The sequence below is a fragment of the Aristolochia californica genome, unplaced genomic scaffold (assembly GCF_029961685.1).
Source record: "Aristolochia californica isolate CCGP_79_NKW_82.1479 unplaced genomic scaffold, dmAriCali1.0.hap1 SCAF_12, whole genome shotgun sequence".
NCBI lineage: Eukaryota > Viridiplantae > Streptophyta > Magnoliopsida > Piperales > Aristolochiaceae > Aristolochia > Aristolochia californica.
In genome coordinates, this window is record NW_027181793.1 from 21,299,288 (window position 1) to 21,370,959 (window position 71,672).

At 36.9% G+C, this 71,672-nt stretch overlaps 6 protein-coding genes and 1 pseudogene across 6 annotated transcripts in view; all 7 read left to right on the forward strand.

The window, feature by feature from the left end:
• LOC137946698 (LEAF RUST 10 DISEASE-RESISTANCE LOCUS RECEPTOR-LIKE PROTEIN KINASE-like 2.4) overlaps positions 1-1,000 on the forward strand; it is a 2,554-nt gene extending 1,554 nt beyond the window's left edge. Inside the window, exon 3 of the mRNA XM_068793015.1 lies at positions 1-1,000. This exon is cut by the window's left edge and continues 217 nt beyond it. Coding sequence (XP_068649116.1) covers positions 1-1,000 — 1,000 coding nt within the window.
• Positions 1,001-6,819: 5,819 nt separating this feature from the next.
• On the forward strand, positions 6,820-7,869 carry LOC137946699 (rust resistance kinase Lr10-like). The gene is made up of 3 exons (XM_068793016.1): positions 6,820-7,051; positions 7,150-7,221; positions 7,520-7,869. Exons 1-3 carry the CDS (start codon positions 6,820-6,822, stop codon positions 7,867-7,869), a joined length of 654 nt encoding a protein of 217 aa, XP_068649117.1.
• A 12,130-nt stretch (positions 7,870-19,999) lies between these two features.
• On the forward strand, positions 20,000-20,413 carry LOC137946700 (LEAF RUST 10 DISEASE-RESISTANCE LOCUS RECEPTOR-LIKE PROTEIN KINASE-like 2.2). Its single transcript, XM_068793017.1, has one exon. The coding sequence runs from the start codon at positions 20,000-20,002 to the stop codon at positions 20,411-20,413; it is 414 nt and encodes a 137-aa protein (XP_068649118.1).
• A 7,875-nt stretch (positions 20,414-28,288) lies between these two features.
• On the forward strand, positions 28,289-33,338 carry LOC137946495 (ubiquitin-related modifier 1 homolog 2-like). Its single transcript, XM_068792809.1, has 5 exons — positions 28,289-28,454; positions 30,071-30,146; positions 32,745-32,820; positions 32,906-32,988; positions 33,093-33,338. Exons 2-5 carry the CDS (start codon positions 30,124-30,126, stop codon positions 33,208-33,210), a joined length of 300 nt encoding a protein of 99 aa, XP_068648910.1. The 5' UTR covers positions 28,289-28,454; positions 30,071-30,123; the 3' UTR covers positions 33,211-33,338.
• Positions 33,339-42,596: 9,258 nt separating this feature from the next.
• LOC137946701 (probable receptor-like protein kinase At5g20050) lies at positions 42,597-49,539 on the forward strand (annotated as a pseudogene).
• Positions 49,540-54,907: 5,368 nt separating this feature from the next.
• On the forward strand, positions 54,908-57,321 carry LOC137946702 (probable receptor-like protein kinase At5g20050). The gene is made up of 3 exons (XM_068793018.1): positions 54,908-55,667; positions 55,744-55,815; positions 55,937-57,321. The coding sequence occupies exons 1-3, from the start codon at positions 54,908-54,910 to the stop codon at positions 57,169-57,171; spliced, it is 2,067 nt and encodes a 688-aa protein (XP_068649119.1). The 3' UTR covers positions 57,172-57,321.
• An 8,567-nt stretch (positions 57,322-65,888) lies between these two features.
• LOC137946703 (probable receptor-like protein kinase At5g20050) lies at positions 65,889-68,472 on the forward strand. Its single transcript, XM_068793019.1, has 4 exons — positions 65,889-66,648; positions 66,725-66,796; positions 66,918-67,844; positions 67,889-68,472. Exons 1-4 carry the CDS (start codon positions 65,889-65,891, stop codon positions 68,140-68,142), a joined length of 2,013 nt encoding a protein of 670 aa, XP_068649120.1. The 3' UTR covers positions 68,143-68,472.
• Positions 68,473-71,672: the final 3,200 nt, after the last annotated feature.

Genomic DNA, 71,672 nt, shown 5'->3' on the forward strand with positions numbered 1-71,672 from the left:
CATTGAAGGAACTGGAGCTGTTGCAGTCAAGCTCTTGAAGCGATCGGAGCAGACAGAGAAGCAGTTCATGAATGAAGTTGCCACTGTTGGGACAGTTCACCATCAACATTTGGTGGCTCTACTCGGTTATTGTGCCCAAGACAATAATAGAGCATTGGTTTATGAATTCATAGAAAAGGGTTCTTTGGATAAATATATGTATGATAAGAAGGGATCAGAAGATCAAGAAGAAGGCAAAGAAGATGCGTTGAGTCTCACCTCCCGACAAATGTATAATATAGCAGTGGAGACTGCTAGGGGGATATTGTACTTGCATGAAGGATGCAGAAACAAGATCTTACATTTAGATATTAAGCCTCATAACGTTTTAATCGATTCCAACTTGACAGCCAAAGTGGCAGACTTTGGTCTGGCTCGACTTATCGATAAAGATCACAGCCATTTATCATTGTCGCATGCTCAAGGGACACCAGGGTATGCTGCACCGGAGATTTGGACACAGGCCTACGGACAGATAACAGAAAAGTCTGATGTGTATAGCTATGGGATGCTTCTTTTAGAAATGGCTAGAAGAAGAAAGAACAGTGAATTGACTGAGGAAAATACTAGCCGAGCTAATTTTCCAGATTGGGTATTCATGAAGGCAGGGATACATGATCCAAAAGCGAAAACTATGATTCAGGAAGTGAGTGCAATTGAAACAGTGGTAAATGAAGGACAAATAGAAGAACAAGGAGAAGGAGAAGGAGAAGGAGAAGGAGAAGAAGGAGAAGAGGAGATCCTGAAAAAGATGTGCATGGTGGGTCTTTGGTGCATTCAACACATTGCCACAAACCGACCCCCCATGAGAAAAGTGATTCAGATGCTTGAAGGAAATAGTGAAATTCAAATACCCCATGACCCATTTCCAGACGAGTTCAATGGGGAGGGTTTCTCAACCTATTACTCCACAGCTAGGGCTTCAAGTTTTCAGGTGAGTGCTGAAGATGATAGGCTGTAAGCACTCCAATGGTCGTGAAGATTTGAATGAGTGACCTAAAAGTTGGACTTGTGAGACATCTTTTTGCTCTCATCATCTTAGAGTAAGTATTTAAATGTTGCAACTCAGCAATAATGGAATTGTTAATGTAGGCCGACAAGTGATTGTAACCATTTGTTCAATAAATTGATGATCACCAACTTCTGATTGTGGCAGATATTAAATATTATTTCGAAGACATTATTCAAATTGATATTGTTTGTTGTGAAGGCTAACTATTGCAAATGCTAGACGCTAAAATACAAATCCTTTTTATACAAGAAACCTATTTGATCTTTTACTTAACACGAAAAAATTATGTTGTTGGTAAGGGTGGCATCGAACCGAGCTGGTTCGCGAACCGCTCGATTCAATTCAATTTTTCTGGATCTCGAACCAAGTTTGAGATCCAAACGAGGCTCGATTAAGTTATCGAGCTGAGCTCAAACGAACCATAATTCGGTTCGAAAGCTCGCGAACTAGTTCGTTAATTTAACAAGACCCAACAACCAGAAGCCGAGTTCGAGACAAGATGTCTCCGAGTTTTGAATCATCGAGTCAAAACTCACCACCGATTCACCCCATCAAGGTAAACACGTTTTGCCTCCCCTCTAACTAGGCTTTTATAAGCCTTTCTCTCATGCCATTCTCCTCTTTTTACCTATGTGGGACTAATAAGAGAAAATGAATAAAGAAAAGGAAAATAAAAGGAATAAAGAAAAATAAGAGAAGAAAAAAAAGAAAACATGGGACAATAATGGAAAAAAAAGAAAATGAAAAAATGAAGGAGAAGAGTGAAGGAAAAAATAAAAAATAAAAAAAATATTTTTAAAATTTTAAAATGAATTAAGATTATAATTAACGTTAAAAAAGACGAAATAAATATAAATTTTTTCATAAAAATATAAAGAAAAAATAAGGGAAAAAAAAAAAAAGAAAAAACGAAAAAGAAAAATGGAGGAGAAGAGTGAAGGAATATATATATTTAAAATTTTTAAATGAATTAAAATTATAATTAATATGAAAAATGAGGAAATAAATATAAACTATTTTATAAAAATATAAAAAAAAGGATGAAAAAGGAAAATAAAAAAATGGAGGATATGAGTGAAGGAAAAATAATATATATATATATATATATATATATATATATATTAAAATTTTTAAATGAATTAAAATTATAATTAATGTGAAAATTGAGGAAATAAATATAAATATTTTATAAAAACAAAGAAAAAATAAGGGAAGGAAAAAAGTAAAAAAGGAAAATGAAAAAAAGGAGGAGAGAGAAAAGGAAAAGAAAAATAAATAAGAGTTGTAAGACAAAAGGAAAAAGGAAACAAATAGTAGGAAAAAGGAGAAGAGTGAAGGAAAAAATTAAAAATTAAAAATTTTAAATGAATTAAAATTATAATTAAAGTGAAAAATGAGGAAAATAAATATAAAATATTTTATAAAAATATTAAGAAAAAAATGGAAAAATGGGAGAATAAGGAAAAAAGGAAAATGAAAAAAATGGAGGAGAGGGAAAAAGGAAAAAAAATAAATAAGAGTTGATAGACAAAAGGAAAAGGAAAAAAATAGCAAGAAGAGGAGAAGAGTGAAGGAAAAGATTAAAATATATATTTAAAATTTTAAAATGAATTAAAAATATAATTAAAGTGAAAATTGAGGAAAATAAATATAAACTATTTTATAAAAAAATATTTTTATACATGAGAAATATTTTTTTTATATTTCCTTGTACAATTGAGCCATTTTATTAAATCATTGTACTTAAATCTTGTTCTTAGTTTAAAAGTTTATATTGTTCACAACTTATAGTGTATTTCATGCCTTTGTGATTTGTGAGGCCGAAATGTCGAAACCAGATGAAAGCAGGGAGCAGTAGGTAAAGGAGATGTACTTGATCCTATTAATTAAGACTCAGTTATTAATATGGATTTTTAAGTAAATAAAACTCATCTAGAATGCCCTTTCAATTTAATTGACCCATCACAAAGATAAATTTCATGACATACAAAATTATTTGTAGTATTGGTAATAAAAATTTATTAAAAATGGAGCCATATTAGTGGTTTTTCAAGAAATATTGAAAAGACATTTTTAGTAGAAATACGTTTCTAGGGACTATTAGTGCCTCATGTTTTTTGGAAACATTTTTCTAATTGGAAATTCTTATTAAAAAAATCATATAATTTTCTAAGTAAGATTTTGCCAAGATGGGCTAGAAAGCCTTATAGAAAATTTTTGAATAATTTTTTGATAGTTGATGCTGTAATACTTTTAGCATGAGGCAATTTTCATAGCAATTTTGTATTTGACATTTTATTTGATTAAAAATTTATTGATAAGTATGACAATATATTGGATTGATTATTAATTTTTATTTATTTCCCTGGAAGAGGCAATAAGACATCCATTTAACTTTCCTAAGAAAAATTTAAAATATTTTTTGTAATTTTCTAGTAAGTCACTAATACTAATAGGATTTTATTTAAAGTTTTTTGGAAATATGTATCCTAGGAAAAACATTTCTAGTTTTTCCTAGAATATAAATTTTCAACCAGGGGCACTAAGGATGCCATAGTAAATTTATGGTAAGATTCAGAAATTACAAAATAAGCTAGACAATATTTGGGTAAAAAAAATTAATATTGGTGCGTTCTAATCCATTATCGAGATTAAATCCCGAACATCCACTATCATTCTTTTTTTTAAATGTATGCATAATGTTATATATAATTTATTTGATATATATTTTATACAGAGTATTAAATGTAAGTTGAAGCTCGAACTCGGTTAAAATTATTAGGCTCGAGCTCGATTATAATTTTAGGCTCGAGGCTAGGGTTGACTCGAGCTCGAGTTCGAAATATTTAAATCAAGGTTGCCTCGAACATAGGAAGGTTCGGGCTCGGCTCGATTCGTTGCCACCCTTATGCCCAATTTTATGTAAAATATATGCCCAATTTTAAGTAGTGGCCATGACCAATTTTATGTAAAATATATGCCCAATTGTAAGTAGTGGCCATGACCAATTTTATGTAAAACGTATGCCCAATTTTATGTAAAATGCATGCATAAATTTATATATATTTTATTTGATATGTATTTTTTGAAAATTTATAAATGTATGTTGGAGCTCGGCTCGACTCGATGCCACCCCTATTTGTTGGGACCAAAAGCTCTCCTTCGAGGAAAAAGAATTTTCTTTTACACCCCAAATAGTGCACTAGAAATGTTGAGAGAGAAAATGATTTATCTTTCAGAATTTGCCTAATACATATACTGCATATGGAAAGTTTCCGTGGAATATATATTACTTAATAAACACTACAAAAAAATCTACTTATGCCAACAAAAAAACACGCCAGCAAAATTTAATAAGTTGGCAGAAAGTCCTATCCTAGAGAATTTCAAAATTTTCTAGGTGAGGCGAAATTAATTTTTTGGCAGTGCAACTTTTGCCAACGAATTCTAAACTTTGTTGAGTGAGAGGTTCCCTGAAAATTTTCTTGTTCTCGCAAAACTTTTCACCCAATGAATTTGGACAATTCCTTGAGACTTCTCGCTAGTAAATATTTAAATTTGTTGGGAAAGTTGAAAATTTTAAAAATTCCAATAAATTTAAAAATATTTGAAGAAAAATGACATTTAATTGGAGGGAAGGGACAACACGGCCAACTTTAGTAACTTGCCCTATCTTTAGCATCCCCTATATTACAATTAAGGTAACGATTTCGAGCATGGCCAACTCCCACATTATGACGGATAGAGTCTCGGGAACAATTTCACCATCATATAACTAACTAACTATTACTAGTCATTCCGGCATCATGCATTCGAGTTGCAGCCTACAATTCAACGGGAATGAGTTTTTGGAGAATTTTCTCAACAAAATGGTAAATTCACTGCAAAGGTTCTTTTAGATATAATTATTTAAATATATATTAGATGCTAAATAAAAAATGACAAAGAAGTAGGTAAAACAACTATCCCAACGAATTTGGGAAATTCTTTTCCCTTTCCTTTTTCTTTCTTCTCCTTGTTTGATCCTTTTATTTTTTTTCTTTCCTCTCCTTCTTTCTTCACACTTTTCATTTTTTCCCTTTTTGATTTTTTCTTTATTTTTTTTCTTCTCCTCCTATTTTTCCTTTTCCCTTCTTTTCCTCCTTCTCCTTTTCTCCTTTTTTTTCTCCTCTTTTTTCATCTTATTGTTTTTCCCTTTAGAGGAGAAGAGAAAAAATACAGGAAATTCTCTTGGGAAATTCTCTAGAAGAGAGTACCCTCTCCTAGTATTCTCTCCTAGCGAATATCCCATTTTCAGTGGGAAAAACTCTTCCCTTATTTCCTCCTTTTTTTTCTTTTTCCCTCTTTTTCCTTCTTCTCCTTTTTCCCTATAGAAGAGAAGAGAAAAAAATGCAGGAATTTTTCCAAGAGAAATTGAGAAATTATTTGGGAGCAGGAATCTCCTAATGAATTTTCCATTTTCTTTGGTAAAAAATCTTCCTTTTTTTCTTTTTTTCCCTTCTATTCCTTCTTCTCCTTCTTCTCCTTTTTCCTCTTTACATTATTTCATTTTCCTTTTGGCCCTTTTATTCTTCTTCTCATATGTTTATTTTTTCTTTCTTGTCTTTCCTCACTTTATCCTTTTTTTTTCTCCTTTTCCTTCTCCGTTTTCCCTATAGCGAAGAAGCGCAAAAAGGAATGAATTTCTCCCGGTGAATGTCACATTTATGTTGGGAAAAATTCTTCCTTTTTTTCCTCCTCATTTTTTTATTTTATTTTTTCCTTCTTTTCCTTCTCATTTTTTCCTTTTCTTCTTTCCACTTTTTCTTTTTTTCCCTTTTTTTAGTAGACGAAAGGAGCAAAAATGCAGGAATTTCTCCCTGTGAAATTGGGGAATCGCTGGGAGTAGGAAATTCTTTGTCCTTAATAAAACAACAGTCAATATATCGTGACTTCCAGTCCCAAAGTGTGACTTTCACGCTTCTCCCTCTGTGTTAGGATTACTAAATAAGGTTTCATAACAAGGACTGATTAATTTGATACCGTAATTAGTCTATGTTTAATATCTATTCTATCATTGATGAATGGAAGTCTTCCCTTCGTGATACAAGGACAATTATACCCTTCAATAATTAATAATTTTCAATCGGTTTAACTTATAAAATAGTCCCTATAATCAAGTAAACTTTAAAAGAGGATAGTAAATTTGATCTCACAAGATCACTCTTCATATGACTTCTAACTATGGCAAGCTATTTCCAGTGGAAAGTTAAATTTGATGATAAGCTCCCTTCACACCATGTGTAGTTATTTTTATTTCTGCATTAGTAGCAGTTCTGGTTGCGGCTGCAATAACAGTGATCTAGTGTGTGATCCTGAGGAAAGGTGAAAGCAAAAACGACGATGAAAGGTTGATTGATGGGTTTTCATCTACAAGGTACTCTTACACTCAAATAATGACGTTCACTCCCAATTTCCCCACAAAGCATGGGGAATGAGGATTTGTGAGTGTCTACAAAGGGTTCATTGAAGGAACTGGAGTTGTTTTAGTCAAGCTCTTGAAGTGATCTGAGCAGAAAGAGTAGTTCATGAATGAAGTTGCAACTGTTGGGACAATTCACCATCAACATTTGGTGGGTCTGGTCGGTTATTGTGCCCAAGACAATACTAGAGCATTGGTTTATGAATTCATAGAAAAGGGTTCTTTGGATAAATATATCTATGGTAAGAAGGGATCAAAAGGTTAAAACGAAGGCAAAGAAGATGCGTTCAGTCTCACCAGCCGACAAATGTACTACGCTGAGTGTGAGAGATTCTTTGTTCTCACAAGGAAGGAGGTTAATGTGACCGCCATTAGAGATTTGAGAGGCTTCCTTAGGACTGAGGGATTAATGATTCGGTACACAAGGTCGACGTCCTGCAGGAGTTGTGAGACTACTGGGGGGTGGTGTGGGTCGAGCCCAGATAAGGAGTTCGTGTGCTTCTGTGCTTCGAGCGCACATCGGTTGAACTGCTCTGATGGTATGAATCTGGAATTTCTTCATTTTATTAGCTAAAATCTAGAGTTAGCCCCTTGATCGTTTTCATATCTATACACGTATATATTTTTTTTGTTCTAGGATTGATCGAAGACCTAAGGACTTGGTTTCCGAGGGAGAGAAAGCACAAGATTTCCACAAGGATTACTGCAGGTAAACTCAGTTTTTTCACGTCTCTAACAAAAGAATGTTTTGAAACTCTAGTCCCAAAGTGTGACTTTCAGGCTTCTCCCTCTGTGTTAGGACAACTAAATAAGGTTTTATAACAAGGACTGATTAATCAGTCTATGTTTAATATCCATTCTATTACTGATGTATGGAAGTATTCCCTTCGTGATACAAGAACAATTACACCCTTCAATTTTTAATAAATTGTTCAACGGGTTAACTTATAATATATTTCCAGCGGAAAACTAAATTTGATGATAAGCTCCCTTCACACTGTGTGCAGCTATAATTGCTTCTGCATCAGTAGTAGTTCTGGTTGCAGCTGCAACAGCAGTGATCTTGTGTGTGATCCGGAGGAAAGGAGAAAGCAAAATCGACGATGAAAAGGTGATTGATGGGATTTCACCTACAAGGTACTCTTACTCTCAAATAAAGAAGTTCACTTCCAATTTCTCCACAAAGCTTGGGGAAGGAGGATTTGGGAGTGTCTACAAAGGGTTCATTGAAGGAACTGGAACTGTTGCAGTCAAGCTCTTGAAGCGATCGGAGCAGAAAGAGAAGCAGTTCATGAATGAAGTTGCAACTGTTGGGACAATTCACCATCAACACTTGGTGGCTCTACTGTTAATGTAAATATGTATATGTAAAGGGGCATATGTGTCTTTTTCTTTGGTCCAAGGGCATACTTGTAAATTCTGGTCCAAGGGCATACTTGTAATTTCTGCCTTCCTCTTCCTTTTCGAATAGGGTTTCTAAAACCCGACGGAAACTGTAAATTGGAAGCGAGAGTTTTGAATATACTGAAAAACCTCTCTGAAATCAGGGAGATTTACATGGTATTAGAGCAGGAAATCGCGCGATTTCGCTTCGATTTTTCAGTCTAAGGTGGTTTGGTTGCTCTCGCACTCGAATTTTTTTTATTTTGCTCGGTTTGTGCTCGTTATGTTCGTCTAATGTTGTCGCGCCGGTCGTCTGCTCCTCGCCTGGTGATCCCTGGTGCTTAAAGACATCTCGCCGGCCCCGAACACGCTCTATCGTGGGTTGAATCCTCGTTTCGGCGCCCTCAAAGGTTGGTTCCTCTCCATTTCTCGGATATTTACAACTTGTTTGCTCTGTCTCGTCGACCTTTGGTATTCACCTGTGCGATTTCTATCCGTGGAAGGCATTACGGACTCGTGGAATTTTAAAAAATTCCTGCAGTAGGTTTAACATTGAAATTGGTTGATTTTGGGGTCTTAGAGTGGGTTTCGGACATACCTCTATTGGTGGTTGCTTGAAGTCCTAGTAATATTAATTTTTGAGAAACTGTGACATAGATTTGTGTTTGTGAGGGAAGGTGCTTATAGTGGCTGGGCTGAGAGCTGGTTTCAGTTTGGAATTACCTATATATGGATTCAATTAGTCAGGATATGAAGGTCATTTCTGTCCAGTTAAATGGGAGTAATTACTCACTCTGGAAGTTTGTGATGCGAAATTTTCTAATTGGAAAAGACCTCTGGGATTACATTGATGGAAGTATTACTGCTCCAGAACCTACATCCATTGACTTCATCAAAGAAAATAAGAAGTGGTTGACTAATAATGCAAAGATCATCACTTGGATCAACAACTCAGTGGATCAGTCTATCAGTTTGCAACTGTTGAAGTATGAGACTGCAAAAGAAATATGGGACTATTTGGAAACTCTGTATGAACAGACAAACTTTGCCAAAAGGTATCAAATTGAGACAGAACTTCAGTCTGCTAAGCAAGGTGATCGTACAATTCAAGAATTTTACTCGTTTATGACTCCTCTGTGGGATCAACTATATATGATGGATCCACCCTCCTTTTGGAAGCTCCCTGAATATACCCGAGCATGTGATGATCGCAAGCTTATCGACTTTCTTATGGCTCTTCGCAATGATTTTGAACTGATACGAGGATCTATGATCCATAGAGCTCCGCTACCCACCTTGTCTGCAGCTGTATCTGAATTGTTGGCTGAAGAAACACGATTGAGGTCTTTAGGTGGGATTTCTTCCAGTAAGACATCATCACCAGATATGTCACACGTACTGGTCTCTGGAACACACTCTCATACTCAGTCATCAGGGGGCATACTTGGTTCTGGAACACACTTTCCTACTCATCAATCATCAGGGAAGCCAAAAGTGCCAATTCCACAAGATGAATGTTCCTACTGTCATGGTAAAGGTCATTGGAAACACCAGTGTCCCTCACTGCAAAGCAACAATAAAATTCAAGGCAATGTCAAACCTTCACAACATCATGCCTCTAGTCGTCACAATCAAGGCCATTTCAAATCTGCACCACATCATGCCTTCAATCGTCCACCTCCGCATAAAGGTTTTCGTCCATCTGCTGCCATTGGATCTTTGGATAGTTCAGATGCATCTTCTGCCCCAGCTCCCACTAGCAGTGATTCTACGTCTGACCTCTCATCATTAGCTGTCGAGCTCACTCGCATTCTTGGCAAGTCGTCTGCTCTCAGTACTCAATTTGCATCTCATACAGGTATGTCTTGTTTAGCTGGCTCCAGTGACACTCATAAATGGATCTTAGATTCTGGAGCCACACACCATATGACACCCCACTTGTCTCTTTTACATGATTGTGTTAAGCCTTCTCACCCAGTTAACATCCAAGCGGCTAATGGCTCTCCCATGCCACTAGCCTCGGTTGGAACTGTCACTCACCCTACTTGGTCTTTATCTAATGTTTTCTATGTTCCCCATCTAGCTGTTAACCTTCTTTCAATTGGCAAACTTACTGATTTGGGTCTCACCATTACCTTTGCTTCTGATCATTGTCTTATACAGGATCGCCAGTTCGGGAGGCAGATTGGGATAGGCCATAGAGAAGGTGATCTTTACTTGCTTGATGATTTGAAATTGCCAGTATCTTTGCAGGTGTCTAGTTTTTCAGTTCAATCCATGTTGCAAGATTTACTTTTTGTAGATAACTCTTTTTACTTATGGCATACTTGTTTAGGACATGTCTCTGCTTCTCGTTTACAGTTTATGATTAAACACAATATGTTAGACTCTACTATTAAATCTTCCCCTCTTCGTGATTGTGTTGGTTGTAATCTTGGCAAACAATGTCATTTACCCTTTACATTGAGTTACTCAGTTACCTCCTCTCCCTTTGATCTTGTTCACTCTGATGTTTGGGGACCCGCACCTGTATCCACAAAAGGTGGGGCTCGCTATTATGCATTGCTTGTCGATGATTTTACTCGTTTCTCTTGGATATTTCTTATGCATAGGAAATCAGACTTCTATTCTATTTATGTTTAATTTTGTGCTATGGTGCGAACCCATTTTTCCACTCACATAAAATTTTTTCGCTCTGATTCGGGTGGTGAATATATGTCATCTTTATTGAATGATTTTTTGAAGTCTGAGGGCACTATTCATTAGTTGTCTTGTCCTTATACACCTCAACAAAATGGTGTTGCAGAACGTAAACATCGTCATCTTATTGAAACTGCTCGCTCTTTACTGCTCCATGCCTCTGTCCCTTCTGAATTTTGGGGGGAAGCCCTTCATACTGCCACTTATTTGATAAATCGAATTCCGTCATTTGTTTCTGGCAGTATCTCTCCTTTTGAACGGTTGTATGGTGTTCGTCCTACCTATGATCACTTGTGAGTTTTTGGTTGTGCCTGCTTTGTTTTATTACCCCCTTCCTATCGCACTAAATTGTCTGCCAAATCTGCATTGTGTGTGTTTCTAGGTTATGGTTTGGTCAAAAAGGATACCGATGTTATCATCCTGAGTCTGGTAGACTTTTTGTTTCTCGCAATGTTAAGTTTTTGGAACAGTTCTGTTACTTTCGGATTCCGTTGTCTACTCTTGGTTTGCATAATACAGAATTGTTACACATTGATCCATTTGTGCCTGATGAGCCCCATGATGACCAGTTACTCATTCACCATCCGTCCACTGACTCACCCCTCCATCCGGAGGTCTCCTCTACTATGCCTTCACAACAGTCACATGCAGGTACTGACTTACCTTCTCCTATGGCACCTCTCCCTCTCGACTCTCTGGACTCTGGTGATCCGCATCTTGCCACCCCTCGAGTTTCCACTCGTGTTCGCCGTCCCCCTCAGAGGTATAGTCCCTCTTCCTATGTGCTCTCTTCACCCTATCTAACCTTTTTGTCTAAGATTCATTCTTTTGTTGAGCCTAAGTCATACAAGGAAGCTGTATCCGATGCAAATTGGCGACAAGCTATTAATGATGAGCTCACAACCCTGCACCAAACAGGTACCTGGGAGTTGGTTCAACTTCCTCCCGGTAAGCATGCTATTGGCTGTAAATGGATTTTCAAAATCAAAACTCAATCTGATGGTACACTTGAGCGCTACAAAGCTCAGTTAATTGCAAAAGGATTCTCACAAACAGAAGGACTTGATTATGATGAGACTTTTGCTCCAGTTGCTCAAATGAAGACTATTCGCACCTTGATTTCTATTGCAGGGGTTCAAAAATGGCATCTTCATCAAATGGATGTTAAAAATGCTTTTTTAAATGGTGATTTGACCGAGGAGGTATATATGCGGCCACCACCAGGTCTTCCTCATCCTGCTGGTTATGTTTGCCGCCTTCGACGGGCTTTATATGGTCTCAAACAAGCTCCCCGTGCTTGGTTTGCGAAGTTTAGTTCCTCTTTGATCCGGCTTGGCTTTGTTGCTTCCAACTATGATTCTGCCATGTTCATTCGTAAAACTGTTGTGGGGCATATTGTGGTCCTTCTTTATGTTGATGATATGATTGTGACTAGTGATGATGAAGCTGGCATTGCCGACCTTAAACGACACCTTCACACTCTCTTTGAAACGAAGGATCTTGGGTATTTACGGTATTTTTTGGGTATTGAGGTTGCCTATTCTCCTGAAGGTTATATTTTGTCTCAATCCAAATACATCTTTGAAGTGATCAGTCGAGCAGGATTGACAGATGATAGGATTGTGGATTCTCCCATTGAACTCAATCATCGCCTTAGCCCTACAGATGGTGACTTGTTGTCAGATGTTACCCGATACAGAGAGGTAGTTGGGTCCCTAATTTACTTGACGGTAACCCGTCCTGATATTACCTATGTTGTTCATGTGGTTAGTCAGTTTGCTTCCGCCCCCTGTACCACTCATTGGACAGCAGTTCTCCGTATCTTACGCTACTTACGTGGCACTGTGTATCATGGCTTACTTATGTCTTCCACCTCTGATTTGGTTCTCTCTGGTTATTCTTATGCTGATTGGGCTGGTGATCCGACAGATCGCAAATCTACTACTGGGTATTGTATCTTTCTTGGGAATTCTTTGGTGGCTTGGAAAAGTAAGAAACAATCTGTAGTCTCTCGCTCTTCTGCCGAGGCAGAATATTGGGCTATGGCCACCACTGCTGCTGAGTTAATTTGGTTTCGCCGCTTACTTGAAGAACTTGGCTTTCCTCAACTGTCTGCTACCCCTATGTTTCGTGATAATCAAAGTGCCATTCAGATTGCCAAGAATCCGGTTTTTCATGAGCGTACAAAACATATTGAGATTGATTGTCACTTTGTGCGGCATCACTACTTACAAGGCTCTCTCACCTTGCCCCATGTTTCCTCCACATCTCAACTTGCGGACGTCTTCACCAAATCGCATCCAGTTGCTCATTTTCATCATCTCGTAGGCAAACTTCTGTTACTTGCCCCTTCATAAGTTTGAGGGGGGGGGGGGGGGGGGGTTTGTTAATGTAAATATGTATATGTAAAGGGGCATATGTGTCTTTTTCTTTGGTCCAAGGGCATACTTGTAAATTCTGGTCCAAGGGCATACTTGTAATTTCTGCCTTCATCTTCCTTTTCGAATAGGGTTTCTAAAACCCTACGGAAACTGTAAATTGGAAGCGAGAGTTTTGAATATACTGAAAAACCTCTCTGAAATCAGGGAGATTTACATCTACTCGGTTATTGTGCCCAAGACAATAATAGAGCATTGGTTTATGAATTCATAGAAAAGGGTTCTTTGGATAAATATATCTATGATAAGAAGGGATCAGAAGATCAAGAAGAAGGCAAAGAACATGCGTTGAGTCTCACCTCCCGACAATTGTATAATATAGCAGTGGAGACTGCTAGGGGGATATTGTACTTGCATGAAGGATGCAGTAACAAGATCTTACATTTAGATATTAAGCCTCATAACGTTTTAATCGATTCCAACTTGATAGCCAAAGTGGCAGACTTCGGACTGGCTCGACTTATGGAGAAAGATCACAGCCATTTATCATTGTCGCATGCTCAAGGGACACCAGGGTATGCTGCACCGGAGATTTGGACACAGGCCTACGGACAGATAACAGACAAGTCTGATGTGTATAGCTATGGGATGCTTCTTTTAGAAATGGCTAGAAGAAGGAAGAACAGTGATTTGACTGAGGAAGACACTAGCCGAGCTAATTTTCCGGATTGGGTATTCAAGAAGGCGGGATACATGATCCAACAGTGAAAACAATACTTCAGGAAATGAGTGCCATTGAAACAGTGGTAAATGAAAGACAAATAGAAGAAGGAGAAGGAGAAGAAGAAGAAGAGGAGATTCTGAAAAAGATGTGCATGGTGGGTCTTTGGTGCATTCAACACATTCCCACAAACCGACCCACCATGAGGAAAGTGATTCAGATGCTCGAAGGAAATAATGAAATTCAAATACCCCCTATCCCATTTCCAGATGAGTTCAATGGGGAGGGTTTCCTAACCTATAACTCCACAGCTAGGGCTTCATGTTTTCAGGCCAGTGCTGAAGATGAAAGGCTATAAGCACTCCAATGGCATTGAAGATTTGAATGAGTAACCTGAAAGTTGGACTAGTGAGGCATCTTTTTGCACTTAGCATCTCAGAGTATGTATTTAAATGTTGCAACTCAGCAATAATGGAATTGTAACCATTTGTCCAATAAGTTGATGATGGCAAACTTCTGATTGCTGCAAATGCAAGATGCTGAAATGCAAATCCTCTTTATACAAGAAACCCATTTGATCTTTTACTTAACATGAAAAAAATTACGTTGCTTGGGCACAATAAAGAAACTATTCACTTTTTAAGGGTAACTCAAATATAAATCACCTCTTGGGTGAAGAACAAAAGACATGACTCAAGTTGGATGTTAGGTACGCTCCTATACTTTTTAGGTAGTGGGTCTAGGTATTGCTCTGAAGTGATGAAAACACAACAGAATAAATTGAAGAAATACTAGAGGAAAACAACTTTAACAGGAAGGAAGCGACTATGCAACATTCATATTTCCAAACAAATTTAGAATGTGACCTTTTAAAAAAAAAAAAAAAAAGAGGAGACTATAATGGTAGAACTTAATTAATTTGAGGGGGACCACAATTTTTTAGAGATGATAATATGGAAGATACACAAGCAAGTAACAAAAACACAAAAAATAAAAAATAGCTTCAAAGTAGGATACCGATACCTTAAACGAGCACATCATGGAAAGATTAAGGTTGATCAAGAATCTTTTATTAGAAGAAACATTTGCCTAAAAAACTAAGGTTCTAGGAGAAAAAGACACTCAATTCACTTCAATGCATGGAGAGAAAATAGGAAAAGGAGAAATTTTCAACATAACTAACCTTTGGTTCTTTGGATATTGATATCTCAATAAGTATGGCTTAGAATCACAAAAAAAGTTATTGATAAAGAAACTAGATTCAAAGATCTTTAATTTGATACCCAATTTGACATAAAAATCTTCATTCTTGAATCTTTTATAGCCACTTGATTTGCTTTATTCTAGAATATTACCCTTCCTAACTTCAATTAAAATATCTTCTTCAGTATAGATTAGATTGACATGAAAGTTGGTCCTTCTAAAACTAGAATTTGATATATTTCATTTAAGAATAATATTCTTTTATAAACATATTTCCTTTAGAGAAAAATCTAATAAATTTTGCACTCTACAATCTGGCTGAATTGAGTACTCTTTCTTCTTTGACCAGAATGACCATTGACCCTTTCAAAATTGATCTCCCTCTAGAAACTTAATTTTGAGAATTAGTTTAATAGGTTAGAAAATATAATTACAAATATTTATTTTGACATATAACTTTCCATATAAAGTCTTATTCTTGATGACTTAAAATGGCTCAAAAATTGAGTTTTTTTGTTGTTGTTGCTCTAACCTCTCTTGTTGTTTGACCTTTCTTGCTTCAGATATAGATTTCTCTTTGTATAAAAATGAGATTACCAAAATTCTTTTTGAGTTGGAAAGTAGATTCAAAGTTGTTTCTATTAATATGTAATTTTCACTATGAAAATTTTAGTATGAAGGTGAAAATACTAAGGAAATAACAAGTACATGAAAAAGAAAGGTAGAAAAAAGGTAGAATATGAACCTAAATTACTAGAGATGATAAATCAGAAAACGATCATATTATCTCTGTGGGTTGACTGAGTCAACTCATAGAACCCGCTCTAATACCATGTTGAATTTTTGGAAAAGAGAAAAATTGCATTGACTTATTGTAATTTGGGTACAATGAGATTTTATTTAGAATAGAGGAAACAAGTAGAATCCAATTACAATTAAACTACCATTTTCCTAGTTATACCTAAGTTAAACACTAAAAGGTAAGTCCTAAAATAATTAAACAACTGAATATAAATAGAAGACTAACATAACTAAAACATCTTTAACTGAGACTCTTATGTGAGACCACTTCCTATGAGACTCCTGTAAGACATTACTATATTAATTATAGCTTAGTGAGACTTCGTGTTGTGACAATCATGTGAAACTCTTTCATACCTACTCTTCAACAAGTTTGATATAAGTAATTGAAGAAATGACATCAAAATAAATGAGAGGCTCAGTAGCATTAATAGCTCTTGCACATGTGTCCATGGCATATCGTAAAAAGAGTGGTAAATCTAAATGTGTATGATATTTTAGAGCAATAAAACACCACCACTGAGGATGCATAAGCTTACCAATAGGATGTGTCCTTTGGATGACTTCATAATGACCAAAAAGATGATGAAGTGGTAGTGCTGGTCAGAATGATATTCTACATGAACTTACATTCGTGCTCATTATGGGAGGATTTGCTTGAACACATGCAACACAACTAAGACATAATTTTTTTGTTAATGAAGATGATCAAGGGCAAGAAAAACTATGAAATAGAAGAACATGAGGACGAGTAAGAAGAAGAAGACGAATGGGATGAAGAAGATGATAAGATGAAGATGAAGTTGGAGAAGAAGACAAGTATTCAGACAAAGAAAGCGGGCAAGATGAAGATTAATTTGGGAATGACAAATATTAGATGTACATGTAATATTACAATTATTAATCCTAATAATAGACAATTTAGACCTTTTATGTTTGGTTTTATTACTACTCAATTTAATTATAGTAATCAATTGTGTGATCCACTAGCATGTCACGTAGAAGGTCTTACATTTTATCTCAGTCATCAAAATAGTCTCCACAACAACCCCGTCCATAGTAGCTTGAGTCATGACTATCAGAGCAAGACCGCCCACCTTATTCTTAGATGAAGGCATGTATCTGCCTAAGCCATGATTCTAGTTTTGAGACCCCTGATGGTGCACGACTCTCAGGTAGTGGTCCCCTTGTAACATTTATTTTGTTAATTTGAATAGTTTGTTTCATGTTACTGGTATAAAGTATTGATAACAGATATTTTTAATGAGGACTTAATCACCAGAGCCTTCCACGTATTAGCCATCTATACTGCAACCCTCGTATAGTTGAGGGTGCAGCCCTTGCAGGGGCTTGGATAAGCTAGAGATCACTATTCCACCAGGCTATGGACACCCAATGAATTTACATAATAGTGAGTTCACCTGCTTCATCGATGCTTTCATAGGAGGCATGCACCGAACAAGGTGATAAGTTCAAGTCTTACAAAGATGAATATTTTTCTAAAATGTTTGACATGATCTAGGTAATTCCACTTTATTTATTTTGCCTTGTTGATTACGTGTTTAAGGTATAGTGGGATCATATCTTGTGTTGTTCTATCAACTTAATCGAGGACAAATTTGCAGTTGATTGTTTAATTACAAATATGTTAGACATGTTTGTAAATCGACTTGGGGCCATGTGTTCAAGGATTATCGCTCTAAACAACACAAGTGGTTCCAAAAATTTAGGGATTTTGAGGTGGCAATTTAGAATCCATTTCTTGGGTGTCCCCTAGATGATTGGGATTATATATATTGGAAAGTCTTCAGTGACGGTAATTATCATGTATTTTATTTTATTTTTTTTATTTATAGTACTAAAAATTACATAGAAATGTGTACGAGTCATTTGTTTTCCCCAGAGAAGATCACAAATCAAATATGAAAATGCTCGACAACAAGAAATTCAGCATACATGTGGGTCAATGTTTTTTGTGTAGGTACACTATGAGACGGTATTTATAATATTGTTGATATTTTTTTCCTTATAAGGTTTATTGACGTAACTTATTTTAATGTTATGTTTGTAGGGTGAGGTCAACAAAGTTGACTTTTAAAAAAAAAACACTCTAGACAAGCTAATGGATGGACATCTAAGGAAAATAAAGTTGTCCATGTTAGTATTATGCATTTCATTTTTTTATTTTATAATTAAGATAAATTATTAATCTCTATATACAACTTTAACAAGAACTGGTGAACATTTGAGTCTTGGAGGCCCGAGTTGCAGGTGTACACGCTATATATGATCAGGTGATGGGTGTAAGAGTTGGTTATGAGAAGGGTTTTGGTGCACCCCCTTCCTATCGTTTAGAGTATAGGATGAGTTTGTTAGCTTCTCGTGTAATAGCTACTCTTTCCTATAATTTTGGATCATCTTCATAGTACCCAAGTAGACCATGGTCTTTCATCATAACAATTTTTGAGTTTAAATTTTTGGACTTTGATATAATCTTTAAATATCCTTTTTATATTTTTTGTTTATATTTTGTACTCATTTTGTATATATTCAATCATATAAATATAAAATTTTCATTTAATTCAATTTTTATATTTTATTTATATTAAATATATTACACGTGTAAATAGGAAATAGTAAAAAACATACAATTATAAAAAATTATTCTTGGAGAAATTATTTCACCATAAAAACTATTCTTGGTGAAACAATTTTATCACAAAACTATTCTCAAAGAGAAATTACGTAGTCATAAAAAATATTCTCAAAAAAACTATTTCACCATAAACCTATTCTCGGAGAAATAATTTGAATGATAATTTTTTAATTTTCATAAAAAAATAAAATAATTTTAAAAATTAAAAAAATTTCTCTAAAAAATTATTTCACCAAGAATACATTTTAAGAAATTGAAATTAATTCATGTCATAATTAGTTTGTCTCAAAAAAAATTTTGTGAAATAATTTCACTAAGAAAAGTATTCTTGGCAAAATGAATCACCAAGAAATGGCTAATTATTGTCAATGCAATTCATTTTTTGACAATTAATTTTTTTGCAGGTTTTTATTGGCAAAAAAATTCATTGAGAATACTTTTTTGGGGGAAAAGTAGGCTTTTCTTGGGAAAAAAGTCGCTATAAAAGTCAAATTTCTTGTAGTTCTGCAAGAGAGGTGAATAGACTCACTCTATGAGAAGAACGAAACCATTCTCTTTTCACTAGGAGAATAAGGAAACAAATTCAGGAGTTTGATCTTCTGTGAACCAGGTTTCAATACTAATTTCATTTTTTGTCAATCAAGGGAAAAAGGGTTTCATATAGGGAGGGAGAGTTTAACAAGAAGGTAGGTTTATTAGAGGGTTTTTTCGGGCCATCTAAGAATGTCACTGATAAAAAAATATAATTACCCATTTAAGTTATCAAAACTTACAAATATAGAAAAATTAACTTATTTAACCTATAAAATTTAAATAGGCTAGGGTTATTTATTTATAAAAATTAACTTACATATAATTATTTTTATATGGGAATTCGGATATCTCCCAAAACATAAATTCTTTCTACGAAGCTTCCTCTCCAGGGAAGCTTCCCTTTTAAGAGGGGCACCCACATCTTTTAAATGTTCTTTTGTCCTAGATATATGGAAAATAGTAACTCATACATTTGGAAAGACACCAAAGCTAGGGGAAACTACCTTTTAGCTCACCTTAAAATGGCAAATATTCAAACAATTCAAAATTTTTTTCTACCGATTACCTTGTGAGAGAATTGGAGTCTTTAAGAATGAACTGAGAACTTGTGAGCAGATTGAAGTAAAAACAAGGAATAAATCAGAGATCATGTTCATGTCGAAATCCTGAGGGGGGATTAATCAACTTGACACAGGAGATGAACTTCAGCCGCATTACTCAGTTCATCTCGTGATGTCGTTAATGGAGCATCAACATCTAATTCATGTTGATGAATCAGATGAACCCAAAAATCATCTTCACGGTTTAATATATGGATTCCATATTTCGTAATATATTGTGAATCATCTAAATGAAGTGGGCAGGACGACTCGAACCCTCGTCAAATTTTTTTTTTCACTCTCTTCCGCTCCCTTCCCTCTCTCGGTCTCCTTCTTCCCTCATCTCTTCTTCCTTGGTGGCTTTAGTCGATTATTGTGCCCTAGACAATAATAAAGCATTGGTTTATGAATTCATAGAAAAGGGTTCTTTGGATAATTATATTTATTATAAGAAGGGATCAATAGATCAAAAAGAAGGCAAAGAAGGTGGGTGGAGTCTCACCTCCCGACAAATGCACAATATAGCAGTGGAGACTGCTAGGGGGATATTGTACTTGCATGAAGGATGCATAAACAAGATCTTACATTTAGATATTAAGCCTCATGACGTTTTAATTGATTCCAACTTGACAGGCACAGTAGCAAACTTCGGATTGGCTCGACTTATCGATGAAGATAACAACCATTTATCATTCACACATGCTCCGGGGACACCAAGATATGCTACACCAGAGATTTGGACAAAGGCCTACGGACCGATAACAGACAAGTCTGATGTGTTTAGCTATGGGATGCTTCTTTTAGAAATGGCAGGAAGAATGAAGTACAATGATTCGAGTGAGGAAAATACTACCCAAGCTAATTTTCTAGATTGGGTATTCAAGAAGGCAGGGATACGTGATCCAAAAGTGAAATCTATGATTTAGAAAGTGAGTGCAATTGAAGCAATGGTAAATGAAGGACAAATAGAAGGAGGAGATGGAGATGGAAAAGGAGACGGAAATGAAGAAGGAGAAGGAGAAGAGAAGATTCAGAAAAAGATGTGCATGGTGGGTCTTTGGTGCATTCAACACATTCCCACTAACTGACCCACTATGAGAAAAGTGATTCAGATGCTTGAAGGAAATAATGAAATTCAAATACCCCCTGACCCATTTCCAGATGAGTTCCATGGGGAGGGTTTCCCAACCCATTACTTAACAGCTAGGGCTTCAAGTATTCAAGCCATTCCTATAGATGAAAGGATGTAAGCAATGGCTGTGAAGATTTGAATGAGTGACTTAAAAGTTGGACGTGTGAGGCATCTTTTTGCTTTCAGCATCTCAGAGTAAGTATTTAAATGTTGCAACTCAACAATAATTAAATAGTTAATCTTGGTTTGTTGTAGATATTAAATATATTTCGTAGACATTATTTAAATAGATATTTTTTATTGTGAAGGATAATTACTGCAAATGCTAGATGCTGAAATGCTCGTAGTAAGTCGATCTGTCTAATGTATAAATCAATTTAAATGAAAAAAACGGAATAAAACCACAAAAAAGTTAACTGTGAAACAAAAACTAGCCAAAATAAAACCATCTGCTCTGGTGGCATAAAAAATTTCTATGCGAAAAATGAAATCGAAGATAAAATGAACAAAAAATACAAACCAATTTTATGTGGCTCAGCCCTGGGAGCCTAATCCACGAACGAAAAGAGAGAGGAGAAATTTTTATTAAATTAAAATGAATTTTTACAATCAATATAATCCTATTTATTAGCTAAAAAGGATTCTTTAATTAAGGCTTTAAATTTCCTTAATTTAAGAAACCAAAATCAATCAAGATTTTCTCCTGATTTTAGGAAATCACGACAAATCAATCTCTTGATTTTTTTTTATTAATTCCTTAAATTATTATATAATTTATTTCTGAATTCTTAATATTAAAATTAATTTAATTGCTCTTTTAACATTCCCCTTCTAGTTGTATCGGGGGTCAGAGAAACACAACTTGCTATCTTACACAATAGAACCTTCATCTTGTGAAGGGCACTTCTTTTGTGCTTGGCATCGTTGATGGTGCGATGAAGTATCATATGGGATGGACAAAATCTAGAAGAGATGGTAATGACTATGGAGGGGGCCATCTGACTAGCACGTCCTATACCATCATGTAAATAAGATATTTATACAAGCAAATAATGTAGACATATAAATCTTTTTTTTAATATGTGTTGGGACAAATTTCGTAAACCAGCTTGAGCCAATTCTACTATTTAGGACAATAGTGATATTTTTCATGATCCAAAAGTTGGTATTATACCAAGTGCCCTTGATGATCTTCAGTAGTTGGCCCAACGACTACCTCAGTTGGTTTTATTATCATCATCTACATCTATAGTTCAACCTACACATCCTACAAACACTCTTGTCAGTTCAAGTATTTTTGCTTTATATGTGAGTTCTATTTCTTTTGGGTTATTAACTCAGGAACACCGTCCCACATATCAAGTATGTCATCTATTTTCATGAATTTTAGTCCCACATAGGTTTATTAGTTGGGAAAGAGGTTTCTTAACTTAGCTAGTCATTTTGGGATAGACCTTAGACCCAACTTCACATAATGGATATAGTACATTTTGATGTATGGAGACCATATTTGCCACTTGTACTTTTGGTTATAAATATTTTGTTTCTTTTATTAATGATTTCAGTCATTCTACTTTGGTGTATATCCCAAGTGTATCTACTCCATGAGAAACTAGAAGTCTACAATGTATTTAAATTTTTATCATGAGAAAAAAACTTAGTTTAATGTTTTTCTTCGAGTTTATGAATAATTTTTTTTTACTAATTCTATTAGACTCATGGTGTAGTTCACTGATTCATAGGTGTATTTACTCCACAATGAAATGACATAGTAGAAAGGAAAAATCGTCATCTCCTAGAAGTTGCTTGTACTATGCTCATTCATATACATCTCTCCAAATCTTATTAGGGTGATGTTCTACATAGTACATGTTTCTTATTAACATGACACCTTCATTTGTTGCACAGGGGGTTGAATTTCTTTCCAAATATTGAAACTGAAGGCTAAATTAATTTCTCTTTGTCCATGTGTTTTTGGTTGTGTGTCTTATCCATGTTTTTGGCTCCCCAATTGATAAATTATCTCCTCAAACAGTTAAATATTTGTTTCTTGGTTATTCTCATACTTAGGAGATATAATGTTATTGTCCTTCTACTAGAAAAACATTTGCATATGCTAATATTACATTTTTGTAGGAAGTTTCTTTCTTCTTTGTGTCAAACAAAATGTCTATTCCATCTCTTGTTGATCTAGGTGTTGTTACTCCTAGTCCTATGGATGATGTTTCAAGCCACATCAATGACAAGAGACTCTTAGGGAATTAACTAAAGGTCCTTCTCTTTGTCCTCTATTTGAATCCTCTTTGTCGATAGCTCATGAGGTAAATGATTTAGATCTTCCCATTTAGCTCAAAAAAGGTGTTCGTAAATCAAATACACATCCCCTTTCTCTTTTCTTGGCATTTGATTCTCTTTTTGGCAATTTCAAAAATCTGCCATGTCCTTGTCCTTATGTAATATTCTTTCATCGGTGCGAGATGTTTTATGTTTTCCTTAGTGGAAGCAAGCTATAGATGTTAAAATAGAACTTTTACATGATAAAGGTACATGGATACTATTTGATTCACCTATTGGTGAGACAATAGTGGGTTGTCATTGGGTATATACTATGAATTACAAAGCTGATAGTTCTATAAATAGTTATAAAGCCAAACTGGTGGAAAAAAGGTATATTAAGACTTACGGAGTAGATGTTGACAAAACAAGATCAAGGGACTGACGGAACAGTCCAAACATCCACAAGAGAGAGCGTAGCTCTCTGGTTTCACGGCGAAACGAAACACACGAAGATCAATCCAAAATTCTTTCCGTTAGGGATTTTCCCCCTTTCATTAAGTATATATCCTTTAGGTTTTCCTGTTACAAAATGACCTATGGGCCCAAGACAATACCCCCTCATCCCATTAAGCCTAATCAAATAACCCTATATACATATCCCAAATTATACAATAATTATGAATATAAATTACATTTAATATACATTTTAACATATCGTAACATCCCCCCTCAAATTGATGATGGTGAGTCAACCAGCAACAATTTGCCAACCAAAAAATTATGTCGGAATTGAGACAATGCTTTGGTGAAGACATCGGCCACTTGAAGATCTGAAGAAATGTACGGTAGAGATATTACCCGGCGCTCCAAAGTGTCGCGGATGGAGTGACAGTCAACCTCAATATGCTTGGTACGCTCATGAAAAACCGGATTGGCTGCAATCTGTATAACACTTGTATTATCTGCATGAAGCGGTGTAGAGGAGAGCTGAGAAAACTGGAACTCAGCAAGAAGACCACGGAGCCAAATAACTTCCGAACACGCAGTAGACATAGCACGATACTCGGACTCGGTAGATGACTTGGACACTCAATCTTGTTTCTTACATTTCCAAGAAATCAATGCATTGCCTAAAAACATACACCAGCCTGTAGTAGAGCGGTGGGTATCGGGGCACCCTGCCCAATCAACATCACTGTAGGCAACCAAATGTAGCGCGGAGCCAGTAGGAAAGAATAAACCACGAGCAGGGGAGCTGCGCAGATAGCAGATGATGCGCTGAACGGCCGCAAGATGAAGGTGTCGAGGAGATGCCATAAACTGACTGACCTTATGAACAACATAGGAAATGTCCGGGCGAGTAGTAGTCAAGTAGATGAGACTCCCGACTAGTCATCGATAGATAGTCGGATCATCAAGGAGAGTCCCTTCATCTTTCCGATACTTGACATTGACCTCCATAGGGGAGGCCACCGAAGATGTGTCCTCCAACCCAGTGAGTGTGATAAAATCTTGAATATACTTATGTTGGTTTAAGAAAATACCTTTGAGTGTGTGATGGACCTCCAACCCTAAGAAGTAGGTGAGGCGTCCAAGATCCTTCGTATGAAAAGTGACATGCAACACCATCTGAAGGTCTTAGGCAAGAGTACTTCCCGGAGGTCACCCATCCTAGAATTACTCTTGCCCAAACTCGCTTAACTTCAGAGTTCTGAATCAAATACCTAGCCAATACAACCCGAAAAGACTAGTCGTTTAAGGTGTGGAAAGCCAAGTACCTAACTCAGACCACAAACTCTAACAAGAGTGGACGGAACCACTCTGACACCCACCCCGCCCATTCTGGAGCCGCTTCTCACGGGATACGAACGCGGGCCGTGGCGTGCCTAGCTCTGATACCATGACAAAACAAGATCAAGGGACTGACGGAACAGTCCAAACATCCACAAGAGAGAGCGTAGCTCTCTGGTTTCACGGCGAAACGAAACACACGAAGATCAATCCAAAATTCTTTCCGTTAGGGATTTTCCCCCTTTCATTAAGTATATATCCTTTAGGTTTTCCTGTTACAAAATGGCCCATGGGCCCAAGACAATACCCCCTCATCCCATTAAGCCTAATCAAATAACCCTATATACATATCCCAAATTATACAACAATTATGAATATAAATTATATTTAATATACATTTTAACATATCGTAACAGATGTGTTTGGAATTTTTTTCTCATGTAGCCAAATTATGCAGGGTCCAAGTTGGATAGAAAATCCAATAGTGGATATTGTGTATTTTTAGGTGAAATTTTAGTTAGTTGTAAGATAAAGAAGCAAAATTAGTAGCCCACTCGCATGCAAAATCTTCATAAAGAGGAATGACACATCGCGAGTGAGTTAATGGGGGTCTAGTTTATTTATCCAGGAGTTGAATCTATAAGTTGCAAACCTATGACTAGGGGTGGCATCAAGCCGAGCCGAGCCGAGCCCGAACCTGCCTATGTTCGAGCCAAGCTTGATTTAAATATTTTGAGCCAGCTTCGAGCCGAGCCTCGTCTCGAGCCTAAAATTGTTATCGAGCTCGAGCCCAAAAATTTTAATCGAGTTTGAGACGAGCCAAGCTTGAGCTTCAACGTACATTTAAAACTTTTCAAAAAATATATATCAAATAAATTGTATATAAAATTATGCATACATTTTACATAAAATTGGGCATAACCTATATATATAATACATGTATAAGATTGGGCATGACCTCTACTTAAAATTGAGCATAATCTATGTATATAATACCTGTATAAAATTCGCCATGGGCTCTACTTAAAATTGGGCATAATCTATATAAATAATACCTGCATAAACACTCCATAAACACTCCATAAAATTGTCTATACATTCCATAAACACTCCATGAAATTTTTTATACTCTCCATATACTCCATAAAATAGTCTAAACACTCCATATACTGTATAAAATTATGAATAAACTCTATACAGTAATCAAACACACCAAAATTAAATGAAACATCACTATCAATTTACAATCACCCAAATAAAATCTATAAATCCATTATAAATTTACAAACTATAGTTGTTTCTCTTCATGCTAGAAAATAATATATATCCCTGCATGAGCAAAATCTCTACCTATGACAAAAACAAAAAATAAAATTAGTTATTGTCAGATAAAAAAATACTATTCCACTACTAGTTACTTAATGTCATTAAAAATATTAAAATTACTTCATCGTCAGGTGGCAGAGTAGCGGCACGGGAGGCGGCTAGTGCGAATGAAATTTCATCTTCAAGTGGAAGAACAGTTGCATTGGAGGCGGTTAGGGCAGATGGAATTTCATCGTCAGGTGGCAGAGCAGCGACATTGAAAACGGTTAGTGTAGACGGAATTGCCTCGTCCAATGCAAGAGCAGCGACACTAGAGGCGGACGGAATTACATCGTTCGAAGGAAGGGTAGGGTAGCGGCTCGGGTGGATGGAATCACATCGCCCGGATAGGATGAAGAGTTTTTTTTTTAAATAAAACAAATTTCGTACATGCGAAACTCACACGTGTGAAAACCCACTTGCGAGTTCCCATGCTACGCGGGATGACGCAAGGGGGAAAATAATTTTCCCCCTTGAACTTAGGTTGTCTCGGTACTGCGAGACGGGCGGCGAGGGGGAGGGGGGTGGCGGCGCCGGCAGACGGGAGCGATCTGCGGCAGGCGGTAGCGGGGTCGACCAATTTCGGTGGTAAATCGACTACGAGAGAAGAGAGAAGGAATATTGGGGGGTTCTGTGCGGCACCGGCTGGTTGGGGGCTGTCGGCGCTGTGGCCGGAGGGGCGCGTCCTGAGACAGACTCCAGAAAATCCCCTCGATTCCCGAATCGTTGCTCGTTAAATTAACGAGCCGGCGAGCCGAACCTGGCTCTGGTCGAGCTCGGCTCGTTAATTTAAATGAGCCGATTTTTTATGTCGAGCTCGAGAGATAACGAATCGAACCGAGCCGAACTCGAGCCGCTCGTGAGCCGGCTTGGTTCGAAGCCACCCCTACCTATGACCATGTATTGTGATCACCATATAACTATTTTCATTTATTGCAATTCGGTGCTTCATGAACAAACTAAACATATTTAAGTTGATTATCACTTTATTCAAGACGTTGTGATAAGGAAGGAAGTTGTTATTCCCAGCCTTGTGCAAGTGTGAGTTTTGGATATTATATCACAAGTTAGGGTTGCTAGAAATATACACTCCGGCTTGAGGGGGAGTGTTAAAAATTAAAGTGAGAGATATTTTGGTTATTTTACCTAGTTGATATGAGTTTTTAGAAGTGTTAGTATGTTTGGATGATTGTTAGAAGAATATGGTCCAATTTTCATATTGTTATGTGGGGTAATTTGTAAGATATGGGTTATTGACTCATAAGGAGCATTCATGTAATATGACACAAGTAACATCAGTAAATACAAATAGAAGAGGGGGACAATTTGAGGTCCTAATGTGTGCTGAAACTCAACAAACTCTTCTTCTCCATTTTTTTCTTTATTTTTCTCACTTTTTCTTCTCAAAACTTATATTTTTACATTATCATTAAATACTTTGCTTGAGGTTGTAATTGGTACTTGCATACAATTCTTTTACAGGTGGTTGCAACAAGAGTGGTGATGGCTACAATGGAAAGAAACCCAATGGATTTTTAAAGAGTAGTCGGAGGAAAGCTCTACTTGTAATATAATGATCAGGCTTTGGAGGTAAGATAGAATTCAAATTTATTACATATGTTTCTTTCCTTTATTGTTTAGGCTACGATTCTTATACAAATATCTGAATGAAATTGTTTTTCTTATGATATTGTCTTATTTGAATTTTGAATGACATAAATTTTCATGGTTCTTTTTGGAACCTTGTAAAAATCTGTCATTCTCCTTCATGGCCATGTGTTTGGACTTAGTTTGACTTGGGGGTGTTTGGACTTAGTTTGACTTGGGGATTTATTCAGCTAGCTACTCTAGTGATGAATTTCTATTATCAAAGTTCGTTCATAGGGAATTTTTATTTTGTGGGATGCTAACCATGAGTTGCCAACCTCATCGATTACTGATAACACTTCAATTTTTTGTGAGAAGATGAATCCTTAGTCTACTCAACATTGTTTACACCCAATTTTTTCTTTTTTAAGAAACTATTATTTATAAAAATATTATTAATCTTATTATATTTAAAATAATAATCCTAATTCATAGAATTGAAAATTAATGTTAAATAAAATATTTAAGTTTAATTAAATTGAATTTAAATTGTAAATTGAGAGCACCAAACGAAAGTGGTCCTCGAAAGTTGCTAGTAATAAATAAAAAATAATTTTAAAAAAACGCATGATCTCTCTTCCCTTCGAAATCGAGACCAAAGGAATAAAAAAAGGAAGAGGAGACACCCAGGGGAGATCTATTTTATTCTGAGTTCCGACCTCGCCCCTGCTTCCTTCTCTGCAGTAAAGAGGTAGCGTCTCAGTCGTCGAGCACCTTCCCTCGTCGAGCATTTGCATCAGTTCACCGACTTACAGGTACTAACCTTTCTCTGTTTCTCTATATTAAATCCTATAAAACACTAATCAGGAGTACCTCTCCCCGATTTAACCTTTTTTTTTCCGCTGGAGGCACTGAAGTTACTTGCACGGAGTCTAAGCAAGTTGGGGAATTAAATTTTTATTCGGCACTGGGTGGTCGAACTTGGCAGTTGGCAATAGGGCACGAGGCATCCCAATTGGTTTTCATCTTTCGATGATGTTTAAATCACTGTCCAACAAGTCGATTCCTGTTTTTCTCCCTTTATGAATGTTTCCAGGAAGTAGACTAGAAGTGTTGATGATCTTGTCTTCATATTAGAGAAGCTGGTATTTGGAGAAGGATAAAGGGGGGAAATTTTATCCTAGTTCGAGTTGTTAGAGGTGGCTCCCGGTACAACCTCGACTGGACGCGCCACAGAAGTGTAGCCTCTTGTCAATTAGTGATACTTTTGTATTCCTTTTATTGCAATCTCATGATGCCGTACTTTGAAATAATTACACATGTAAAAGGTGAGAATGTCGAAGCTGTACCAGAAATTTTCAGGAAGGCCCTTTTAACTTCTTGGTTAAATTTTGGGCATTGCATTTTGAGGGCATAGATGCCTGGGAAAATATAGTCTAGTATGAGGTCAGTATGGTGCTGCTTTGAATCTTGGTTTAAAAACATGAAATAAATAACTCAAATTCTTGCTGAATAGAGGTGTAGAAGCTGTGGATGACGAACTCAATGGGAATGCTTTTTTCCACCCTGAGAGAAAGAAAAGGTCCACGCTTGACATAATTATTTGTGCTATCAAAAGAGAAGAAGAACAAACAATTAATGGCATGAGAAAGACAAAAGGAAGAAAATGGGAAGAAAATCTGCCTTCCTCGCCTCCTGAGAAGCTACACCTGTTTTTCAATAAACAGATATAAATCACTTGTATGGTACAAGAGATCCAAGGGGCCAAGATAGGATGGCTGCGTTTCACACAAACTCCTGTAACTATGGCTTTTTCAGGGTTAAGAAAAGTAGTTTTCACTGTTGAATAAAGAATAGGTGGAAAAGAAGGGAATCAAAGTTTGAGGAGATGGATAGGTGATAGTTTTGGGAAGGTGAAGAGAATGCTGATTCGAGATGGGATTGAAGTTATTCAAGAGGAAGGGTTTCTTCCCTTCATCTTTTTATCCATCTGAGTATAGAACATTGATTGATAGTTTTCAGAAGTTTTTCACAGATTCATCTTCAACTATAGACAGGATTTTGGCAGCTTTAATTGGTTTTTAAATTTGCATGGTACTGACTAGAGTGAAGGAGATGTTTAGATTTCAATTGATTCATAAGCTCTGGCCCCCTTTACGTACTTGTTTCCTCCAGTGCTCATGCAAGTTTTGATTTCGACACCATTCTTCTTCACAATTTTAATTGATTGTGTCTCAAATTTGTTTTGTTTGTTCTTCTATGTTATTTTTTTTCTTTTTCTTGGTGCTTAATTTTACCAACCACCTTTACATGGTTATTGATCTCTTTTTAGCTTTTGCAAATGTCTCAAGTTGGCGTTGTTTTAATAACAAGGTGAATCATCTATTTTGTCTTGTATTTATTGTGAGCCTACATGTTCTCTTGTTTCCAGGGTTTCTTTCTGTTTCTTTGGTTACAAACTCTTAGCAGATTGGGAACATCACAATGCAGCTGACACTTGAATTTGGGTGGGCCTCTTAACTCTTTTAAGCTCAAGAGCTTGTAATTATATATTATGAATCATTCTTCTTTTATTTTTCCTTGTCTCTATTTTTATTTTATTTTATTATCGTAGCTGTGATTATTATTGTAGTAATGGTGATTATCTATTTAATTAGTTGATAAATGATCCAGATGCCAAAAAAAGGATGAAAAATGGGATCAAAAGATCATTTGTTTCAGTTATTTACTAATTGTGAATCCTAATGGAATATGGGGTAGAAGAAGAGTTGGGGTTTTGTACATGCTGGGGAGGACTGGTTATACTCTTCTCTTGACTATTGATCTAATTGACACAATCAATATAAAAATGAAAGAGATTATACTAATATTACGTGTCCAATTTAGCATACTAACAAGTGAGGCATCGCCGACAATCACGGGCTAAAGGTTCTTTCTTATTTTCTGCAAAGAGGTATGGACCATGTGCCTGTGTTTAATAGATCACCAGTGTTATTTAAACAGTTAATATTAACACAGCCATAGGCCTTCTCTGATACTTCTGGAAAGTGTCAGAGGTACAAGATGCTGAATCCATGTGAATTCATTGTGGGTTGTGGCCAAGCTCCTTTTCTATTAAAGGGGTATACTCCAGGTTCATCTAGTGTCTTTTTGTCCAAATAACTTGGAGGACATTTCAGTTTATTTGAACTGAATTACTGCTAAATTAGCATCAAATAAAGCAGCGCTTAGTAATAAGCCGCATGTTGTTTTAAAGCTAGTTGAAATTGTTGATATAAGTAATTTTATATATCTTATATAAAATTTGAAATAGCTGATAAGGGTTAATAATGTTCTTGATTAGACACATTTGGGCTCCAAGGGGCAGTTTGTAGTTCTTCCTACTTGATCAAGATGGTGAAGATGTTTTCCAGTGGCTGATTGATAAGAAGGCAATAGTTATGACCCAATAGTTTCTTGACTTACTGGCTAAAAAAGTGGTCATAGACATTATTGTGGTGAAATACATTATAGAAGATTTTGCAGACCACAATGCGGAAGGGACATAACATGATTAAAATTTTTTATTTTCAAGAAAGCACAACCTCTGAGGAAATATTGCACTCAGGGAGAGGAAGAAGGAATCGGAGTTTAGTGTCTAGGTTTTTGTGGATATCTGCGTACTTTTGCTTACATGAAAGGATTTTGTTGTCTTGCCAGACCAGCATATTTAGATGGACACATCATGCTTCTGATGTTCAAATGGGAGCAGGAACAAAGCTTGCCTAGTGTTTTGTACCCTAAAGAAAGTAATGTCCTATGAGAAAAAATTGCACACAGAAAGTGCTAGTAGGAATAGTGCTTAACAATGGTGTAAAACTGGACCAGGAACTAAACCCGTGAGCTGACTGGTTTTGGTTAGGCCTGGTTAATCAGGTCTAACCAGTTGAACTGGAGCATCACGCTTCTTTGATGCATGTTCTGATCTATTATGATAACACTTTTGAACTGATAATTGTAGTATTATGATTCTTAAAAAAGAAACTAAAATCAACACATACTCCAACAATGTACAACTCCAACAGAAGTGTCACCAAACCATTATTCATGAGCTGTACTCATTCAGTTGCCCGAAATTTCTTTATAAAGGGATTTTCTATATTTTCACCTTTTTTTCTCCCTGCAAGGACACAAATAAACCTAATATATATTTAAAGTTCTGTGTTGGAACATTAAAAGAGAAAAAAAATCTTTGTTAGGGGTAACTTTTTTTTTTTTCTGCTAGCAACATCAAAACTGCGGGTTTTCCTTAACTATCAATAAAGTTCTTTGAAATGTTATCATTGGAATTCAGGATTATGAAGCCCAGAAATATGAAGAAAACAAAAAAGCATCTGTATCCAAAAAACATCTTCAACTTTGTGTAACAAGCAACTACTCTTTTTTTGTTCCTGGAATTCAAAAAATTGTTCTTGTTAAAAGCTGCTTGGGGTCTTGGATGAGGTAGGCACACCCATTACAGCTTGTGATTCTGTAAAGAGGGGTGGCTTGGTGATGCAACTGAGCTCATAACATCCATCTATTTAATCCTGATACACTTGAATCCCAAGTATATCAGGAGCAACATATGACTGGAAAACTTTGAAGTGACAAAGACATCAGGGAATAAGCAAAAAAATGTGAACAAGTTTAACCTCACCAACTGTTTCTCTTGATTCAGCCAGGTTGAACAGTTCAACATTAAAACTGGCTGGGTCAGCTGGTTTTTGCTTAGAATAAGTCTTCAGCATTGTAAAAACGGGCAGACTGATGACTCCAGTTCAACCAGCTGGTTGTGTCCACTTTGCACTACACCGGTGGTTAGGGTGTCAACATTCATTTGCTTTGGCAAAAAGATCTTGCCTCAGGGCCTACGCACCAGATTGACTTGTGTTGTGAATTTCTATTGATCTTCTCTTTCTTGTTTGACATTAAGTGTTTTCTTCTACCCTTTGTTGGCTGTTGGAGCCTAACCACCAGATTGACATGTGGTGTGACTTTCGATTTATCTTCTCTTTCGTGTTTGTCATTTAAGTCTTTTTCCCCACTCTTTCTTGGCTTGATTGCTTCTTTATTTACCACTGCAGTGGGGGCCTTGAGCTTCTTTGTGAATCTGTCAAGATTCATCATATTGATGTTAAAATGAAGACTGGAGAGGAAAAGGTAGTTCTGTTAAGACACATTTTCACGAGCATATCATTTGGACTTTGCTAAGACAAGTTCTTGTGCACTCCATTGTATATTCTAGTTGACAATGAAAGACTTGCTGATGTGGGTTCGAACCAATATAATCAAGGAGAGGCCTGAAATGTTCATCAAAGGTGATACTGTGTAAGTTCAAACTTTACCATCTTATATAATTCCATTTTTGGCTTTGAGGTGTATCCTTGGAGCCTTTTGATGTAATTCTGCTCCTCATTTTGTTTCATATGCAGGAGGCCTGGCGTGTTGGTGCTTATAAATGACTGTGACTGGGAACTTTGTGGTCAGCTTGATGCAACGTTAGAAGAAAAGGATGTGGTAATTTTCATTTCTACCTTGCATGGTGGATAACACTGGGGAGGGAAATTATAAATATTATCATTGTAAGATTTCGACTTATGAGACCCGAGCTTTTTGAATGGCCCTTTATTGCAGCTCATATTAGTTGTCACAATTGAAAATAATTTACAAAGTTCAAGCTCAAAGAAGTTAGAAATCATCCGGTAAGCAGATATTGTGGAAACAACCCTATCGACAATCAATACGACCACTCATGATTATTTTTACAGAAATCTTCAACAACCATTAATGACGACATGTTATTCTGATCCGGGCTCCTCGTTCGATTCAGAGTTCTGAAGCAGGGGGGGGAGGGGTTGAATGCCATTGAACCTGAACGGATGTGTTCTAAACAGCTTAAAGTAGGGGCTGAGATTTAATAGTGTGTAGGAACTGGGAAGTCGATTTACTTATAAACACCAACTCCTTTTGCAGATCAGATGATAAACTTGATTGGTTAATTTTGTTGGATCAGTTTGGTCTTGGCGGGTCCGCGAGGGTGGTGGGAGAGGGAGCTGCCTCCATTTTTGTTGACAACGGAAGCTTCCATCTCTTCCCCCATCCACTACCAATCATTCTACTATTAAAAGAAATTGGAGACGAACCCAAGTTTGACTTTCCCTCAACGGATCCGCCCTTTGTTTCTTTCTCTTCCCATGTCCATTTCGATTTTTCTGGTTCTCTTTCTCTCGTTGGCTCTCTCTTTCTCTCTCACTCCCAATCTCTCTCTAGTTCAGTCACAGCATTAAACACTCCTGTATGCTTGGTGGGTCTCTGGTGTATTCGACACATCCCCTCAAACAGACAAAAAATGAGCAAAGTAATTCAAATGCTTGAATGACTTTAAAGGAAATGTTGAAATTGAAATGCCTCCAAACCCTTTTCCAAAGGACAACGGATTCCATTATCACATAACTTGTGGTGCTTCAGTATAGTACAATAACGAGAACCATTGACAACTCGTTGTTTTATCACCCATTTTAACTTTTTGAAAGTTTGTGTTCGGTTTCGTACTTATCATCGAGACTTTGTGATAGAGGAGATTAAATACTATGTCTTTGTTATTTGTTTCAAGATGGGATCACTACTATTACCTCCCAACTTGAGGTGGAGTGTTCGAAGATATGACTAAGTTGGAGTGTCATTGATGTAATTAATTTATGATTTTTGTCTCTTCTCCACTTGTACTAAAGTGACGGGTATACTTGTGATATTAGTACTTTTAACATCTATAAATAAAACTTAAGGGGGAGGGTTTGGACAAGTCCATAACCCTAATCTTCCTCCTCCTTTCTCCCCACGTGCTCTCTTTCTCCTTGGACGTCTCTCGTTCTCCCTCTCTCTTTCTTCCTCTTCTTTCTCCCCAGTTGAGACGGAGGATGAAGCCATGGTGTGGCCAAACACCAAGGTGGAAGACTGTGCAAGTCCAGTGCATAGCAATAGAAGCAATGGCCAAGGCCAAGTGCAATGGCACAGCCCAGAGGGGCGCACACATATGGCTGGCCCAACATCAACTTCAGCAAAAGAAGACACACTTGAGCTTGCCAAACGGATGGCCAAGCAACAAGGTGCACAACAACCCCAACAGCCAGCTCAGACACAAGGCAGCACGCCAGCAGACACTTCTAGCGGGGCGAAATGGGGTTGGGCGCAACCAGGAATCTTGGCGGGGCGAAATGGGGTTGCTGGCGCCCAACCAGGACTCCAGGCAGGGCGAAATGGGGTTTCCTCAGGACGCCAGGCGCAGGTGCGCACGCGGCAGGACTCCAGGCACAGGCGCCAGGCGCCCGCGCGCGCAGGACTCCAGGCGCAGGTGCCCGCTGGCGAAATGGGGTTTCCGCCAGGCGCCAGGCGCCCCGCGCGAAATGGGGTTTCCTGAGGCGCCAGGCGCCAGGCGCTCGCGGGCGAAATGGGGTTTCCGCCAGGCGCCAGGCGCCCCGCGCGAAATGGGGTTTCCTGGGCTCCAGGCGCCAGGCGCCCCGCGCGAAATGGGGTTTCCTGGCGACCAGGTCGCCAGGCGCCCTGGTCTGGCGGGCGCCAACCTGACCAAGGCGCCCCTTGACGCCAGAAACCGAATTTTTGGGATCTGACGGATTTTTGAGCGTTTTTAGAGATTTCAAAAGGCCTAGGGAGATACTATAAATAGAGAGGCCTCTCCCATTGTAAAAGGGTCGAAAAATCCTTAGCCTTCTTTACTCTTTTGGTGTATAGAGAGAGTTTTTAGCCTTGGCTTTCAAGAGTGTTTAGCCACCCTTTGTAACCTTGTATTCTCAATACAAAGTAGGCTTTTCTCTTCTATTCCTTGGTGTTTTCGTTGTCCCATTTGGCTTGTAACTTCTTGTGTGAAGTATTGGTTGGAAGATCCGAAGCTCAAGGAGGCTGACTAGTTCTTGGGAAGAGCTAGGCCGCACGGGGTAGATATTCCGCTTGGCTAGACGGACCTAGCCCAAATTTAACCGCGTGACACCAGTGCTCTCTCTCTCTCCCTCTCTCTTTCCTCCTCTTCTTATTTTTCTTCTCCCTTCTTCGTGTTCCTTCTTTTCTTCATTACCAAATATCTAAAGGCTATAGATCTTGAAAATCAATATGTTGTTTATTCGCATGCAGGATTCCTCCACGTAAAAAGTCATGCTTGTTAAAGAGGGCCACATGCCAATCAGGATTCCTTCCAAGTATGCCAATGTTTGGCCATTTCTTTTTAAATCTTCTCTCGGATTCTCATCCTCTTCCTACCTTCATCCCCATAACCCTAAATTAGTGTCCTATAATTTTTTTTGTAAATAAATTATTTAGTTAAATTTATTTTTTGAATTATTTATAGTGTTCTTTGCTTTGCATCAAATTAAAACATGCTTCACCACTTGTGCAGGTCCTGTCAATTCTTTTGTTTTTTTACAAGCATATCCCCCAAGCAAGATACTTAATGTGTCAAAGCCACTCTTCTTTTTGGTCCAAGTCACTTTTTTTTGTGAGAATAAAAAATACCCCCATTCCCTTTTTCTATGAATTTAAAGGTTCAAATGCTCAAAAAATCTAAAAAATATGCATTAAATTTTTTGTCTTTGAAAAAAAACAATAGGTCACTTTTGAAATTTGAACACCAAATGAGCTCGAGTCCAAGTCTGAAAGACAGCCTGTGTGTTGTTGTATGATAGGGTCAACTCTTTTTTATGTAGTCAACTCCTTTTTTTTGTCAAAACATGTCATTTTTTTATTAACTTCCTTTTCACTCAATGTAGTTGAATGATTTTCAATCAGGTGACTCTTTGTCCCATAGTCGAGTCCTTTGAGTTTTGGTACTTTAAGAATTCAATTCTCCCACTAATGAGTCAAAGGCTTTATAAAATTCTCAATTCACTATATTTAGTGATCAATTCCTCTTTTACTTTTAGTTCTTCAGTTCTTTAGTTGAAGGAGTCAACTCCTTTTAGCCTTTATGCTACAGGGTTACATCCTCCATACTGAATTACTCGACTCCTATGCATGGGGTTGACTCTATCCTACTTTACTCTTCTTATCTCTTCTGGATTTGTTGCTTGCATAAGATGATTTTCTCTCTCTTATTTAATCAAATGATGTTGTTAGGTTGTTAAGAAGATGTACTTTCTAGCATGAGCTACTTGTCCCTTTCTTTTTGTGTATGAGTTGGTTAGATAGACTGGTTGAATGAACATTTATACTATCAAAAATTTCTTTTGGAGTTTTTTGAGCTGTAAGACAATCCAAATCCAAATCCAAATGCACGGCATTAGTACCTTTGGTGTTCGTTATCATCAAAACCTAATGGAATGGGATCTTTAGACCATTGTCCTCCCAAAAGAATTTACATCAACCACAAATAGACATCATAGTAAGAGATCTCAATGAGATTCAAGTATCTACATGGTCTAGTGATTAGCAATAGTAGTTTTACTTATTAGAATTAGATATGAATACTCGTTCATAAATAAATTTGATCAATTCAATGCTTTGAAGATGGTCTAGTGATTAGCAATAGTAGGTAACACTCTGGCTTTCAGCGTTATGGAAGCCTTCATTGTTAATGATTTTCTTAAGCCAGAAGACTTTGTTGAAGGCGATAGGAATGATTTTTTTTTTTGCCCCTTCGTTTTGTTGAAAAAACATGACCCAGTCTTTACTAATTTATTATTTCCCAGCATTCCTGAACATTTTGATGATCGAAGCAGATATAAAAATATTCGGTCCTCTTCAACATCGAAGTGCGTCCTTCCGAATTGGGATAATAATTGATATCAAAATATTCCGAAAAATTGTATCTGATGTTAATCCAAGGAAAAGTCGTCTGTTCTCTTCCAACTTCTGATCCACCATCAATTTCTACCTTCTTAAAAAATATCTTTGTGGCAACTGCCAATTTGGTTTTATCCGATTTTTTAAACTTAATAAAATCGGATGATGATGGCTTAATCAAATTTAGAACTGTACATGTATATAGTCAAATGTGACACGTAGACTTTGTACGTTGCTACGTCATCAACACTCGATGAGTCAATTGACACGTTGACTGCTATGTCACCATTCCGACACGTTAGCTCACAAGTAAGATGCCACATCATTATATGACAAAAAAAACAAACTACAGTTTAAAAAATAACATGGCAAAATTTTAAAATAGTTATAATTTTTAAAAAAAAATTGAAAAAAAATTTTAGATTTTAAGAATCAAATTTCTCAATACATTTTTTATTACTTTATATTTAAAATAATAAATTCTAAAAAAAATTAATTAATTAAAAACTTAACTCTCACCTATTTAACACCATTTATTATCAATTAAAATATTTATTCATTGAAAAATATGAAAACTCTATATTAGAGTTTAAATATAAAATTTATAGGTAAACTTTTTATTACTTTATATATTAAATAATAAAAAATAAAATAAGTATACTAATTAATTAAAAATCTTACTTTTACCTATTTAAAACCTCTTATTATAGATTAAAATATTTAAAAATTGAAAAAATTATACAAAAAAATTATTTTAGAGTTTAAAAATAAAATTTGTTGGAACACTTTTTATCACCTTATTTATATAATTAATTAAAAATCTTACTCTACCTATTTAACACATTTTATTATTTATTTAAAATATTTATTAACTAAAAAAATTAAAATTCTATTTTAAAGTTTAAAAATTAAATGTATCAGTACACTTTTTATTACCTTATATTAAAAATATTAAGTTATTAATCAATTTAAAAATCTTACTTTTACCTATTTGACACCTTTTAATTATCAATTTAAAATATTTTGTAATTAAACATTTTAAAAAAAATTATTTTAGAGTTAAAAATCAAATTTATCAATACTTTTTTAATCAAATTTATAGGTACACTTTTTATTATCAACATTTAAAAAAATAAAAAATAAAATAAGTTTAATAATTAATTAAAAAATCTTACTCTTACCTATTTAACACATTTTATTATCAATTTAAAATATTTATTAATTTAAAAAATTATTCAAAAATTTTACTTTACAGATTAAAAATCAAAATTTTCGGTCCACATTTTGTTACCTTATATTTACAATAATAGAATATAAAATTATTAGATTATTTAATTATAAATCTTACTCTTACCTATTTAATACTTTTAATTATCAATTTAAAATATTTATTAATTGCAAAAATGTTTGAAAATTTTATTTTAGAGTTTAAAAATTAAATTTATCAGTTCACTTTTTATTACCTTGTATTTACAACAATAAACAAGGAAGGATGTAAAAGGAAGTCATATATTAATAATTGATTTTACATCAAAATGTCAAAGAATATAAAAATTCATGTCAAATAAAGTATAGAAAAAGGGTATTTTTAATAAAAAATTAAATCAATTAATTTTTACTCCTTTGTATACAAAAAAAAAGTAGAAATTTAAGGGAAATACTCTCTTCAAAATTTGCCAACAATAAAAGAGATAGAAGGGTAGTTTGGTCAATTGGAGAGGATATGTTGGGGATTTATTGAAATTAAGAAGGGGGTTTGGGTACTCCAAACGTTATCCATTTTAATAGTAGTCGCGGTAGGTCAAGAAGGAAAGTTGGGGCGGGCTAACAAGGGAAGCACCAACGTGAGCATTGCACAAGGAGAAAATCCATCTTGCCTTCCCAACAAAGCTTCTACTTCGATCTCTGCCTCATCTTTTGGCGTTTCCTCTTGCGTCTCCTCATATGCTTCTTCTTCCACTGCAAAATGCAATAAAGAACCCTTAAAAAAACATAGTTGACTAGAGGAAGAAATCGGAGACTAAGACTGAGAGGAAAAACAAATACTCCTTTTCGCTCAATCGACGCTGTCGAACAAGGAAGAAATTTGATTCATATAATCACTTTTTTTTTGCCAGTATGACAGAAGTACAAGGATTCAACTCCACTTCATATAATATTTGAACTGAACATTGGTTCAGTTCCATTTAACAAGATAGATATTGATTAGTATAGGTTGATTTAGAATCAAATTCAAAAGAACTTCACCATATTTCCACTAAATTCTATAGAAATATCATCATTCAGATAATCTACATATGTTACCGGTGTTGTTTTTGTGCTAATACTTAACATAGATAGTTTCACATTTATCATGCTAATTATTCTTAACACAACCACTCATATTAAGGCTTGATATTTAACATGTTTCAAATATCATAAAATATCATAGACCAGATTACTGACCTTAGCTTGAAACTTGGCATCCAGAAGAATATTGTTTATCTTCACATCTCAGTGAACATAGTGGTTATGTATACACTCTAGTCCCCTTGTTGCATCAAGAGCAATTTGAACTCTAGTGGTCCATTGAATTGGAGTGGAACTTGGAACACCTTGAGATGAACCGGAAGCAATTCACCATAGTGATCTTGAACAAAAAAAACATGGCATAAATTTTGAATCAGTTGCCAAGGAGGAAATCAATCGCGAATATATCTAAATGAAATATTATGAAAACAAAACACCATCAAGGAAAGAATTTAAACTATAGATCATTAGTACCGGGGTTGTGTAAATGACTACTCAGTGCACCATTTTGTGCAAATTCTTACATGAGAAACAAAGAATCTCCTCCAACTGCATATCCAACTAGGTCAACCTATATACAGAGGAGTAGAACATAGCCAAGTCAAATGTCAATTAAAACTTAAAAAACATTGAGGTAAATGACAAATCAAACATTTTTCAAGGAACCTGATGGACTAGTAGCTTCTAGGAAGAATGAGATTAAGATTTCATGAAAGATTAAATGTCATGAAAACAAATTGTAATCCTTTTGATTCGTGATTGACCTCCATCATAACTATCAAAATATCCATACTTCTCCTTCAATTTTCCATTGTATCGACAAAAGAACCCAATAACTGACGCCATATTATCTACAAAATCTACATATATTAGTAAGTGTCTATTTATGTAAAAAATATCTAAGTCTTATGACTAGTCCTAACAATGCAAAAACACACCTAAGTCCAAATTCACCGAACACCCCTGGTAGAGCCCCATATGACTTCGAAGTCTTTGAACCATACCTCGTCAGTGATGGGGGTTAGGTTTCATTGCCTCATGGACGCCCGTGCAGGTGACTCAGCCAAGTTTGAAGTGGACTCAACCCACCCTCCATTGCCTAACCTACTCTTAAATAAACTCTTTACCCATCCCTAAGGACACATGGAAATACAATAAAACATAAACAAATTTATTTTCGTGTGGTGGTTACTTATAACACCCGAATCTTCTCACCACATGGCAAAATTATTCCATAACACTTCAAAATTATTCAACAATATTCTACAACATTTAAAAATTGATCAAACTAATTCCATAGTAGATGACTAGTTCTAACAATGCAAAAAAAGTTCAAATTCACTGAACACCCCTGGTAGAACCCAATATAATTTCGCATTCACTACTAACCGTACCTCATTAGTGATGGGGGTCGGGTTTCATTGGCTAATGGACGCCCGTGCAGGCGACTTAGCCTAGTTTGAACTGGACTCAACCCACCCTCCATTACCCAACCTACTCTTAATCAGACTTTGTACCTATCCTAGTAACTAGGTCAAACATAATAAAACATAAACAAAACAAAAAAAACCCATGTGGTGGATATTTATAACACCCAAATCTCCTCACCACATGGATCATTCCATGACACTTCAAATTTATTTAACAACAACTAGCAACTAAAAATCATGCAAATCTTATCTCAATAGAGTAAACTGCAACTTTATAAATCAGAAAATTAAACTAAATGCATAAATCATAAATTAAACCAAATTAAACTAGAACCTTAAAAAAATACAACATTCAATGGCATAGGAATCCATAAATTAAAATACAAAAAATTAATAAATATAGAGATCAATTCAATCAAGTTTCAATTAAACTTTACAATAATTTTAATTTATCAGCAATTGACAAAAAAATCATTAACAGAAAATCAGTAATTAAATACCTAAATTAAAATCAACATGATAATCAAATACAGTAATTAGATTCAATTAACAAAAGCTCTAAAACATCACCCTGTTAAATCAGCTTCTAAAATTCAAATACGGGTTTGGAGGGTGAGTAGGGCTTCAATTTTGAGAGAGGGGGCGATGAGAGGGTGAAATGATAGGGTATTAAGAGAGGGGGCGCTGAGAGGAAATTATAGGGTTTGGTTTTGAGAGAGGGATCAGCAAGGAGATGAAATAATAAGCTTAGGTTTTGAGAAAGGGGCAGCGAGAGGATCAACAAAGAGGAACAGATAAGAAGAGTGAGAGATGTGGTTGAGACAAAGTCTGGGTTAAGAGGAAGAGAGGGCGGTTGAGAGGGGGGCGTCGAGGGCAAGGGCGAGGCCAAGCGGCGACAGTAGGGGAGCAGTGGGGAGCGTTGGTAGTTGGCACTGTGAGAGGGCGAGAGGAGAGGAGAGGAGAATAGTGACATGGCATGAGGGCTCACGTGGTGCGAGATGACATGGCATGATGAGTGTTAATATATAATGATGTGGCATCATACTTGGGCGTTGATGTGTCAGAATAGTGACATGGTTGTCGACGTGTCAATTGACTCACCGAGTGCTGATGACATCACGATGCGTAATCAGTCAAAGCCTACGTGTCACTTTTGTACACATATATAGATTGACTTTGCTGTAGAAAAGACTAAATTAATTGGAAGGGAAAACGAATTGCCGTCTTCTTCCTCTGCCATTCATAAGGTCTACGTCAGATACAGTAGTCAATCTTTCGTGCTTATAAAACTGCCAGAGCTTGGTTTGAGGAAGAGAGGGCTAGGGTGATGCTTCTCAAGTACATGTTTGTTCTTCCTTTTGCTTGCCTAACATCTTTTTTCACTTCTTTGTAGAGGAGGTTGAAACCCAGCTGTGAATCACTACCAACATGGCGGTGGCTCGTTTCATCTTCTCTCTGGTCATACTTTCCCTCCGTTTCTTCTTCTCAGCGAGTCAGACGCAGGAAGTAATCAGCGCAGACCCGGCATACTACTACAACACCTGTGGCACCTCCACTTGCGGCAACCTATCCCTGCTATACCCTTTTAATGTCCCAAGATTTTGTGGGCACCCTGACCTCAGAGTCACCTGTGTCAACAATGAGCGTCTCGTCCTCTCCAGTACAAATATCCCTACTGCAGAGCCCCACCGCATGGTGAGCAATTTCAGCATTGACTCAGCCGGTATCTCACTCTTCATCGCCAGCGACGCGCTCTTTGGCTGTGGACCTGTAACGAGAAAGAGCTTCATAATGAACTCCAACATCTTGTCCCTCTCCAACGAGTACAAGTACGGCACCCTACACTTCAATCATCGTTAGCTACCCTGAGTGTGAGAACTTTTTCGTTTTCACAACGGAGAACGTTAATGTGACTGCTATTAAAGATTTGAGAGACTACCTTAAGAGGGGTTTCAAGATCCGGTAAACGACGACGACGGCTTGCCGGAATTGCCAGACTACCGGAGGGAGGTGCGGTTCCAGTCCTAGTGGGGTTTTCATGTGCTTCTGCGCTTCAAGTGCTCATCGATTGAATTGCAGTGACGGTGAGTCTGTTTATACTCAATTGGATCCTTGTCTTGATTTTACTATTTGAACTCTGGGACACCATGGGTGCTCTTTACCTCCGTCTCTGGTTAGCAGTAGCTTATATATTTCGGACATGGTCTTGGTTTATCAGGAGTGAGTGAAGATCTGCGAACTTGGTTGCCAATGAGTGGCAAATCCAAGCTTTCAAAAGGAGTTATTGCAGGTAAAACCAAACTCATCCGTCACCATGTTGATTATTTTGGACCTAAAAAATCCTTTTATTGAAAAGATTAAGATGACTTACAAATAGTTCTTCCGTTTAACAATCTGAAGAACTGGTCTAAGGACTAAAAATAATCTCGAAGGAATAGCTCTTTCTAACAATTTTAACATCTTCTCTTAAATTGAATGTTTTTAGCCGTCAGTTTACACCTGAATCCGAACAAACACCTAACAGACCGCGTATATTCAAGAACGCATAAAGCTTTAAATGCTTAGTCATTATATCTGCAACTTACTCCTGCGTATGACAATGAACCATCTTTACAATTTCATCTTTTGTGAGTTTATGAAGGAAATGAAAGTGAACATCAATGTGTTTGCAGTGATCATGCATCACTGGATTTTTAGAAAGCTTGATTGCTGAACTGTTATCACAGTAAACGGTTATGGAATCATGTTGAACATGATTGAGATTTTCCAATATCCTATTTATCCATATTGCTTGACAGGTACATGAGGTTGCAACAATGAACTCAGCTTCAGTAGTGGACAAGGCGACTACAGGTTGATTCTTCGAGGACCAAAACACTGCTCCTGAGCCCAACATAAACACATAACTTGAAGTGTTTTTCCTCTCATCTAAATCTCCAACATAATCACTATCTGTATAAGCAATCAATTCCTGACTTCCTCCCTTCTTATAGAACACACCAAAATCAATAGTACCTTTCAAATACATTAATATCCTATTTGTTGTTTGGAAATGAAGTTTAGTAGGGCAATCCATGAATCTATTGATGGGACTCACTACAAACATAACATCTAGACAAGTGGCAGTCAAATACGTAAAACTTCCCACAATTTGCTTATAGAAAGTATTGTCTATCCTCACTCCATGTCCATTTTTCATGAGCTTGAATCTAGGAACCATAGGATTGCAAACTGGGTTGCACTTGTCCATGTTGAACCTCTCCAACACTTCTTGCACATATTTCTTTTGACTAATAAAGATGCCATCTGATCTTTGTATCACTTCAATGCCAAGAAAGTATCTCATTTTTCCAAGATCAGTCATATCAAATTCAGGGATCATTTTTTTTAAATTCAGCAAACATAAACTCATCATTCCCAGTAAATATAAGATCATCCACATAGAGACACACAATTAAGATCTTACATCCATTTCCAGTCTTGATGAATAAAGTTTGTTCATGGTGGCATTTCTCAAATCCTTATTTCATAAAATGGGTCTCAATATGACTATACCAAGTTTGTGGAGTTTGTTTAAGTCCATACAAGGTTTTTTTTCAGTCTCAAAACCTTCTGCTCATTGCCCTTTTGTTCATAGCCAAGAGGTTGTTCGAAAAATACTTTTTCACTAAGGTTCACCATGAAAGAAGGCTGATTTTACGTCTAATTGGTAGATTGTTCATTCCTTTAGAGCTGCAAGAGAAATCACCAGTCGAATTGCATCTAACCGAGCAACAGGTGAAAAAACTCAGTATAATCTACTCCATGTTTTTTAGTGTATCCCTTTGTGACCAATCGGGTTTTGTTCTTATCCATTTCTCCATTCTCATTGAGCTTTATCTCGTAAACCCATTTTACCCCAATCTTCTTTGCTTCAGCAGCTAAGTCTGTCAAATCCACGTATCATTTCTCTCTATTGCTTCTATTTCTGTATCTATTGGTTTTCTCCACTTCATACTTTTCACAGGATTGCCAAATAAGACTGGATCATTGCCTACAAACAAAGCTTGGTATGCAGTATTTTCTTCCTCAAAGATACCTTCTCCACTTTCATAATCTCTCATCCAAGCTGGTGGCCTTCTGACTCTTTCTTCATTGCCATTACTCATATTTTCTTCATTTGATTCATATGAATGATCACCTTCTATATCTTTTGTTGAATTATCACGGTGATCAACTTCAATGTTTCCACTATTTTTATTTATTGTGAGAGATTATTAGTCATTTTCTCCCTGGTTTAGATCAGCTATAATAGCTTCTTTATGACTCTTGCTTCAATCCCAATTATTTTATTCTTCAAACTTCACATCTCTGCTTATTATTATCTTTTGAGAAACTGGATCATACAATATGTATGCCTTCGAATCCTCACGAACTCCGAGTAGAATACATCTCACACTCTTATCATCAAGATTAGTCCTCTTATTATCAAGAATACGAATATGTGATATGCAACCAAACACTCTAAAACAATCAAGTGATGGTTTAATTCCACTCCAAGCTTCTTCTAGATTCATGTTTTTAACTATCAAAGTTGAACTTCTATTTAGAACATAGATAGTCTAATTGACTGCTTCGGCCCAAAAATTTTTTGGAACCTTTCTTCCTTAAAGCATGCTTCGAACCATATTCATAATGGTTTGGTTCTTTCTTTTCTGCAACTCCATTCTGTTGTGGAGTATATGTTGCAGTCAGTTGTCTACGTATGCCATTTTTCTTACAAAAAATTGTGAACTCGTGTGATGTAAATTCTCCTCCACGATCAATGCAAAAACATTTTATATATGAACCAGTTTCTTTCTCAACATGACTCTTATAATTCTTAAAAGTAATGAAAGCTTCTAATTTATCTACTAAGAAATAAACCCAAGTTTTGCGGCTAAAATCATAAATGAAAGTCATTAGGTACTTTTTCTCGCCGTTTGAAGTAGGGTTGATTGGACCACAGATGTCGACATGCACCAATTGAATATTCTAAGAAGCCCTCCATGTGCTCTCTTTTGGAAATGGTTCTCTGCGTTGTTTTCCTACCAAACAGTCTTCACATACCGTCGAAGGAGCTGTAAATTGAGACTATCCATTCACCATTCTTTTTTGTTGAAGAGTTTTTAAGTCATTGAAGCTTAAATGTCCATATCTAAAGTGCCAAAGCTGAGCTGGATCTTCTGTAAGAGAAGAAAAATATATTTCTTCTTTTAGTTGTTTTTGGGTAGGTAAGATGAACATTCTATTTGTGGTCATTGCAGTCTCTATGATCAATCTCCTCTCAGGATGATAAATTTTATATTTCATATGTTGTATGAGAATTGCAAGCCCCTTTTCTTGTAGTTGTCCAACACTTCACTGTAACCTGAATCAAGGAACCATAACTTCTCTTTACTAGCTTCCTTGGAGTCCACATATGCCATTAACAATATTTCTTCATTAACTTCTGCATAGTGTGCCTTTGTCTCTGTCCCCTTTGTTGGGCATTCATATTGAAAATATCTAAGTTTATGACAATTGTAACGCTCAATGGTAGACTTGTCAAAGTTTTGCCTACCTCGTCCTCTTCCTCTAAATATGCAAGACCTCGTCCTCTTCCTCCTGATTGTCCTTCATAAGTAACCTTCAATGCTTGTTATTCCACAATATGAATATTCATGCGTTGTTCATGCACTAGAAGATTGCTTTGTAGTACATCAATGAACAAGGTGTCTTCAATAGTGCACACAACATAATTGATTTTTGTAGTCATAAATCTTAGAATATTTTTAATGACCACAATATCCTCCATTTTCTCACCATGAACCCTCATCTTGTTGGTTATAGTAAGGGTTTGAGCAAAATATTCATTCATAGATTTTCTTACCGTCATGTTGAGCACCTCAAATTTCTTTCAAAGTGTTTGTCGTTGTACATGTTATACCCTTGTCGCCCCCTTGTACTTTAGCTTTGCATATGCAATCACCTTCTTTTGTCCTTATGTGGGTTTGCCCCTACTTTTGGCGTAGAGATTCCTTCCTCTATCAAGTCCCAATATTCATTCGAGCGCAAAAAAATTTCCATGAGCATATACAAGTGATCATAGCGTTTATCGAGCTTTGGAATTATTGGTTGAATAAAACTACATTCAGTTGCCAATCTTACTAAGCTCCGGTCTAGTCCAATTCGGGTTGCTGGTCCGGTCTGATCCGGTTCAGGTCGCTGGTCTGGTCTGGTCCGGGTCTTATCTGCACTCGTTTACTAGCCTCAAAAGTTGACTCGGCTCGGGTCCGGCTGGTCCGGGTCTGGTCTGCACGCGATGGTTCAAATTAATTCCGCTCCATAACTTTGGGCGGAATTAATTTCAGGCCATCGTCATCGCTGGCTCCGGTAAGATGACACGAGGTTCCTGAAACACCACGGGTTGGTCGCGGGTCCGGTAAGATGAACAGTTGATTCCAGAAACAGAACGGGACAGGAAGATATCAGATTTTCCAACCGAAATAGCGAAATAGCGAGCACCAGCAGAGAGCGAGCACAGAGGCACGGGCGGAATTAATTTCAGGCCGCCGCGATGCTGGTTTCTGAAACAGCATGGGACGGGAAGATTTCAGACTTCCCGACGCTGAGGCCTCACCACCGAAATAGCGAGCACAAAGGCGCGGGCGGAATTAGTTTCAGGCCGCCGCGACGCTGGTTCCTGCAACAGCACAGGACTTCCCTCCTATGGCTGCGGCTTCGCCGATCGGAATTTTCCTCCCAGAATCGTCGCCGAACTGGTTAACACTGCTCTGATACCAGAAGTCGATTATTTTCAAGCTGAAAAATCTGTTTATTGAAAAGATTAAGATGGCTTACAAATAGCCTTACAAAAAACACAGAAAGTTCTTCGGTTTAACAATCCGGAAGAACTGGTCCAAGGACTAAAAATAGTCCCGAAGGAATAGTTCCTTCTAACAACTTTAACACAGCAACCAGCAAAAAAAGTGAGCTATTTTTTCCTTTGTTTACCTTCTATTTCATGCTGAAACCTAATTTGATGATTTCTCCCTTCACTGTGTCCAGCTATATCTGTTTCTGCATGTGTAGTTGTTCTGCTTGCAATTGCAACAGCAGTGGTCGTCTGTGTGATCCGGAGGAAAGCAGAAAGCGAAAAGGATGATGAAAGTGGTAGCGATGATAAGTTTAGGACAGAAACAGATTTCAAAGGTGTGGTTGATGGAATTTCACCAAGAAGATTCTCTTTCTCTCAAATAAAGAAGTTCACCTCCAATTTCTCCACCAAGCTCGGAGAGGGAGGATTTGGGAGTGTCTACAAGGGATTCATTGAAGGAAGTGGAGCTGTCGCAGTAAAGCTCTTGAAGAGATTAAAGCAGAGTGAGAAACAATTCATGAATGAAGTTGCAACTGTAGGGAGAATTCACCATCACAATCTGGTGGGACTAATGGGTTATTGCGCCCAAGGCAAGAACAAAGCACTGGTTTACGAATTCATGGAGAGGGGTTCATTGGATAAATATATCTATGGTAAGGATCAGGAAGAACAACAAGAAGGGAAAGACGAAAAGATGAATCTCACCTCTCAACAAATATATAATATAGCAATGGAGACTGCTAGGGGCATATTGTACTTACATAAGGGATGTAGAAGCAGAATTTTACATCTTGATATTAAGCCTCATAATGTTTTATTAAACTCAAACTTCTCAGCTAAAGTGGCAGATTTCGGATTAGCAAGAATGATCGACAAAGATCACAGTCATGTGTCCTTAACACATGCTCAAGGGACACCAGGATATGCTGCCCCAGAGATGTGGACCAAGACTTATGGACCTATAACAGAAAAGTCTAATGTGTATAGTTATGGAATGCTTCTCTTAGAAATGGCAGGAAGAAGGAAGAATTATGATTTGGGTGAGGAGAATACTAGCAAAGTTTATTTTCCTGACTGGATCTTCAAGAAAGCAGAGAGAGGTGAGCTAAAAGTGAGAGGTTTCGTCGGCCAAGTAAGTCCAGTTGAGACAGAGGTAACGAAGGCACAGAAAGGAGAAGAGGAAGGAGAGGAAGAAGAGATTCTGGGAAAGATGTCTTTGGTGGGGCTTTGGTGCATTCAACACATCCCTGCAAATAGACCCACAATGAGCAAAGTGATTCAAATGCTTGAAGGAACTGTTGAGATTGGAATGCCCCCTCACCCATTTCCTCAGGAGTTCAATGAGGACGTCCCTACCTGTTACTTTACTGCCGTCAAGGCTTCAGTTATTCAGCCTAATGAGACTGATGAAACCCATTAAGAACAACTTGATGGAATGCCCGCTCACCCATGTCCTCTGGAGTTCAATGAGGACTTCCCTATCTTTTACTTTGCTGCTGGTAAGACTTTAGCTATTCGGTCTAGTGAGAGTGATGAAACCCATTAAGAACACCTTGATGGGTTTTGCAGACCAGGTTCCATCATCCATGACCACCATGCTGTTATGTAAAGACTCCTTTTGCTTGTATTTGAGGTATTCTAAGAGGTTTTAAAACGCAGAATTGTATCTTGGAACAAGAAGCAAATAGTTACTACAGGGTATTTATTTCTTTTGATTATGGAGGGAAAACTTACACTGGGATAACAAATTTTTGATTCACCAAGAAGCATACTCACTTGCATTTAAAATTAGTCCAGTGAGACTTGTGGGAGAGGTGAGGTCCTCTCCCTTACTGCTCCAACAGGGAGGGTGAGGCCCTTGGCTTTCCTCTTTTGTAATCGAAAGAAGAGAGAAGAAATCCCATCTATTTTTATATTCAAAAAATATTAAATTATAAAGTTAAAAGGGTACAATTCTCTCCAAAAGATGTCTAGCTGACCCATTAGTTGCCATCAATGGTGAGGGTGTATTTATCCGCTAAATTTTAATCATGAGACCTATAAAAAAATTATTTATTTCTTAGATGATTATTTTATAGGCCTAAACATATGTTATTTAATAATTTTTTGTTAAATTCACTTGAAAAGTTCATTATTATTTATTATTGATTTGTTATGTTATGTTAAGTATTAAACTTTTAATTCTCAATTATATTAAAAATTTAATTTTTGAGTTGTATCATGAAATTCCAAGAAATGATGCATTTCCGCTTGTAAAAGTTGTAGTGGGTAAACCACCCATATTTGAAGGATCACCAAGTCATCTACATTATCTTGCAGTGGAATCCTCTACCTCAAGTATGAATTTACAAACCACCCATATTTGAAGGATCACCAAGTCATCTACATTATCTTGCAGTTGAATCCTCTACCTCAAGTATGAATTTACAAACCACCCATATTTGAAGGATCACCAAGTCATCTACATTATCTTGCAGTGGAATCCTCTACCTCAAGTATGAATTTACACTTCTTAATCTTTTTTCTAAGTCCCCGCCACGTTTTACTTGTTAGATGGCCTTTTTAGTGTTGATCGTCGTAGGGGTGGCATCGAGCCTAGCCAAGCCGAGCCCAAGCCTACCTATATTCGAGCCGAGTTTAATTTAAATATTTCAAACTTGAGCTCCAGCCGAGCCTAACCTCGAGCCTAAAATTGTAATCGAGCTCGAGCCCAACAATTTTAACCGAGTTTGAGCTCCAACCTACATTTAAAACTTTGCATAAAATATATGTCAAATAAATTGTATATGAGATTATGCATACATTTAACATTAAATTAGGCATAACCTCTATTTAAAATTGGACATAACCTTTGTATATTAACCCTACATAAAATTATCTATATACTATGCATAAAATTATTCATAAAAATTACATAATTATGCATAAAATTTATTCAGTAATCAAATACAAAAACATTCCTTTGAAAGACAACGCTAGTTTTGTCCATTTGTACTCTATCAGATCATTCTGATTCAAATACTAGAAAACCAGATCATGAAAACAGAGAAAAAATTTAAGAAAAATGGTTTTGGATGACTTACTCGTATGCCCATGTTTTGTTTTTTTCTTCGGAGCATGGATTCATACAACAACAGTTCTGAAATGCTACCAATCTGTTCTTATGAAAAACTTGAGTGGGGTTAACATTAAGAAAATACCTCAAACAATTTGAGTCTCTTCAAGAGCAATGAGGAAGAGACAGTCGAAGTTCAAGAAAGAGTTTTTTTTCACCTGCTTATGATTTCGCACATGCGAAATCGCACGATGTCTTCACGCGCAGGGGGAAAATTTATTTCTCCCCTAACTAGGGTATTTGGTTTTCCTTCGAGATGACACGAGGGCCATGGTGGTCTACCGGCGCCGGTAAGGAGTTTTCGTTGGGGCTGAAGGTTGCAACAAAGGCCACAGAAATGGAAGTGGCGGCGACGAAACAGCAGTGAAGGCAGACAAGGAAAGGAAGAAATCAAACTGTGCAGCAATGAAGGCGGCCGACCCCCCCCCCCAGTCCAACTCCCGAACCCTCGTTAATTTAACGAGCCGACTCACGAGCTTTTAAACCGAACCATGGTTCAGTCGAACTTGGCTCATTAACTCAAATGAACCTTATATGGAGTTCGAGATCCAGATAAATCGAATAGAACCGAGCGAAGCTCAAGCTCAAGCCGCTCACGAACCTGCTCTGTTCGATCGAGATCCAAATAAATAGAATCAAACCAAGCCGAGGTCGAGCCGCTCGCAAACCGGCTCCGTTCGATGCCACCCATCAATGATCGTTTTTTCTTCCTTTCATCCTATGTTTGTCACCAATCAATGGCTGCTATGCAGCTATTGGACTAGCACACAGCTTTGAATGAAAAAATGCATAGCTCTTTGAATGGAAGTGAAAGTGAAAGTTAATTACAAGGTGATCTACTTTTCCTAACGAAAGTATTTTTTTTTTATGTTAGTATGTGCAATAGAAAGTATTGTAGAAAGTATTTTTTTGTGTTAGTGTGCTTAATGAAAATATGTAAAAGGAATTTCCTAATAAAATATTTTAATAAATTTAACTTTTATAAGATAGTTTTATGTAACTTTTTAATTAATAAACTAAGATAGATTTCAACTTTTCTAACTTAAATAAATAATTAAAAAAATTAAATTAAGGTTATTTATTCAATAAATATATAAAATTCACAAATTGGGGACGAGTAAAATACCTTGGTGAGATGAGAGAGGTTTAAGAAATTTGGCTGAGAGGGTTTGAAAGGATGAGAGTAATTTTATGGTTTAAGGTCCAAGAGAGGGAGGGGATAGAAAGAGAAGGAAATCGGAGAAAGAGAATAAAAATCACAACTCAAGCAATGGAACTTATTGATTTTGAAGCATTAACAAGAGTTGGAGGGAGAATGAGAAGAAATACAATGTTGGGATTCTATAGAATGATTTGTATGCAATGGCATGTGGGAATGAGAAGTTCTTGCTCTAAAATGATTTCAAAAAAGTTCTTGACACATTTAGCAAGAGGACCAACCACCCATTTTCTGATCGTTGGAGGTTAAATCCCTTAAATTCATAAGGAAAAAGCACAAACTTGAACACTAGAGGCAACTAGAGGACCAACCCTACTCGAGGTGGTTCAAGCATACTTCAAACACCCTCAAAGGCAGCTTTTCACAATGTTGAAATTTCTGCTTTTGATGACTCTTGTGTCATTCTCAATTAATTTTAAGTAAATATAAAGCTAATTGGGGTTTAGGGTTAATCGTTATCATTAATTAGTATTATTCTAACTATAAATAACACTTTCAAGCGACCATTTTGTTATCATAAAAACAATAAAACCCAAGGATAGTATGAAACCTTTAGCTAATAGATTAAGCATATAATTCTTTCCCCTAGAGTATTCTCACCATCATCTTTTGGACTTGGGTTTGTCCTTCAATTTGTCTAATTGTCTAAAGACCCATGAATTGATTTCCAACTAAATGACAAATTCACCATTTGTGAAGTAGGAGATGGGAGCTTCCCCATTACCCTAACTACCTGCAATGAACTCGGCAAGGGCTCCACTATTCTTTTATCAATTTTTTACAAAGTGCTTGATTTATTGTTATTTTTAAATTTTAATTAAAGTTGGTTGCAAGTGTGTTGAGAAATTTTCTTATGATATCATGAGGGTATGTAGGCATTAATTTCAAAATTAGGGGCATGCAGGAATGTGAAGACAACTAACCTTTTCTTTAAAATTATTTTTTATTGATTTTTTTACTTGTTAATATATATTATAAAAGATTATCAATTAATACGTAAATACAACAAAAATATGTTATAGGGAATTAGTACCCGATTATATGTTTCTTTCCCTACATATTTTTAATTTTTAATTTTGTTAACGAACTAACTTTAACTCGAAAAAAGGGAATAAATACTCTCATAATAATAGCACTGGAACTTTTTTATGATGTTAACATATGGATCAGTGTTGCATGTATCAATGAACTGGAGTTGGGTTTTGCTAGCAGATATTTATTAGAATTTGAGAAGGGGGTTATAGGTTACACCCACATATCGGGTCATATTAACGTAACACCCTTAAAAACACATGCATCAAGGGCTATACATTATGAATTGCCGAATACATTTTATGCATAACACTATTATAGGATACATTATAAATCTATATCATAGCGAAAGATCACAGGAAGATTTAAACTAAAAATAACTTGCAAAAAAATTTAGTTTAGATATTTACTTAAGAAGAAAAAATAAAGAAACAAGACAATGAAACAAGGTAGTAGATTTACTCATTTGAATTAGATATGAAGACTCGTTCATAAATAGGGCATTACATTTATGGCTTTCAGCGTTATGGAAGATAGAATCCTGGCTTGCCGTTTCTTTTCTTCAATAAATGCAGAAGACTTTGGTCTCCTTGAGATAAAGAATCTAAGCTCATAAGGCTTGTCAAAATGAATGTTGTCTAGGTTTGTATATCTTGTCCCTGTAACCGCGTTCTTTTTTTCAGTAAAAGGCAGCAAATCGAAAGCTAAAACCTCTTTTTCTATGAAACAATCACTGCAATGGAAGGATACAAAAATGTTAGAGACGGGGGGGGGGAGAGGCAGATTTAATGTTTAGATCAACATCAATGGAATTAAAATGACACGTTAAGAGGAAATCAGAGAAAGAGAACACCAACCAGTTCCTGAGATCTCATGCCATCAGTAATATTGGGTCAATTCTTCAGTAACAAGTTCTACCGTTTCCTGTTTTATTTCCCAACTTCTTAAGGTTATTAAGTGCACAATCTAGTTGAAGAAACTTCAAATCTCCATCTAGTTCAACATTTTAGTAAAGGAAACCTCATCGCAAAAGACTCCCGCATGAGTTAGACACGTTCCATGAGTTAGACCCATTCTGGGGTAGTTTTCTCTTAGATGTAAGGATAATGGACAATTGTAATTGTTCATCAGTTACAATTTTTCTTTTGAGTCTCTATCGATTGCACTTTGAACAGACTAGACGACCGTTTTGATATCTTGGGCTTCGATCTACCGATATCAACAACACCGCGTTAGGATCCGCCATGGATTGGTCGTGCCGTGAAAGACCAACAACAAAGCTTCCAGTCCAGACACAAATTGTCAAGCCTGGTTCAAACATGCTGAAAACCATTCCCGAATCTTTCATGCTTATAAAACTGCCAGAGCTTGGTTTGAGGAAGAGAGGGCTAGGGTGATGCTTCTCAAGAACAAGTTTGTTCTTCCTTTGCTTGCCTAACATCTTCTTTCTCTTCTTCGTGGAGGAGATTGAAACCCAGTTGTGAATCACTACCACCATGGCGGTGGCTCGTTTCATCTTCTCTATGGTCATACTTTCCCTCCGTATCTTCTTCTCAGCGAGTCAGACGCAGGAAGTAATCAGCGCAGACCCGGCATACTACTACAACACCTGTGGTACCTCCACTTGTGGCAACCTCTCCCTGCTCTACCCTTTTAATGTCCCAAGTTTTTGTGGGCACCCTGACCTCAGAGTCACCTGTGTCAACAATGAGCATCTAGTCCTAGCCAGCAACAAGATCCCTACTGCAGAGCCCACCCGCGTGGTGAGCAATTTCAGCATCGACTCAGCCGGTATCGCACTCTTCCTCGCCTTCGACGCGCTCTTTGGTTGTGGACCTGTCACGAGAAAGAGCTTCAGGGTGGATCCCAACATCCTCAGCCTCACCAAGGAGTACAAGTACGGCACCCACCTCAATTGTACCCAGAGACCAAGATCGGCGGAGGCGAGGAGTCTCCAGCCGAGCTCTTGCATGAGCTGCAACGGGACTACGACGGGTAACAACCTCTGTCTCTACACTTCAGGCTTCGTTAGCTACCCAGAGTGTGAGAACTTCTTCGCTTTTACAGCGGAGGACGTTAATGTGACTGCTATTAGAGATTTGAGAGACTACCTCAAGAGGGGTCAGAAGAACCGGTACACGACGTCCAAGGTTTGCCGGAGTTGCCAGACTACCGGAGGGAGGTGCGGTTCCAGTCCTAGTGGAATTTTCATGTGCTTCTGCGCTTCAAGTGCTCATCGATTGAATTGCAGTGACGGTGAGTCTGTTTGTACTCAATTGGATCCTTGTCTTGATTTTACTATTTGAACTCTGACATGGTCTTGGTTTATCAGGAGTGAATGAAGATCTGCGAACTTGGTTGCCAAGGGGTGGCAAATCCAAGCTTTCAAAAGGAGTTATTGCAGGTAAATCCAAACTCTCCGTCACCAATGATCCAGGAAAAAAAGGGAATTATTTTTTCCTTTCTTTACTTTCTATTTCCTGCAGAAACCTAATTTGATGATTTTCTCCCTTCCCTGTGTGCAGCTATATCTGTTTCTGCATCTGTAGTTGTTCTGCTTGCAATCGCAACAGCAGTGATCGTCTGTGTGATCGGGAGGAAAGCAGAAAGCGAAAAGGATGATGAAAGTGGTAGCAATGATAAGTTCAGTACAGAAACAGATTTCAAAGGTGTGGTTGATGGAATTTCACCAAGAAGATTCTCTTTCTCTCAAATAAAGAAGTTCACCTCCAATTTCTCCACCAAGCTAGGAGAGGGAGGATTTGGGAGTGTCTACAAGGGATCCATTGAAGGAAGTGGATCTGTCGCAGTTAAGCTCTTGAAGAGATTAAAGCAGAGTGAGAAACAATTCATGAATGAAGTTGCAACTGTAGGGAGAATTCACCATCACAATCTGGTGGGACTATTGGGTTATTGCGCCCAAGGCAAGAACAAAGCACTGGTTTACGAATTCATGGAGAGGGGTTCATTGGATAAATATATCTATGGTAAGGATCAGGAAGAACAACAAGAAGGGAAAGAAGAAAAGATGAATCTCACCTCTCAACAAATTTATAATATAGCAATGGAGACTGCCAGGGGCATATTTTACTTACATGAGGGATGTAGAAGCAGAATTTTACATCTTGATATTAAGCCTCATAATGTTTTATTAAACTCAAACTTCTCTGCTAAAGTGGCAGATTTCGGGTTAGCAAGAATGGTCGACAAAGATCACAGTCATGTGTCCTTAACACATGCCCAAGGGACACCAGGATATGCTGCACCGGAGATGTGGACCAAGACTTATGGACCTATAACCGACAAGTCTGATGTGTATAGTTATGGAATGCTTCTCTTAGAAATGGCAGGAAGGAGGAGGAATTGTGATTTGGGTGAGGAGAATACTAGCCAAGTTTATTTTCCTGACTGGATCTTCAAGAAAGCAGAGAGAGGTGAGCTAAAAGTGAGAGGTTTCGTCGGCCAAGTAAGTCCAGTTGAGACAGAGGGAACGAAGGCACCGAAAGGAGAAGGAGAAGGAGAAGAAGAGGAAGAAGAGATTCTGGAAAAGATGTCTTTGGTAGGGCTTTGGTGCATTCAACACATCCCTGCAAACAGACCCACAATGAGCAAAGTGATTCAAATGCTAGAAGAAACTGTTGAGATTGGAATGCCCCCTCACCCATTTCCTCAGGAGTTCAATGAGGACATCCCTACCTATTACTATACTGCTGCTAATGCTTCAGTTATTCAGCCTATTGAGACTGATGAAACCCAGTAAGAACACCTTGACCATTCCCTTAACCATCCGCTAGTAAAAGCTGTACCGGGTAACTACCCATATTTGAAGGATCACCAAGTCATCTACACTATCTGGCAGTGGAATCCTCTGTCTCAAGTATGAATTTACACTTCTCACACTTTTTTCTAAGTCCTCGCCACGTTTTACTTCTTAGATTGCTTTTTCAGTGTTGATCAGTTTTTGTTCCTTTCATCCTGTGTTTGTCATCAATCAATGGCTGCTGCGCAGCGGCTGGTCTAGCATGCAGCTTTGAATGGAAAAATCGATAGGTCTTTTTTCCAAACTTCACCAGTTCGACATTAACGAAATTGAACTTTTTCTTTTACATGATTTTTTCAAAATGGAAATTAAAATCTCTATCAAAATATGCTTTAAAAAAATGCATCGATGCTGCCAAATTTTCTTCCCCAAAGTTATAAAATCTAAATGGGTTACAACTTCAAACAGATTCTGGTGTGTAAGAGAATACAAAACAAGCGGCATAGAAGAAGTGATCACTTAGAGGAAGTAAAAGTGAAAGTGAAAGAGACGACAATTGAATTTTTTTATGTTAGTATGCGCAATAGAAAGTATAGTAGAAAGTATTTTTTGTGTTAGTGTGCATAATGAAAAAATGTAAAAAGAATTTCCTAATAAAATATTTTAATTAAAGTTAGTCGCAAGGGTGTTTAGACATTTCTTTTATGATATCATGAGGGTATGTAGGCATTAATTTCAAAATCAGGGGCATGTAGGAGTGTGAAAAAAACTAACCTTTTCTTTTAAAATATTTTTTATTGGTTTTTCATCTTGTTAATATAGATTATAAAATATTATCAATTAATACGTAAATACAACAAAAATATTTTACTGGGAATTAGTACCCGATTATATGTTTCTTTCCCTACATATTTTTAATTTTTAATTTTGTTAACCAACTTACTTTAAATTGGAAAAGGAAATAAATACTCTCGTAATAATAGCATTGGAACTTTTTTTATGATGTTAACATATGAATCAATGTTGCCTGTATCGATGAACTAGAGTTGGGTTTTGCTAGCAGATATTTATTAGAATTTGAGAAGGGGGTTATAGGTTACACCCACATATCGGGTCATATTAACGTAACCCCTTTAAAAACACATGCATCAAGGGCTATACATTATGAATTGTTGAATACATTTGATGCATAACACTATTATAGGAAACATTATAAATCACATATTAACCACATATCACATAGGGATTTTCAGAATTACTTGCCTCCATAAAGACTTAAAAGCTCACACAACAATAATCATGAATTCTTGTTGATTTTCAGGACCCCATTGATTTAACTCATGGAGACAAAGGGAGAGAGACCCATTAGGAGAAAACCAGAGGAAGAAAAGGGTATGGACTTGATGTCCTAACCCTCCCCCTGAAGCTCTATTTATAGATTAATAAAACTATTGTATTACAATAATACCCCTGAACATAGGGTTTAGGGTTTTAACCCTCGAACTTTAACTTAATTATATTAATATCATCTCTATGAGATGACTCTTTATTTACCATCTTGCCATCATTGTATGTGGGCCTATGGGCCTTCTCTTTGATCTGTGGGCCTTGAGCTTGTCTTCTATATCTCTTGGATGCATAGGTCTTTCGTGGTCTTATGGGCTGGGGCCCATCTTCTAATACACTTGGATATGTGGACATTCCTTGGTCATGTGGGCTTGAGCCCTATCTTCCAACACTCCCCCTCAAGTTGGGGGGGTGAGAGAACAACATAAACTCTCACGTTTGTTGCAAATGATGTATAAAATATTTTTTTTATAAAATGGCACATCTTCCAATATGCCTTCATCTTCCAACACTCTCCCTCATGTTGGCATAATATCAGTGAGACTAAATCACTCTTAGCCACTAAGACATTGCTCTATACTCCAATCTTAACTCATACTGGATATAGAGCACACTCCGTCTTCTGTAGGTAGTGTGTTTATCGGCATTGCTCTGAAGTGTCCACCTCCACCACCGTGTCTCTCCACAGGACAACGATTCTCAAGTGGTTGAGTAATACATAACATTAATGGGGGGAAGTAACATAAATGTAATAATAAGTTACTCCGTCATGGTGTCCCAACATTTGACATTTGATATTTTTTACGGGGTATTAAGTTCCTCGGTAATGGAATCCCAGCCATTTTTTATATTTTTGATGGGGTATTAAGTTCCTCCATCATGGAATCCCAACCGTTGACATATTTGATATTTTTGATGGGATATTAAGTTCCTCCGTCATGGAATCCCAACCATTGACATATTTGATATTTTTTATGGGGTATTAAGTTCCTCCGTTATGGAATCCCAATCGCAAATATTTTATATATTCTTTACAGGGACAAATAAATAATGATTTGAAGCCACCTCTCCTTCAATAATAATATCTCATCAAAAGAGACACAATAGCAGCAGTTGTAATGGGCTTGGGCCCATATAACACGAACCAAAAATCCTTGTAAAATTGACCCATGAAATAATCTAATGCAAATATCTATACCAAATAATATGTTGACCAAGGAATAATCTGTCAATTCTTCAAAATAATAATCCAGGCAGAGAAAAATTTATCGAGTTGCACCGAGTCAATATATCCGAGTCGCTGCAGAAATATGTATAAGGTTTGGTCCAGACACGTATACCGAGGTATAAAATAAGTGGCCGGAGTTATATTGACTGGACCAAGTTGACTCGACCCGAGTTGGTCTAGGTTGACTCAGTCATGCTGGTGCTGCTCCGCAGCTGTGAGATGAGTAAAAAATCGAGTTGGGTTCGCTAGGTGAACTCGGCTTGGTCTGGGCCGGAGCTCGATTAGTGCAACTTTCCTAACTTAGGAAACTTTTCGAATAACAATCAACCCAGCAGATTAATCGGCAACAGCAGTGGAGAGGAGTTTCCGAAAAATCTTTTCGAAGATAGCCAGTAGCACAAGGAAACTTTTCGACTGCAACAGTGCGTCCTTCTTCCTCTCGGTGCCGAATGACTCTCGGCAAAAACAATCCAGAAACGGCAAAAAGATGGCAGAGAGATTGCGAGATTACCGGAGTTGATGGGGCAGAGATTTGTCCGATAGCAGAAAGTATATTCTCGGACAACAATCGGCAGGACCGCTCGGGGACTTCCTTGTCGTGAGAAGTTGTCGTCTTTCTCTCCGTGAGAAGTCGTTGTCTTCCTCGCCATGAGAAGCCGTTGTCTTCCTCGTCGTGAGAAGTCATCGTCTTCAGTAGCAATCTAGAGAACAGAAATGGAGAGATAGTCCCCAAGGGTCGACGGATTTAATAAAAAGCGGAATCAGAGTCTTCTTCTTCCCCGAAGAGCTCAAGTTTCCGAACAGCGTGGCGACGAACCAGCAAGATCAAACTCTTGCTGTCGAGGCCTCAAAAAGGTTCAAAACACTGAAACAGTGTCATCTTCTCCGCCAACGGCAATAAATCAACAGCAATGACACGATGATAGCAACACCAACAGAGGAGATATCTTCCGGAGTAATATCCCAGAGAAGAAGGCTTGATTTTCTGGTTCACTCGAACAGGCAGAACCTCGAACTTGCACTCGATACAACTTGTCAAGAACTTGGTACCAGCAAGCGCAACATTATCCAAGAATCAATAGTAGCAATATAGTTGACTAAGTTCAATGATTCCCATGAACCGGTGGCAAGGGATGGCAACTGTAGAACAAAGAAAAACCTTTACTTGAAACATCAAAAGCTATAGTTTGGGGAAGAAAATAACGAGAAAGAAGAAGAAAGAAGAAAAAATACGAACAGAGAAAGAAAAAAAAATGAGTCCAAAATATCAAAGCTCTGATACCATTTTGATTTTCAAGACTCCATGGATTTAGCTCAAGGAGAAAAAGGGAGAGAGACCCATTGGGAGAAAACCAGAGGAAGAAGAGGTTATTGACTTGATGTCCTTACCCTCCCCCTGAAGCTCTATTTATAGATTAATAAAATTATTATATTACAATAATACCCCTGAACATAGGGGTTAGGGTTTATGGTTTTAACCTTAAAACTTTAACTTAATTACATCAATGTCATCTCTATGAGATGCCTCTTTATTTACCATCCTGCCATCATTGTATGTGGGCCTATGGGCCTTCTCCTTGTTCTATGGCCGTTGAACCCGACTTTTATATCTCTTGGATGCATGTGTTTTCCTTGGTCTTATGGGCTCGGGCCCATCTTTTAGTACACTTGGATATGTGGGTCTTCCTTGATCGTGTGAGTGTGGGCCCTATCTTCCAACAATTCTCAACCTTTACTCTTCAGCCACACTACCTTTTCTCAATCAAATTTGAAATGAGGGTAGTTGTCCTTTCCCAATGCTTGAACCAAGTTGCAAGGGTACTTGTTTATACTTCAACTCAAAAAAATGACTTGATTTCAAACTATAATCTAAAAATAAATTTTGGATTGCCTTTTAAAATCAGGGGGAAAAGACACAAATCAACTCAATAAAATAAATGATATCTTGGTATGGCTCGCTACTCCAGTGTACTCGACTTAGTATGATCAATAGATTTTAAAATAAATGCATGTAGAAACTTGGATTTTGAAATTCTACCTTCAAATTCTAATATTATGTAAAAGCCCTCTCAAAAGCTCCACTTAATCTGCATCCTATCAAGTATAATGTGATTTGAAAATAAAAGGCTCAAACCAGGGGCTACAAAACTAGTTCCAAGTGGAAGTCAATCAAACAAACACTTAAGGTGAAAATGTTGAATCAAATATAATCTTCAAATCAGTTAGTACAAATTCAGTAATCAGATATTTAAGTATTCAAACAAGATATAAAAGAACAAGCATTGAAATATTTAGCTCTATTGATAAAACTATCATATTTGACTACCTTTTAAGCTTTGGAGGAGGTAAAAACTTTTCAAATCATGTAAGAATGCTTGGGAGACTTGGAGTTCACTATGGCAAGAAGAAATTCCCTTGGACCTCATCAACATTCAAAAAAGTAGTCCCTAAAGCTTGAAATGAATACAAGAATAGACAACAGCCACACACCACTTGTATCGTGTCCCCGAAGGCATCCCTCTCATTTAAGAGGATTCATGGCATGTCAAGCCTAGTAGGGTTCTTTGCTTTGCATCAAATTAAAACACATAGTTCACAACTTGTGAGGTCCCTGTCATTTCTTTTTCTTTTTCTTTTTTGTTTTTGCAAGGATTTCCCCCAAGCAGGATACTTAACACTTCCAAGCCACTTTTCTTTTTTGTCCAAGTCACTTTATTTTTTTTATTTGTGAATATAAAAAATACCTCCATTCATAGATCTTGATCAACATCTATGACTTTAAAGGTCTGAATGCTCAAAAAATATAAAAAATATGCATTAAATCTTTTTGTCCTTAAATAAAACAATAAGTCACTTTTAAAATTTGAACACCAAATGAGCTCGAGTCAAAGTCTGGAAGGTACCAAGTGTGTGTAGTTGTATGATGGGGTCAACTCTTTTTTATGTAGACAACTCCTTTTTTTTGTGAAAATATGTCATTTTTATGATTGATTTCCTTCTCACTCAATGTAGTTGACTGCTTTTCAATTGGGTGACCCTTTGCCCCATAGTCGAGTCTTTTGAGTTTTGGTACTTTAAGATTTCAATTCTCCCACTAATGAGTCTAAGTCCTTTCTAAAATTCTCAATTCACTATATTGAGTGATCAATTCCTCTTTTATTTTAGTTCTTCATTTCTTTAGTTGAAGGAATCAACTCTTTTTAGCCTTTATGCTTTAGGGTTACATCCTCCACACTGAATTACTCGACTCCTATGCATGGGGTTGGCTTTTTTCCACTTTACTCTTCTTATCTCTTCTGGATTTGTTGCTTGCATAAGATGAGTTTCTCTCTCTTGTTTAATCAAATGATGTTGTTAGGTCGTTCAGATGATGTACTTTCTAGCATGAACTACTTGTCCTTTTTTTTGTATGCGTTGTTTGGATAGTTAGTTGAATGAACATTTATGCTATCAAAAAAAAATTTGGAGCTTTCTGAGCTGCAAGACAATCCAAATGCACATCATTAGTGCCTTCGGAGTTCTTTATCATCAAAATCCAATGGAATGTGAGCTGCAAGATCTTTAGACCACTGTCCTCCCAAAAGAATTTACATCAACTACAAATAGACATCATAATAAGAGATCTCAATGAGATTCAACAAAAAAATCCATTTTGTAAGTTGTTGAAGTTCAAATCTACATCACAACAAGATTTAGCGTTAAAATAACTAGCTAAAAGTCTAGTTTAGATATTTACTTGAGAAGTTAGGTATACACCACATCCACTTAAGGGAGAATACTACTACTTGAGTATACCATGCATTGGATTCTCCATCATTAAGGAAATCGAATGTATGAAACTTCTTTTATAAGTAAACCAAATGATTAGTGTAAATTATCTACCGAATGCAATGCAGTAAATGTTAAAATGAGTCACACATAAGTTTTATGTGTTCCTATCGGTGTGAGCTTAAACCATTCAAGATCCATACAATGACATCAAAAGAGCTTAAACAAACTATTTACGTTATTAAGCATTACAATGACTCCCCAATATAGCTTTTTCCCCTCAATCGGGTCTTCTCAACTTAGAGAAGAAAAGATAAAGAAACAAGACAATGAAACAAGGTAGTAGTTTTACTTATTTGAATTATATATGAATACTTGTTCATAAATAAATTTGATCAATTCAATGCTTTGAACATGGTCTAGTGATTAGCAATAGTAGCAACACTATCGCTTTCAGCGTTATTGAATTAACAGGTTGGTCTAGGTAGGTAGCCTCCTTCAATGGCATTTCTCCAACTAAATTAAAGGGAGATGGAATCCTGGCTTGCCGTTTCTTTTCTTCAATACATGCAAAAGACTTTGGTTTTCTTGAGATGAAGTATCTAAGCTCAAGAAGCTTGTCAAAATGAACGTGGTCAAGATGCTTCATCCCCAAATTGTTTCACTTGTCCCTATAACCGCGTTCTTTTTTACATTAAAAGACAACAAATTGAAAGCTAAAACCTATTTTCCAATGAAATAATCACTGCAATTCAAAGGCAAGAAAAATTGTTAGAGAGGGAGGGGGAAAGAGACAAATTTAGTGTTTAATCAAAAGAGGCTCCACTCATATTAGCATCAATGGAATTAAAATGACACGTTAGAGAAAATCATAAGCACAAGATACCACTGGATGATTTCATGCCATCAGTAATATTGGGTCGATTCTTCAGTAATAGGTTCTAACCTGTTTTATTTCCCAACTATCACAGCATCTTCTTAAGGCTATTAACTGCACAATCTTGTTAAAGGAACAACAAATCTCCATCTAGTTCAACATTTTACTAAAGAAACATCATGGCAAAAGCCTTCGGTATGAGTTAGGTAATTCTTATTAGACATGTTACATGAGTTTGACTCATTTTGTTCATTAGTTACAATTTCTCCTCTTTTGATGGAAATGAGTTTTGAAAATCGATACGTGATGTTTTTCACAGTGAAGAAAAAGAAACTAGTTTAGCAAAGAAGTTTGTGTCTCTATCGATTGAACTATTGATAAACTAAACGACCCTTCTGGAAATTCATAGAATCCGACTATCGTGGATCATGGGCTTCCGTTTTTATGAACTTCATGCATGTCTAGCTAATAATTTTTTCATTTACCATGGAATTTCCAAGTAAAAGAGAAGAACTAAAATAATTTTTTTCATTTACCTTGGAATTTCCAAGTAAAAGAGAAGAACTAAATTCGTATCTTCTCGTATCTTATCTTCAGAAAGTGGACTAGACTTCGTCTCGTTGACTCATCTTCTACAACTGACACTAACGACCAGGTTGTCCACATCACAAGTAGCGTGCCAGTCAAGCTGTTAATGGGTTTTAGTGATTGATGATGACAACTTTCGATAAGATGTGAGGGAGGATCGTCAACACTTTTTAGACGAAGAAAAACTGCAGATATGAACAACACCGCGTTAGGATCAACTATGGATTGATCGTGCCGTGAAAGACCAACAACCAAATCATTTTTTCTCTCTTTGCATGACTTCTTTTTAAAGATAAGATGTTCTTCCATTCTTAATTTCTTTTCTTGCTAATTCAAGTTATAAATCATCTTCTTCAAAACTTGCGGCTCCACGGAAGCCTTCAATGTTAAATCTGCTAATGATTTTCTTAAGCTGCAAGACTTTGATGAAGGCGACAGGAATGATTTTTTTTCCCTTCATTTTGTTGAAAATACATGATCCAGCCTCCTCCATTGCTCTTTGTCACGATATTCCAACATTGAAGTCTTTACTAATTTATTGTTTCCCACCATTCCTGAGCATTTTGATGATCGAAGCAGATAACGTTACGATATTTTTATCGTATTCCGTCCTCTCCATCCTGGATTCATGGATTAGATTAATCAAACTTGACTCTGCTGCAGAAGAGAAGACTTAATTAATTGGAAGGGAAAACGAATTACCTGTCTTCTTCCTCGGTCATTCATTAGGTTTACCTCAGACACAATAGTAAATCTTTCAAGCTTATAAAACTGCGAGAGCTTGGTTTGAGGAAAAGAGGGCTAGGGTGATGCTTCTCAAGAACAAGATTGTTCTTCCTTCGCTTGCCTAAAATCTTCTTTCACTTCTTTGTAGAGGAGGTTGAAACCCAGCTGTGAATCACTACCACCATGGCGGTGGCTCGTTTCATCTTCTCTCTGGTCATACTTTCCCTCCGTTTCTTCTTCTCAGCGAGTCAGACGCAGGAAGTAATCAGCACAGACCCGGCATACTACTACAACACCTGTGGTACCTCCACTTGCGGCAACCTCTCCCTGCTTTACCCTTTTAATGTCCCAAGATTTTGTGGGCACCCTGACCTCAGAGTCACCTGTGCCAACAATGAGCATCTCGTCCTCGGCAGCAACAAGATCCCTACTGCAGAGCCCCACCGCATGGTGAGCAATTTCAGCATCGACTCAGCCGGTATCTCACTCTTCGTCGCTAGCGACGCTCTCTTTGGCTGTGGACCTGTCACGAGAAAGAGCTTCATAGGGGATCCCAACATTTTCTCCCTCTCCAGCGAGTACAAGTACGGCACCCACCTCAATTGTACCCAGAGACCAAGATCGGCGCCGCCGGGGAGTCTCCAGCCGAGCTCTTGCATGGGCTGCAACGGGACCACGACGGGTAACAACCTCTGTCTCTACACTTCATTAAGCATTAGCTACCCTGAGTGTGAGGACTTCTCCGTTATCACAACGGAGGACGTTAACGTGACTGCTATTAGAGATTTGAGAGACTACCTTAAGAGGGGTTTCAAGATCCGGTACACGACGTCGGCGGCTTGCCGGAGTTGCCAGACTACCGGAGGGAGGTGCGGTTCAAGTCCTAGTGGGGTTTTCATGTGCTTCTGCTCTTCAAGTGCTCATCGATTGAATTGCAGTGATGGTGAGTCTGTTTGTACTCAATTGGATCCTTGTATTGATTTTACTATTTGAACTCTGACATGGTCTTGGTTTATCAGGAGTGAATGAAGATCTGCGAACTTGGTTGCCAAGGGGTGGCAAATCCAAGCTTTCAAAAGGAGTTATTGCAGGTAAATCCAAACTCTCCGTCACCAATGATCCAGGAAAAAAGGGGAATTATTTTTTCCTTTGTTTACCTTCTATTTCCTGCAGAAACCTAATTTGACGATTTTCTCCCTTCACTGTGTGCAGCTATATCTGTTTCTGCAATTGTAGTTGTTCTGCTTGCAATTGCAACAGCAGTGATCATCTGTGTGATCCGGAGGAAAGCAGAAAGCAAAAAGGATGATGAAAGTGGTAGCAATGATAAGTTCAGTACAGAAACAGATTTCAAAGGCGTGGTTGATGGAATTTCACCAAGAAGATTCTCTTTCTCTCAAATAAAGAAATTCACCTCCAATTTCTCCACCAAGCTCGGAGAGGGAGGATTTGGGAGTGTCTACAAGGGATCCATTGAAGGAAGTGGAGCTGTCGCAGTTAAGCTCTTGAAGAGATTAAAGCAGAGTGAGAAACAATTCATGAATGAAGTTGCAACTGTAGGGAGAATTCACCATCACAATCTGGTGGGACTATTGGGTTATTGCGCCCAAGGCAAGAACAAAGCACTGGTTTACGAATTCATGGAGAGGGGTTCATTGGATAAATATATCTATGGTAAGGATCAGGAAGAACAACAAGAAGGGAAAGAAGAAAAGCTGGAACTCACCTCTCCACAAATTTATAATATAGCAATGGAGACTGCTAGGGGCATATTGTACTTACATGAGGGATGTAGAAGCAGAATTTTACATCTTGATATTAAGCCTCATAATGTTTTATTAAACTCAAACTTCTCTGCTAAAGTGGCAGATTTCGGATTAGCAAGAATGATCGACAAAGATCAAAGTCATGTGTCCTTAACACATGCTCAAGGGACACCAGGATATGCTGCCCCGGAGATGTGGACCAAGACTTATGGACCTATAACAGAAAAGTCTGATGTGTATAGTTATGGAATGCTTCTCTTAGAAATGGCAGGAAGAAGGAAGAATTATGATTTGGGTGAGGAGAATAATAGCAAGGTTTATTTTCCTGACTGGATCTTCAAGAAAGCAGAGAGAGGTGAGCTAAAAGTGAGAGGTTTCGTCGGCCAAGCAAGTCCAGTTGAGACAGAGGTAACGAAGGCACAGAAAGGAGAAGGAGAGGAGAAGAAGAGGAAGAAGAGATTCTGGAAAAGATGTCTTTGGTGGGGCTTTGGTGCGTTCAACACATCCCTGCAAACAGACCCACAATGAGTAAAGTGATTCAAATGCTTGAAGGAACTGTTGAGATTGGAATGCCTCCTCACCCATTTCCTCAGGAGTTCAATGAGGACGTCCCTACCAGTTACTATACTGCTACTAAGGCTTCAGTTATTCAGCCTATATTTGAAGGGTAACTACCCATATTTGAAGGATCACCAAGTCATCTACATTATCTGGCAGTGGAATCCTCTGCCACAAGTATGAATTTACACTTCTTACACTTTTTTCTAAAGTCCTCTGCCTCGTTTTACTTCTAAGTGTGCTGAAGGTGTGTGTCTTCTTCCTCTTTCAGTATTTATTTTCTTTATCATTCACCTCTACTCGAGAGCTTTATTCCATCTAATGTTTATTTTTTTTCTCTTTATTGGCTGTTTATTCGCATGCACAATTCCTCCATGTAAAAAGTCTTCCTTGTTAAAGAGGGCCATAGGCCAATTAGGACTCCTTTTTAGATCTTCTCTCTGATTCTCATCCTCTTCCATTTCCTATTCTATTTACTATGGATGCCCCAAGTCCTCTTGGCCATTGGCAAAAGATCCATGACTTGATTTCCAACTAAATGACAAATTCACCATTTGCAAACTAGGAGATGGGAGCTTCCCCATTCCCCTAACTCCCTACAATGAACTCGGCAAGGGCTCCACTATTTCTTTTATCAATTTTTTAAGAAGTGCTTCATTTCTTGTTATTTTTAAATTTTAATTAAAGTTAGTTGCATGGGTGTTTAGAAGTTTTCTTATGATATGATATCACGAGGCTATGTAGTCATTAATTTCAAAATTAGGGGCACGTAGGAATGTCATATTACATGAGTGTGAAGACAACAAACCTTTTCTTTAAAAATATTTTTTATTGATTTTTCTACTCGTTAATATAGATTATAACAGATTATCAATTATTACGTAAATACAACAAAAATATCTTATAGGGAATTAGTACCCGATTATAGGTTACACCCACAAGTCAAGTCATATTAACGTAACCCCCTTAAAAACGACATGTATCAAGGGCTATACATTATGAATTGGCGAATACATTTGATGCATAACACTATTATAGGAAACCTTATAAATCGACAAGTCAAAAGAACTCTTTCTTTCACAACTTCCAAACAATATTTGACCTAGACTTGAAAATTTAGAGGTTATTAAGTTTGTTCAATTTTTTTTTCCTAATTTAACTTATTTTTACTTAAATCCGATGTGTGTCTTTATTTATTCAATTAATCTAATATGCACAAACAATTTTATAATTCATGAACAAAAACATACAATCAAAGTAGGTGTGAAAACGATCAAACACAATGTACATGCAGGATTTTAGGTGATTCACAATCCCTTAAGGATTATGTTTGGGTTGTCTTATGACATCTATAATATATTACCTATAAGGTCAATTACAATGTTGTTCATATAAAGATTTACACCATTCAATTGACTACAACAACTAATTTATAATGGATACCTTCATGGAATCACAATGGCAAACTAGGCACACAACCTAGAACCATAAAGGAATTTTTCAGCAGCTAACTAGGCTTCACAAGCCTAGATCCACATAGGGACTTTCAACAACTCACTAGGCGCACCTGCCTAGACCCACATAGAGATTTTCAGCATTACTTGCCTCCACAAAAACTTAAGCTCACACAACAACAATCACTAATTCTCAACCTTTACTCTTCGACCATACTACCTTTTCTCAATCAAATTGGAGATGACCGTAGTTTTCCTTTCCCAATGCTTGAACCAAGTTGCAAGTTTACTTGTTTATACTTCAACTCAATCAAATGACTCTCTAATAGAAAAAATTCACAATCCAAGCATAGATGTATAGGTACACCAATCCTAAGTACCTACACAATGTGATAGAAAATCAATTCATCTTTAATGACTTGATTTGGGAAAACACACAAAACAACTCAATAAAATAAATGATATCTTGGTATGGCTCGCTACTCCAATGTACTCGACTTAGTATGATCAATAGATTTTAAAATAAATGAATGTAGATACTTGGATTTTGAAATTGTACTTTCAAATTTTAATATTATGTAAAAGTACTCTTAAATGCTTCAATTAATTAGCATCTTATCAAGTATAATGTGATTTGAAAATAAAATGCTCAATCAAGAGGCTATGAAACTAGTTTTTAAGTAGAAGTCAACCAAACAAACACTCAAGGTAAAATGTTGAATCAAATATCATTTTAAAACCATTTAGCACACATTCAGTAATCAGATATCTAAGTATTCAAAAAAGATATAAAAGAACAAACATTGAAATATTTAGCTCAATAGAGAAAACTATCATACTTGACTTACTTTTAAGCTTTAGAGGAGGTAAAAACTTTTCAAATCATGTAAGAAGGCTTAGGAGGCTTGGAGTTCACTATGGCCTTTACGACAAGTTTGGAATGAATAAAAAGCTCTTCAACATTCAAAAAAGTAGTCCCTAAAGCTATAAATGAATTTTTATCATTTAGCAATGAAAAATATGCATTAAATATTTTTTTTGCTATTAAATACAAGAATAGACAGCAGTGATGCACCAGTCGTACCGTGTCCCCGATGGCATCCTTTTCGTTTAAGAGGATTCATCGCATGTCAAGCCTAGTAAGGTTCTTTGCTTTGCATAAAATTAAAACACATAGTTCACAGCTTGTGAGGTCCCTGTCATTTCTTCTTCTTTTTTTTTTTTTTTTTTTGCAAGCATTTCCCCCAAGCAAGATACTTAACATGTCCAAGCCACTTTTCTTTTTTGTCCAAGTCACTTTCTTTTTTTATTTGTGAGTATCGAAAATACCCCCATTCATAGGTCTAGATCAACATCTATGAATTTAAAGGTCTGAATGCTCAAAAAATCTAAAAAATATGCATTAAATATTTTTGTCCTTAAATAATACAATAAGTCACTTTTAAAATTTGAATACCAAATGAGCTCGAGTCAAAGTTTGGAAGGTAGCCAGTGTGTGTTGTTGTATGATGGGGTCAACTCTTTTTTATGTAGTCAACTCCTTTTTTTTGTCAAAACATGTCATTTTTATGATTAACTTCCTTCTCAGTCAATGTAGTTGACTGCTTTTCAATTGGGTGACCCTTTGCCCCATAGTCGAGTCCTTTGAGTTTTGGTAATTTAAGATTTCAATTCTCCCACTAATGAGTCAAGTCCTTTCTAAAATTCTCAATTCACTATATTTAGTGATCAATTCCTCTTTTACTTTAGTTCTTCATTTCTTTAGTTGAAGGAGTCAACTCCTTTTAGCCTTTATGCTTCATGGTTACATCCTCCACACTAAATTACTCTTTACCACTTTACTCTTCTTATCTCTTATGGATTTGTTGCTTGCATAAGATGATTTTCTCTCTCTTCTTTAATCAAATGATGTTGTTAGGTCGTTCAGATGATGTACTTTCTAGCATGAGCTACTTGTCCATTTTTTTGTGTATGAGTTTTTTGGATAGACTGGTTGAATGAACATTTATGCTACAAAAAAAAAAAAAAAAAATTGGAGTTTTTTGAGCTGCAAGACAATCCAAATGCGCATCATTAGTACCTTTGGAGTTCTTTATCAACAAAACCCAAAGGAATGGGATCTATAGACCATTGTCCTCCCAAAAGAATTTACATCAAATACAAATAGACATCATAATAAGAGATCTCAA

Excerpts from the sequence above, each read along its gene's own strand:
- LOC137946495 (XM_068792809.1), top strand. The coding sequence starts at position 30,124 with ATGCAGCTGACACTTGAATTTGG. Across the intron at positions 30,147-32,744 it reads CAGCTGACACTTGAATTTGG|TGGGGGCCTTGAGCTTCTTT; the intron begins GTGGGCCTCTTA and ends TTACCACTGCAG. Across the intron at positions 32,821-32,905 it reads TGAAGACTGGAGAGGAAAAG|TTGACAATGAAAGACTTGCT; the intron begins GTAGTTCTGTTA and ends TGTATATTCTAG.
- LOC137946700 (XM_068793017.1), top strand. The coding sequence starts at position 20,000 with ATGCACAATATAGCAGTGGAGACTGCTAGGGGGATATTGTACTTGCAT.
- LOC137946702 (XM_068793018.1), top strand. The coding sequence starts at position 54,908 with ATGGCGGTGGCTCGTTTCATCTTCTCTATGGTCATACTTTCCCTCCGT. Across the intron at positions 55,668-55,743 it reads TCGATTGAATTGCAGTGACG|GAGTGAATGAAGATCTGCGA; the intron begins GTGAGTCTGTTT and ends TTGGTTTATCAG. Across the intron at positions 55,816-55,936 it reads TTCAAAAGGAGTTATTGCAG|CTATATCTGTTTCTGCATCT; the intron begins GTAAATCCAAAC and ends CCCTGTGTGCAG.
- LOC137946703 (XM_068793019.1), top strand. The coding sequence starts at position 65,889 with ATGGCGGTGGCTCGTTTCATCTTCTCTCTGGTCATACTTTCCCTCCGT. Across the intron at positions 66,649-66,724 it reads TCGATTGAATTGCAGTGATG|GAGTGAATGAAGATCTGCGA; the intron begins GTGAGTCTGTTT and ends TTGGTTTATCAG. Across the intron at positions 67,845-67,888 it reads AGGTGAGCTAAAAGTGAGAG|GCACAGAAAGGAGAAGGAGA; the intron begins GTTTCGTCGGCC and ends GAGGTAACGAAG.
- LOC137946699 (XM_068793016.1), top strand. The coding sequence starts at position 6,820 with ATGTACTACGCTGAGTGTGAGAGATTCTTTGTTCTCACAAGGAAGGAG. Across the intron at positions 7,052-7,149 it reads TCGGTTGAACTGCTCTGATG|GATTGATCGAAGACCTAAGG; the intron begins GTATGAATCTGG and ends TTTTTGTTCTAG. Across the intron at positions 7,222-7,519 it reads TTCCACAAGGATTACTGCAG|CTATAATTGCTTCTGCATCA; the intron begins GTAAACTCAGTT and ends CACTGTGTGCAG.